We start from the raw sequence: 72,089 nt of genomic DNA, 5'->3' as shown, positions 1-72,089 counted from the left end.
CTCTGGCAAACTAAGACGAGAGTCTTTTGTTAAGAAATTTAGCTAGATAGCTAGCTTGGTAAACAATGAATCCCAATGCATGACGTAACGTTATTTAGCGAACCAGCCAACTAACGTCAGCTAGCTAGCTAACAGTACACTAACTTGAAAATACTTTGTCAAAATTAGAGTGGAGTCTTTTGTTAAAACCTGTTGACGGGGTAGGGTTCCCTTTTGGGAACAACCCCTCCCACATTCAGCTGGAACGGTGGCGCACGGAATGCAAAAATATTCTTAGAAATATTTAACCTCCACACATTAACAAGTCCAATAGCTCAAATGAAAGATAAACACCTTGTTCATCTAGCCAGCAAGTCAGATTTCTAAAATGTTTTACGGCGAAAACATAGCACATATTTATGTCAAACCACCACCAAAGACACAGCTAATTTGAATAGCCAAAAAATGCAATCAACAATGCAGGATTAAAAGAAAAATAATTCACTAACCTTTTGAAAATCTTCATCAGATGACAGTAATAGGACATGTTACACAGTACATTTATGTTTTTTTCAATAATATGCTATTTATATCCATAAATCTCTGTTTACAATGACGGCATGTTCACAAAATGCTACTCAAATGTCCGGAGAAATGATGATATCTGCCGGAGCTAACGTCAGATAACAAGCAATACACATCATAAACCTTGACTACATATACATGTTCTACATATAGATAGAAAGATACACTTCTTCTTAATGCAACCGCTGTGTTACATTTATTTTTAACGTTACAGAATTCGTTCACTGGGCTATAATATGAGACGGCGCTCAGAAATGAGCATTATGTCTCCTCTATCTCGGAGTCCACAGAAACCCATAATTAACACATAAATATTCCCTTACCTTTGATGTTCTTCGATCAGAAGACGTGGAAGGAGTTATACTTACCAAAAACTGCGTTTGGTTTTCAAGTCTGTGTCTTTAGGTTACCAAACGAGACAAATTCCGGTTGAAATGCAGCCAAAATTCTAGTCGATGCGCATCTAAACTTCAAAATTACATATTATATGTCGACTAAACTGGTCAAACTAAGTGCAGAATCAAGCTTTAACATGTTCTAAACATGCAAAACAAACCTTAGCCCGAACAGACAAACCGAAATCGTTTGGTCAATCCTGGAAGAAAGAGAGCTCCGGACCAGGCGCGCGCATGAAAGTACATGTATTTTCGGTGACCCGGAGGTTTCAGCCCGCCAAAACTCGAGGGAGCGCGAGATTCTCACAAAGAGAGGCCCCACTGAAAGAGGACACGGCGCTGAAGAGATAGGAACTGTTCCCAGATCTTTAGCTGCTTGGGAAGGGTGGGGGCGATGACGTCAAAGTTGGCCCAACTTTCATGAAGGCAAGAGAGAGTTTGGGAGAATGGCTGCCCTGAGAGTTCTGCTTTACATACAGCCATAATTTGAACGGTTTTAAAAGCTTTAGAGTGTTTTCTATTCAATAATTATTATTATATGCATATATTAGCAATTTTGGACAGATTTTATTTCTGTTTACTATGGGCACGCAATTCCTCCAAAGGGGGCAGTAGTCAGCCCTGACGTAGCTAGCTAGCTAGTTTATCAATGGACTATAATCACAACTCATGACGTTACTACCCTGCATGAATTTGCAGGTAGCTAACCAACCAGGTTCAATGGCTATAACTAACGTAAATTCACCCCATTCCGTACAAATGTGCGCAACCGCAACATTCAAACAAGGCTACAAAGAAAAATAATGGGACTGTAGCGACTGTGTTGACTTCAAAATCGGGGGTGTGAACTAGGTTACTATTCAAGCATTGATCGACATGGTCATGGCTCTATAGTATTGGAGAAAAGTTGAAAAAAACTGACCCTCCGTTACATCGTGATGTGTCATGCCGTAACGTACAGCACGCATAAAGCTACTATTTATGTCTTACAATCTCTCTCCACCAGGTGTAGCACTTATCTCATCCTTTAAAAACAAGAAATGGACAGTGACAGGCGTAAGGGGGTATACCTAGTCATTTTGTGTCATCATTGCATGCGATCATCATTCTCAAAGCTGCTGTTTACTTCTAAGATCACTTTAGCACCGCCCTAAAAACCTGATTCAAATTATAGTGTTTTATTTACATTTTAGAGGCGATAAGTTGGACAGATCGAGTGAAAAAAAATAAAAAATCCCACTCTCCTTCTCACTATCACCCATTAGTTTCGCTTCCCCACCCGCCATTTAAAAAAAAGACCCGACGGGGCTCATTGCCTTCTTGAATCATGCAGAAACGGGCAGCGTGGGGGTCATGTACTTGATCATGTTGGAAAGGGGAGAAATTGTGCTTTACAATGGTATTGACATTAGTTGATCTGGAAGTATTACGTTTTTGGGGAGCTAAAATAAGGTCAATTGTATGGACCAAGGCGATGTACAAAAGTGAGTGAGTTTACATTACTCAAGCAAATGTCAAAATTAGAAATGTGAGTTAACTGCCTCGTTCAGGGGCAGAACGATAGATTTGTACCTTGTCAGCTCAGGGATTCGAACTAATATAGCTAACAGTACACTTTAACTTGACATTAGGTTTATGCAATTTTACTACGCAATACATTTTTTTATTTTTTTATGTGTTTGACACTTACCTCAACATACTGATCAGCTCCAATAGATAGATGCATGCTCTATGGCAGACCAATACAAACTCTTCTCTCAGCATGTCCAGTCCACTTATTATCTCTGCCAATCACGGCTAGCTGGAAGGTTGCTCACTTTTTCTGTGGCTAAACCAACTAGGCTCGCAATTTAACAATTGTATTCGTATTTACAGATGGCATACAAGTTTGATAAGGCACATAAACGTTCACGTGTTCGAGAAGGCATTCCAGATGCCAGGTCCTGTATATACAGAACCAGGTCCTGTATATACATGGCTGTGCTCCTTGGATCAAAGACCAACCGCCTGTCTGTCTGATCATAGGAAAACACTGCCATGCTCTGGTGAGGCTTCATGCTTGTCTACTAGGTGGGTGTATCCATAACAACACTGCTGTAACACAGGCATTACAAGGCATGCCAGCTAGAAAAAAAATCTGCCTGGTCTCATAGACTAGACGTAACATAGTAAATGTAATTACGAGACACTCAAATGAGTATGATATGTTACATTTGGTATGGATACATAAGACAGTTAGCTCAAAAAACGAAAGTAGGGTGGCTAGTCAGTGTGGATGGGTGGGTGTATAATGCAAATGTATGGCAACCCAAAGGTTTGAACTTCAACTTTAGCATTTTAGCTAATTAGCAACTACTCGCTACTTTGCTACTACTTGGTATTTTAGCTAAACTTTCCCTAAGCCTAACATTAACCCTTTAACCTAACGCCTAACCCTAACCTTAATCCCTAACCCTAACAGTAGTGTTAGCCACCAAGCTATCATTAATCACAAAAACATTGAATTCGTTACATATCATACCTTTTTGCAAATTCATAACATATTGTATGAATTGCAATTTGCAACATATCATATGAATTATAATTCGTAAAATATAAAATATATGAAATGAATGATGGACATCCCTAAATGAATACATACCATACGAAAGGTATCATCATACTAATTGGAGTGTCCCGGATTTGCATTTACTATGACATGTCCAGGTTGATAGACCATCAGACAATATTGGGCAAAATACAGTGACTGGACCTATACATCAACTCAACATTAGACTTTAAAACCAGCCAAAAATATCTTTATAATTCTCTGGAGAAAAAACCTATATTGGACTTGAATGTCCTTTTAAAATGTCCAAGATGAGAATTATCCTGCATTTGTTCCTTTAATAGGTTGATGAACATGCAATAGTATTGAATGAATCATATCTAAATATTTAGTCTTCCAGTCGACCTTAGCCTATAATAAAATACTATTCTAGTGTCATTTGGATTTCAGCTAGATCCCAGCGGGAAGATGGAACATCAGCCTGTCAGGACAAACTGGAATCTTCTCTGTTCTGTATCTGGTATGGGCTGCAGAAGACGCTCAGCTCTGTCTCTCTCTGTCTCTCTCTCTCTCGCTCCCTCCCTCCCTCCGCCTCGTTTCCCTGAGAGCCGTGTTTTGCATCTCTCCCTAATTTGCATTTCTTCTTTAGATTTTCCGTGCGACGGTCTAGCCGCTCGAAATCATAGAATAAGGCGTAGCACCGCAGCAATATCTACATGCTCCCGGCATTTCCAAAGCAATACGCACGGCGGAACCCATTGGAAAATTTGAATAATGTTGCCGAAGCTTTCCGGAAGGTGAAATTGAGGAATATATTTGGATCAATCCGTTTGGTTGCGCACTAGAGGAGACACATGCCTTCGAGGTAAACAGACAGCAGGACTGGACAGCCAGATAGTAGCCTAGGTTATATCGTTTTTCTCCCGCGTTATAAGCGGTTACAGGCTGTTATAACGCCACGGTAGTGGTCCTAAGGTCGAGCAGAGCGTCATATTTTGGTTTGTGCACCTTGGTTGGTTATTGAGACGCAGTTGGAAATGTCGGAAGTACTACAAGACGAAATGAGTCATTATGGAAATGAGGACGATGAGGGACACCTTTCCTTCACCTGTCGCCTCCAAGACACCAACAACTTCTTCAGCGGATCGCAGGGGGGCAAACGCCCGCCCAAACTTGGACAGATAGGCAGAAGCAAACGAGGTAACCATGACCAAAGTATTTTCAGTTGTGTCTCCATTGTCCATATACTCAACATTGGCTGGGAAATAATGGTAGGCTATCGGCAATTCAATGGGAAGTTTATTCTGATGAATATGATATGGGGTAATGGTTTTTAAGAATTCTGTTCGCATTGCAACACAAGTTTGGATGCGCAGTGCGTGCGTTCTGCTGTGAAATGCCTCTAGGTCCATGTGTAAAACTCAACTCCACAATGTACTTGACATCACGGAGTTGACCGGCGACTAGTGTGTGCGGACAGGAGCTCAGACGTCACATAAAATGTAGTTTTTATTTTAAAAAACGATGTATTTCAGCACTCAAATAATAGAACGCATCGTGGATTTGAGTTTTACTTGGCTAAGTGTTGCCATGCTGTTCCACTGAATTTTCCACATGGTGTGATTCTATAGGATTGTAGAATGTATTCTGTGTGTGCCTTATTCGTATGTGTGTGTTACATACAACTCATGTATCACATGCGCAAATGCACACACACCATCTTTCTCTTTGTCTTTCTCTCTTTCTACTTCTGTGCAGTGCTGTTGCCTAGTGCATGAGTTCCGTGTATTCATACCAGTTAAAGATTAGATTCTTAGATGTCATAATGTGCCAAACCGCCTCCTCATCATCTCCCTCGTGTTCTTCACAGTCGTCGAGGATGAGAGCGGCGTTGACGAGGCGCAGAAAAACGGGACAGAGAAAACACAGACGGAGGCTTAAACACACCACCCCCGCCCCCACGAAAGACATTGATTCTCATTTTCTATTCAAAATCAACAGTTTTAATCCAAAGACACTGTATATAAGCACTTTCATCCCATATGGCAGCAAGCACTTCTAGACCCTCTCCCAGTCCTCATGATGGTGATCTCCTGGGACTTATACTGGCAGGATGGGGAAGCAGCCAAGACAAGAGATGGAGACAGAGATGGAGACGGACACGGAGACCGAGACGGTGATGGATACAAACGCCCAGGTGAATGCTGTCATGCCAGGGTTTACGCCCATAGAGCTTGTCTAAAACGGGGGATGACCAGCCTTCTACCCAGAGAGCTACTGGGTGAGCAGCAGGCTTTTGCTTCAGCCCTACACATTTTACACTAGTCAATTATTGGTCGTATATAACTCCTAAGCAGGTTGACCAACAAATGTAGCAGTCTGAAAACTGTCTTTTCATGGTCCTGGGTAGCAGCTAATTCGTAGCATTAGGTGTATTAGAGTAGGGATGGATCAAAACCCTGCCGGAGGGGGATAGCTCTCAAGGAGGAGGGTCTAAACCATGTGACCAGGAGAGGATGCTGATGGAGGAAGACAATGCTGTCGAACAAACGCAGAAATCAGGGAACAAACTATAGAGATGATCTTATAAACTAAAGCACACACACACACACTCTTATATCAATCAAACCATATGATATTACATTACCATTCTTTCTGCTCTTGATTCTTCTGATGACGAGTGCAAACAAATAAATAATATACATAACTTGTAAATAAGAAATGGTGCAGATGTAGGATCTTAATTTGATCACCCTGTTGCAGTAAAACTTGTAGTGTATGTGAGGTTTAAAAAGGCATCTGAAGTTAGTCATTTCCACTTTGAAATTTCAGGCATGATTTCCCTTGTAAGAAATGCATCAAACCCTACAAATGTCCATTAATTATGATCCACATAATCATTCACATTTCCTGTTGCTGCAAGATTATTTTCCTGCTGTAGCAAACTGGCTCAAATTAAGATCCCTACATCTGCAGCCCCACGTTCTGTTAGCCTGGGTGCCAGTCGGTTTCTGCTCTCTTGTCAACTCCTTGTGGAATTGTCATTTTTGGCGTGACAATTGGTCGTGATATGGACCTGGCAAGATGGCACGAACAGATCTGAGACCAGGCTAACGTTTTGTTGCACAGCGGAGAAAAGAAGCAGTGAAAATGGTTTGTTGTAATCTAACGTAATGTGTCTTTATAAAGAGACCTTATTTATTAAGCCTTTGGAGAAGTTTTTTGCAGTGCTCAAGGCCTGAGGGACTGAGGGACAGTTTTGTATGTAGAGAATTACGATGACAGAATTAATGAAGTGATCTTTTCCTTTTTTTACTTCTTATAAATGTTGATGTCGCCTGATCAGTTTTTGTTACCATCCTTTGCATCTATAGAGTCATGTATACACATTATACAGTACTGTACATCACTTGTATGTAAGGCACCAAAAGGCCTAAAGTCTGGATTGTTAAATATAACTGTACACACTCCCTATTTATTAACTATTTCTATTGCATTGTGCATTATCACGTGTGCCAAATATCAGGAGGGATAACCAGACAACATGGTTGCTTATGTTGTGCTTTCTATACGTTTAATTGTAACAATTTTGTTATTCTTCTGTTGTTGCCATTGTTCAGGGCTTTTTCTTACCACTGAATTACCAACTGATGCATGGCAGAAATGGAATCATGCATGCATGGCAATGTTCTGAAGATGATCTTGTGTATTCTAGTACACCTTCTATACCACTTTGAATGACTATCCTCCAGAACAGTCTTAATATGACGTACGTTGTACTGTGCTGTACTATTATCTCACTGATTTGTACAGTAGTCTAATATCTTGTAATAAAGATTCCGAATAAGTTAATTAAGAAGTTTACAGTGTTTATTGTGATGTATGTTGGATAATTCTATGTTGCTGCCGAAATGGTGCTGCGTCAGAGGTGTCATGCCCATTGGGGGCACAAAGACACGTGCCCCCTCAGATGTTTGTTTTTTCTTCTGTCAGCATTATTTTGTGGAGGGGGCACACAGACTTTGATTGATAGCCTGAAATGGAGTACCCCCACCTATTGTCCCTAGTAAAGTGGTTCCTTCCAAGGTGCACCACAGAGTATGCTATGCAGGACGCAGTGCATGCAGACAGTATCGCCAGTGGAGGAGGAGAGAGAGTGTAGCAGACTGACACATACAGCGTTTGATTTGATTTAAGCTCCCGGTGATCGGCATGACTTGAGGTATGTTTGCAAATTAATTTGATAAAGATATGTAGCCTATTGATTCCTTGTTGATGAATAAATCATTTAAAAAAATGTTTTGTTGTTTCTCTGTAATACTAGCCACCTAGCAATTTAATGAGGTTGGCTTTAGCTAGCCAGCTAGATAGGTCCCCAATCTCCCGACCTCATAACTAGCTACCAAGCCATTTCAGGCTATCAATCAAGTTAGAGTAGCTTGTCGAACTAGACTTTATAAAAGGAAGCAATTACTGCGCGAGGTGGTCAATCGGGGAGAGAAGGTCCATAGGCAGGCAGGAAGCGTGGTCTCATAAAGATGTCTCGCTGTCAAAATTAATCACCCACTTGGATGATGCTACGTCAGTAACATGGTACCATAAAGCACACCACATTTAAATAATAATTCAAAAGCAGCCTTATAACTTTGTCCTCCCTTATGATCCTCATCACTGCACACCTCTGCTGTCTTGCTTTCTGCTTCTCAACCTCCGGACACTGGCTGGCATTCAAATCAAAACAGCTAGCCAGCTAACGTTAGCTAGCTAGCCAAACAAACAAAATGACTTGCCAGCTTCAATATTAATGCTGTGGTGGATTCTAATGATATTAATTAGTTATATTGATTATTCAATCTTAAAACAAAAATATTGTAGGAAAAAAATTACATTAAAAATGAATTAATTCCAAAATGTACAGGAGCTCTCTGCTTTAATGTATGATGTGTGTGTTATGATCCAATGTAGTGTGTTGAAATTTGGAAGAAATATCCTAGGCATATTAGTGCAGTAGCCTATATTGAGATGTGGTATTTACAACAGTCAGAATGACACCCTCATTAAAATGACAATTTAACAGGTAAAGGTATGCTTAGATAACCTATGCTGAACAATATACTTTACTTTTTTAAATAAAAAAACAACAACATAGAATTAGGCATAATGATTATGGCACTAGATTGCACGAAAAAGCCATTTCAGGTGTTTGCAAAATTCTCTAACTTCCTCCATCCTCATATACCTCGTGCCACCTCTACAATAATGGGTGCATGACGCCCCTGTGCTGCTTTATTGGTAAGTTTGGGCCTGTATTTGCTGAACACACAAAACAGAAATAGCATGTATTCAAGTCAACCCTGGGCAGTTTCACAGACACAGATAACGCCTAGACCTGGACTAAAATGGCTATTCAGAATTGTGTTTAATCCAGGACTAGTCTTAATCTCTGTCCAGGAAACTGTCCCGAGAGGAATGGAAACACTACAAAATAAGTTTTGCTCATGTGGTCTCCCACTTGACAGTCAAGGTCGAGTCAGCCCTCTTTTTTTCCCCATGTGAGAAAGCCGATTACTGTTTCTGGGAAACTCAGATAAGGAATGAAACTGGAATTACAGGAACTGTTTGACCAAGTAAATAATGCTCATTAATAATCGAGTCAGTCACAGTTTTACTTCAAAACTGTTTTCAATAAGCTTAACTTAAAGACTCGAGAGTAGATGAATGGAGAGACTAGTGTCTCTTGGCTCTGTAAATTAAGCTTTGTTATGTTATGTCTTCATTTTCTCATCCCAGTCATAGGATTGATTCTTGATAGTATCCGTGTCTCTCCCATCCTTCATGAACAACCCCTGCTGCTGCGGTATCCAAATCTCAGTTTATCTCTTTACTCAAGGCTTCCTCCTCCTCTTAAACTCTTAACTCAGGTTGGTGTAATGTAGACAGCGTGGTTGCTGGGGCACTGAGGTATGTTGCGTCGTGATGAGACTTGACATTTCCAGCTCTGCTCTGGTGACTAAATGATTCATGTTCTGTGACCAAGCAGGCAAGCTCTCTCTATGTCAGCGAATCAACAGCACCACTTTAAGTCAGAACTTATCTGAGCCGAGACACAGTAGCAAGGAACACTCACGGAACACACACAAACAGTTTAAACACACTCTGCAGGCTGCCCTGACACACCACCAGGGTTTTCCCACCCACCACCCCAGCCCCGGGGCCAGGCCAGTGAAGGAGTGAGTGAAAACCACAGGGTGGAAAACCACACTGTCCTTCGTCATCGGGTTAGTATGTAAATGGATGTGGTGTGGTGCAGTGTGGTCCTGTGTGTGGCATGCAAATTACCCAGGAAATATGACCCAGCAAATTACCCAGGATAGATTTGCATCTGTTTCAGGTTGGAGTCTCCCGTCATATCCTCAGGCATCGTCAGTGCACGGAGTACACCATGCGACCACTGATAAGCAGGGAGATCGGGAAGAACAGTGGGGAAAACAGGATCTAGTGCCTAAAGAGTACCAGGAATGTTATGTCTGATTCTCTGTATTCTAGAACATCAGCAACCACATTTCCATCCACAGTTTCTGTGCGAGTAAGTCATCGTATTTAAAAAAATCACGACGCTGTGATTGAAACAGGAAGTATCATTGTAATTTTTTAAATGCCGGCAGATAATTCTCTTTTTGTGTCAGTAAAATGTATTAAGCAGGAAATGGCGGTGGAATGCCTTAAATATTGATATAATAACCATCATATCAAAGTCAATTTGGAGTCACACAATGATATGGTGTGTGGTCCTCCCACTATAAATGGTCATGATAAACTTCATAGGGTAGTGAAAGTGCACAGTGATGAGCTTAATGCTGCTTTCCTGTAAATATCAATGATGACCTGACATGATGATCAACGCTCGACTGTTGTTTATCCATAATAATCTCATTATGTAGACTTGCCAAACCGCACAGCCTACTCCCACTGTATCTGCGAGATGTTGACTAGAACACAGGTGCCAAGCCCAGAGTAGGCACATTTGCTATTCAATGTAACAGTTTTTGTGACCCAACTATCGGTAGAGCTGAAAATTGCAATGGAAACACATTGAACTTTAGATTTTTATTCGGTACATGAAAACTTAAGCGAAAAAAGTAAATTTTGTGTGTAATACTTTATCACGCAGTGCTATTTAACCCGCATTAGGTGGAAACATACACTATATATTCAAAAGTGCGTGGACACTATATCAGACACACCCACAGCCATTCAATCTCCATAGACAAACATTGGCAGTAGAATGGCCTTAATGAAGAGCTCAGACGTGGCACCGTCATAGGATGCCACCTTTTCAATGGTCTGGGGCTGTTTTTCATGATTCGGGCTAGGCCCCTTAGTTCCAGAGAAGGGAAATCTTAACGCCACAGCATACAATGACATTCTAGAGATGATTCTGTGTTTCCAACTTGGTGGTAACTGTTTGGAGGTAGGCCCTTTCCTGTTTCAGCATCACAATGCCCCCATGCACAAAGCGAGGTCCACTAATGCTCTTGTGGCTGAATGGAAGCAAGTCCCCGCAGCAATTTTCCAACATCTAGTGGAAAGCCTTCCCAGAAGAGTGGAGGCTGTTGTAGCAGCAAAGGGGGGAACAACTCCATATTAGTGCCCATAATTTTGGAATTAGATGTTTTTGACGAGCAGGTGTCCACATACCTTTGGCCATGTAGTGTACCACTGGTGGGAAAATGCACATATTTTCTTTATGCAGATTCTCGAATACTCACTTGAAAATCTGTCGCCAATTGGATGGAAACCTAGCTACTGTTGGTAATTGTTTTTCTGTTGTGTTTTAATCACAGTAGCCAGTTTTAAAAAATGATGTTTTTGTAGTATATGAAAATAGATTGCTATGTTTGTGTTTTTACATGTTTCTGTCACAGGTAGATTCCAAAATAGATTTGAGCTTAGGACGTGACACCGGTTTTGAAATCTATATGCTACCAACTTCAGTCACAGCAGGAAGTGAAGATGGCACGACTCAACAATGACTTTGATCCACGACTTCATCTTCTTCCCATGTTTCCTTCTTTCTCTGGCAGCCTACTGCACCAGCTCCCAATCTGAAACCAAAGACCCAGTACACGTTTCTGCCTCATGCCTGACGCCCCCTCCTCCTCCTCACGCCTTTATTTTAACAGATGAAACTGAACAATGTCATTAGAACAGAAGCGAGAAAGACAGACAGATGGAGACCAATCTGTATTATCGTCAAACAACTTGCTGTTTTCCAAGAAATCTGTGATCTCACAGGAGGAGAAGCGGAGAGAAAAGTATACGGGGAGAGAAAGATAGATGAGAGAGAAAGAGAGATGAGAGGAAAGATAGGAAGAGAGAGGGAGATGTCGAAAGATGTAGAGAGAGAAACAGAGAGAGCATAGGCTCAATATGTTGAAACGTGTGCCAGACAACCAGCGAAACGGTCGGTTCAGACCGACCAGGATGGTTGCCATGGCAACCATTACCAGGCTCTCTCGCACTGTTGCTTTGTTGCTGTGAAGCCTTTGGAGGGAAACGACTGACTACGAGAGGAGAGAAGAGGAGAGGATTTTTTTAGCAAGCCCGATTTTGGTGCATGTGGCATCATCATCATAAGCAGATGTTAATAAACCAACTTATTTCACAGTAACAATAATGCTGTTGTAACACTACATGTCTCATGTCCCCCCTCTCTATTCCTCCCTCTGTCTCTCCCCATCTCCCTTTTCCATCTCTCCATTGCTCCCTCTCTCTATCTCCACCTCTCCTTGTGAGCTCTTTTTCACACTGTGCTGCTTGATCGCTTTCCATCCATCCCCATGCATTCGTCAATCCTTTTTAGATACTGTGTACAGTATACAGTGCCTTGCGAAAGTATTCGGCCCCCTTGAACTTTGCGACCTTTTGCCACATTTCAGGCTTCAAACATAAAGATATAAAACTGTATTTTTTTGTGAAGAATCAACAACAAGTGGGACACAATCATGAAGTGGAACGACATTTATTGGATATTTCAAACTTTTTTAACAAATCAAAAACTGAAAAATTGGGCGTGCAAAATTATTCAGCCCCCTTAAGTTAATACTTTGTAGTGCCACCTTTTGCTGTGATTACAGCTGTAAGTCGCTTGGGGTATGTCTCTATCAGTTTTGCACATCGAGAGACTGAAATGTTTTCCCATTCCTCCTTGCAAAACAGCTCGAGCTCAGTGAGGTTGGATGGAGAGCATTTGTGAACAGCAGTTTTCAGTTCTCTCCACAGATTCTCGATTGGATTCAGGTCTGGACTTTGACTTGGCCATTCTAACACCTGGATATGTTTCTTTTTGAATCATTCCATTGTAGATTTTGCTTTATGTTTTGGATCATTGTCTTGTTGGAAGACAAATCTCCGTCCCAGTCTCAGGTCTTTTGCAGACTCCATCAGGTTTTCTTCCAGAATGGTCCTGTATTTGGCTCCATCCATCTTCCCATCAATTTTAACCATCTTCCCTGTCCCTGCTGAAGAAAAGCAGCCCCAAACCATGATGCTGCCACCACCATGTTTGACAGTGGGAATGGTGTGTTCAGGGTGATGAGCTGTGTTGCTTTTACGCCAAACATAACGTTTTGCATTGTTGCCAAAAAGTTAAATTTTGGTTTCATCTGACCAGAGCACCTTCTTCCACATGTTTGGTGTGTCTCCCAGGTGGCTTGTGGCAAACTTTAAACGACACTTTTTATGGATATCTTTAAGAAATGGCTTTCTTCTTGCCACTCTTCCATAAAGGCCAGATTTGTGCAATATACAACTGATTGTTGTCCTATGGACAGTGTCTCCCACCTCAGCTGTAGATCTCTGCAGTTCATCCAGAGTGATCATGGGCCTCTTGGCTGCATCTCTGATCAGTCTTCTCCTTGTATGAGCTGAAAGTTTAGAGGGACGGCCGGGTCTTGGTAGATTTGCAGTGGTCTGATACTCCTTCCATTTCAATATTATTGCTTGCACAGTGCTCCTTGGGATGTTTAAAGCTTGGGAAATCTTTTTGTATCCAAATCCGGCTTTAAACTTCTTCACAACAGTATCTCGGACCTGCCTGGTGTGTTCCTTGTTCTTCATGATGCTCTCTGCGCTTATAACGGACTTCTGAGACTATCACAGTGCAGGTGCATTTATACGGAGACTTGATTACACACCGGTGGATTGTATTTATCATCATTAGTCATTTAGGTCAACATTGGATCATTCAGAGATCCTCACTGAACTTCTGGAGAGAGTTTGCTGCACTGAAAGTAAAGGGGCTGAATAATTTTGCACGCCCAATTTTTAAGTTTTTGATTTGTTAAAAAAGTTTGAAATATCCAATAAATGTCGTTCCACTTCATGATTTTGTCCCACTTGTTGTTGATTCTTCACAAAAAATACAGTTTTATATCTTTATGTTTGAAGCCTGAAATGTGGCAAAAGGTCGCAAAGTTCAAGGGGGCCGAATACTTTCGCAAGGCACTATATATCTTTTAGCATAATACAATGTTCTGGGAGTTTAAGGAGAGATGTCTGCATTGATCTGTGTGTAGCATTGATCTGTGTGTGACAGACTCCAAACTTTTGAACGTTAGTGTATGTCCATGCATATGTTAACATGAAAGAGCAACTAAGACATGGTGATGTCTTCGTTGCTCTTTCATGTGAACATATGCATGGACATACACTAACATTCAAAAGTTTGGGGTCACTTAGAAATGTCCTTGTTTTTGAAAGAAAAGCAAAAGAAAATGGTCCATTAAAATAACATCAAATTGATCAGAAATACCGTGTAGACATTGTTAATGTAAATTACTATTGTAGCTGGAAACGGCTGATTTTTTTATGGAATATCTACATAGGCGTACAGAGGCCCATTATCAGCAACCATCACTCCTGTGTTCCAATGGCACGTTATGTTAGCTAATCCAAGTTTATCATTGTAAAAGGCAAATTGATCATTAGAAAACCCTTTTGTGATTATGTTAACTACAGTTTTCAGCTGTGCTCTGATTAAAGAAGCAATAAAAGTGGCCTTCTTTAGACTAGTTGAGTATCTGGAACATCAGCATTTTTGGGTTCGATTACAGGCTCAAAATGGCCAGAAACAAAAAACTTTCTTCTGAAACTCGTCAGTCTATTCTTGTTCTGAGAAATTAAGGCTATTACATGCGAGAAATTGCCAAGAAACTGAAGATCTTGTAAAATGTTGTGTACTACTCCCTTCACAGAACAGCGCAAACAGGCTCTAACCAGAATAGAAAGAGGAGTGGGAGGCCCCGGTGCACAAATGAGCAAGAGGACAAGTACAATTGAGTGTCTAGTTTGAGAAACAGATGCCTCACAAGTCCTCAACTGGCAGCTTCATAAATAGTACCCGCAAACATCAACATTTCTCAACATCAACATTTGGGGCGGCAGTTAGCCTAGTGGTTAGAGCGTTGGATTTGTAACCGAAGGTTGCAAGATCGAATCCCTGAGGTGACAAGGTAAAAATATGTTAACCCACTGTTCCTAGGATGTAATTGAAAATAAGAATTTGTTCTTAGTTAATTAAAAGTCAAATAAAAAAACAGTGAAGAGGCATCTCTGGGATGCTGGCCTTCTTGGCAGAGTTCCTGTGTCTGTGTTCTTCTGCCCATCTTATTCTTTTATTTTCATTGGCCAGTCTGAGATATGTATTTTTCTTTGCAACTCTGCCTAGAAGGCCAGCATCCCAGAGTCACCTCTTCACTGTTGACATTGAGACTGGTCAGTTTTATTGCTTCTTCAATCAGCACTACAGTTTTCAGCTGTGCTAACATAATTGCAAAGGGGTTTTCTAATGATAAATTGGCCTTTTAAAATTATAAACTTGGATTCGCTAACACAACGTGCCATTGGAACACAGGAGTGACGGTTGCTGATAATGGGCCTCTGTACGCCTGTGTAGATATTCCATTACAAATCAGCTGTTTCCAGCTACAATAGCCATTTACAACATTAACAATGTCTACACTGTATCTCTGATAAATTTTATGTTATTTTAAATGGACAAAAAAAAGTGCTTTTCTTTCAAAAACAAAGACATTTCTAAGTGACCCCAAACTTTTGAACGGTAGTGTGGGTGTCCATCCAACATGCATAAGGAATCATATGCATCTCTCTCTGTCCCTCTTTCTCAGCAACACATTACTGTTAGCTGCTATCACAGACACACACCAACACACACACACACAGATTGTATTCTCCCCTGCGTTGGGACGGCGACCTCCACCACCACCACTTTACCCCCCACCCACTCCCAAATCCCCACCCCCAATCAGCAATATCCAAACCAGGCTGCTTGCGGCACAACAACACCACACAAAAAAAAAACGGAATGCTTTCTGGCCTCATGCACGGAGATCATTTTCACCCATAGGGCTCTGGTCCAAAGTAGTGCACTGTATAGTGACTAGGGTGCCATTTGGGACGCAGGCCAAATCAGGGATTGTGTATAGGGCCCCGGGGCGAAGTGGCATGTAACTGTGTACGTGTGCCGAGCTTCCTGAATAAAACATGGTGACCTAGGTGGAAATCCGCCATTGGTCACTTAATTTGTCCTACATGCGCGATTGGCTTGCATCAAAACACACAGGACAGTGAGGGGTTAGAGAAAGGTTTTTTGTTTGTATATCATGTGGATGAAATTAGCACACGTTCCCAACTGTTGTTGCTGGTTGTCCTCTTTGGAGTTGGAGAATAACAATGCAATGGCGCATTTGCATACAATACAACATGTACAAATAAATAAAAAGGAGCTGAATATTGAATTAAAGTTAGTCTCAGGGAAATGTCATTGCCACGAGCAGCACCGGAGATATTGAGATGAGCGAGATGCAAGACTTCGCTCTCTCACAATCACACACAGTATCTGCGCATGGGTCCACTTCACGCTGTCACAGTATTGAGCCTCGCCGCTTCAACTCTCTTAGTTGTTGCGGAAATTGACCCACTATGCTGTTTACTTTCTGCATCTACATCATATCCCCGAGTCTACCTTTAAATAGATGATGAGACGATGAGACATGATCCAAGGACAGTGTACATCTAAGATACTGTACATATGACATGTTTTTAGATACAACATTTTGCTCTTTCTCAATATGTAATCTTGGTCATGGTTGCTCTGTTTTTACTTCACTTCTAATCAATTGTATAAGTTTTTTGTATTATGGCTTGTCGCTCTGGGTTTGTATCATTTCTCCCTTTTTACAATGCGATATATCATTCACTCTTGCAAAAATAAAAAACAAAATCCGAGAATGATAAACATTTTGTCGTGCTCTCATCTCCTCTTCAGTTCAGTGATGCAGATAACAATCATGCGTGTTTCCACAGACCACATGCAACTAAACATAGCTCACTGTACTGTATGTCTGCATCCCAAGAGGCACACCATTCCCTACATCAGGTTTTCCCTGGGCCCCAATTGGTTGCATGTTTAGGTTTTTGCCCTAGCACTACACAGCTGATTCAAATAACCAACTCATCGTCACTCTTTCATTATGTGAATCAGCTGTGTAGTGCTAGGGCAAAAAACTAAACGTGCACCCAGGGGTTTGTTAAACCCTGCCCTACATAATTTATTACTTTTGACCAGGGCCCAGGAACAGAGCGGTAGAGCGTCCCATAGGGCCCTGGTCAAAAGAAGTGCACTATATAAGGGAATAGGGTGCCATTTGGGACAAAGCCAATGTCTGCAAGCATGGATGAGCACAACAGACAAGTATTTTGAATCAACACGGCTATAAGACGACACTGAACCCTCTACATCACGTGTCAAACTCATTCCTCGGAGGGCTGAGTGTCTGCGGATTTTCGCTCCTCCCTTGTACTTGATTGATGAATTACGGTCACTAATTAGTAAAGAACTCCCCTCACCTGGTTGTCTAGGACTTCATTGAAAGGAAAAACCAAAGGCCCGCAGATACTAGGCCCTCCATGGAATGAGTTTGACAGCCCTGCTCTACATTATTGATATGCAATTTGATTGTCAGTATAGTATCAATAAATTATTAGGGAATTAAAAATTGTTGAGTGATGGAGGACATTGAAGCAGGGCCATGGACCTGACAAACAAAGCAAGGCAGGGAGCATCAACAGCATCAACTTGGACTAGGTCTAGGTTAAAGAAACCTTGAATGTTTTCAAAGAACCTGCAGCTATTTGGCCCCCATGAGTTATGTCATGATCCAGCTGTTGAGGGAAACAGCTTGGTTTACCAAACTATAGCTCATTTCACCCCTGAGAGTCCAGCCTGCAGACTCGTTTTGCTTGGACATTACTAGAACCCTCTAAATTAGGGAGTGGACAACTAGTAGTCATTGCATAACCTCAGAACTACTGTATTTTCCTGATTTAAAAATAAAAATAAAATTACATTCGTTATGGAATAGTTTGTTCCAATGCAAGACTGATAACCACTAACCCAGGGATGATCAACTAGCTGGTTTTCCTCCTGTTCCTAGCACCTATCTTATCCATTAACGCTACGAATAACCCAAAATATTGCCTGGATTTCCAGGTCTAAATCAGTCACTGTTCCAAAGGGAGAAGTGAAACCTAGCAGACACAGCGGCCCTCAAGGACCGTAGTAGTGCTCCTGTGTTCAAGAAGCCACTCAGTCGGGTAAACCAAGAACATGCTTGGTATTCACTGTGGGACACATCATCATTCAGAAGTTCGTAGCAGATAGAGAGAAGGCATTTGGAATGTAATTAATGACTCCCTATCATGTCCAGTCTATCCAATGCATTTCTGTGTGCAACGATGCTCTATGCATCCCAGTGAAGAATAGCGGTGAAAACCCCAGCTAATACATGCTTCTATTATGGGATGTTGTGTTGCCATTGTAATTCCGTAGTGATGTCCAGTATGCTCCGCTCCCTTCTCTAACCCTCTGGAATAACAACCAGCCTTGATCTCTCTCTCTTTCTCTACCTCTCTTTCTCATCTCTCTCTCTCTCTCTAAGACAGAAAACAACTGCTGCATCACCATTTTAATTCTGGCATGGGTGTGCATGTTTTCTGAGGGAGGCAGAGAGAAATAGAAAGAGGGAGAGAGATGCACAGAGAGAGGGAGACAGAGACATAAAGGAAGAGAGAGGGGGGGGGCACGGACTGCATGTTAATGTCTTCCAGGAACAGAGCAGTAGAGCGCCCCAAATGGAACCCTATCCCTTATATAGTGCACTACTTTTAACCAGGGCCCATAGGGAATAGGGTACCAATTGGGATGCAAATGAGGACTGAGGAGGAGAATCTTCTTTAATCCCTGCTATCTGACCACAGGGACCTGAAACCAGTTTACAGGATCAGCCTCCCTTTGATCTCATTCATTAGCAGACAAACAAACAGCCAAACACCTTCACAATGGGACTGAGGAAACAGTAAAGACTGGATCCAGATGTGAAGGAACCTGATCATAGTATTATTGCCATATTGACCATGGTTTGGTACCTGTAAATATGTGGCTTCGTCACTGGTAAAAAATAAAACTGTCAAATTGATTTAGCCACAGTGCATCTGAGTGAAGAGACACAGGCTTGAAGCTCAACATTTGTGAAAACAATGTACTGTCACATATACAACTATATCTACCTTATCTCTATAGTTGTCACATTGACAATGGTTTGTTACCTGCAGTAATGGTAAACAGTCTACTAGATGTATGTAGATGATGTGGTAAATTGGTAAGTCTTGTAAGTACAAGACTTACCAATTAAATTCAAAATAAATTCCTTCTCCCTGTGAATTCAATTTAATTCAATTCAAATTCCAAGTCAGTGTTTGAATTCAGAGATAATTCCATTCCTCTCAATTCCAATGTTAGGTCAATTCCAATAATTAAATTCCCAATACAATATTATCCCCAACAATTCTACAAATTCCAATTCTCTCAGGCTTTCAGGCTGATCGTATCACTGTTTAAACTGCCTAGCTATACTTGAAATATAGAAATAAAATGATTTAAAGCACATCTTGCAGTAAATGTTTGATACGAAGTACATTAATTCCATTAACTTGGAAATGTAAAAAATATTGAATTCGAATTCAATTCAAATCCAAACATTAAATGTTTTTACAATTCCAATTAAGTTCCAATTCCAAAACTTGAAGACTGTTGAAAGTCGAAATTGAATTCAACGTAAATACTCGACTATATGAGTGAATTCAAGAATTGAATTGGAATTTAAAACTAAATTGGAATTGATGCCAAACCTGCTTGTTGGTAAAAAAAAAAAAGCAAAATATATACAGGCACACACGCACGCACAGACACGCACACACACCCCATTTAGTTTCATTGATGTGATTATGTGTAGCACTTCTTCTTTGTCTCTTCCAAAATTCTCGGGGGACCTTAAACCTTACTTTTACACTTTCGGTTGCCATGGATACCTCCTCCAGCGCAGCCGCCGTTTGTAAGGCAACAATAAACTCAAGTCTCCTTTTTAAGCCTTGATAAATGTATCTCCAAACTAAAGCTCTGAAAGTCCCCACACACACCTCCTCCGATACCTCAACATGCACCGATGATCACTCTCGACGAGTGACATGGGAACAACGATCAAGACAGTCTTCCTCAACACAATCCAAAGCCACTGTCATCGTATACATCTCCCTCTTCTCTATCTTTCTCTTTCACTCTCTCTCTCTCGCCATCCATCTAGCCATCCCGTCTCTCTGTCCATCTATCCCAGTGGAACGAGACCAAGAAAGGTGTTAAATCAATTCTGCATGTAATGAAGCAGCAGCAGTAGCCGCAGGGAAGTCAAGCTTCAGAGAGGTGACCTCTGGCTCTCTGTGGGTTTAATCAATGCTGTGTCTGGACAATGCAGCTGGACACACAAACACATGCACAGAGAGAGAGAGAGAGAGAGAGAGAGAGAGAGAGAGAGAGAGAGAGAGAGAGAGAGAGAGAGAGAGAGAGAGAGAAAGAGAGAGAGAGTATGTGTGTTTGTGAGAGAGAGAGAGACAGAGAAAGTGTATGTGAGAGAGAGAGAAAGAAAGACAGACAGACATACAGACAGACAGACAGGCAGACAGGCAGGCAGGCAGGCAGGCAGGCAGGCAGGCAGACAGGCAGGCAGGCAGGCAGACAGGCAGGCAGGGCACAAGGTCTTTAGGTGCCCTGTGCTTCTGTGGGTCAGGGCGTTGGGCTTGCTTGCATCCAGCGGTGACAAGAGTAAATTCAGAACACAATTCCATAGACTGTCTATAAATAACTGGACACAGCCATTACATTAGCTATGAATGGATTCCTACTGCTGAAGTCTTCATCTTCATTGCAAATAGTTGCAAACTGTTCCCTAAGATCTATGAAATGACTTGAATGCAACCACTATCCCAGTTTTCCAAGACAGGATGTTTAGGGCGACATCTAAAGGCTGAGTAAAGTATTCCATATTGTGAGAAATATTTTACGGCATCTAAATTATTGAACGCATCGGCAAGTATTGAGAAAACTCCATTGGAAATACAATGTAAATGCACAACATATAATTAGAGAGTTTTGAATGCACTTTTCTTTGTGCCAGTTAGGTGTTGGGAGGAACTATTTTGCTCGCTCTTGTCTCATTCTCTATCCAGACCTTTTTAAGGACGTACAGGTGCATTCCAGAGCGGTCCTCACTAGTTACCACTGACACATTGTCATACCCGCCTAATTCTACAAATACTTTTCTTAAAATGAGATTTTATTAAACCTAACCGTGAATGAAGACCAAATATCGATGTGGACTTTGTGGCTGTGGTAACTAGTGTAAACCACCTGGAGCCGAATCCCGTCACATCATTGTACAATTAGTTTATTTTTCAGACTTTGGAAACACTTTCCTAGCACAGTTGTCTGTTCGGTGTTGAAACTAGAGGGGTTCCGGTGGTGAGAAGACGACGAGGGTGACTGAACAACCGCTGACATCATGGCAACGGACTCCTGGGCCCAGGCTGTGGACGAACAAGAAGCCGCGGCGGAATCGGTAAGCACTAGCCCGAACTGCGCTTTTGACGAAATGTTAGTCCACCTGCCTATACTTCGTCTAGTTCTCTAGCTACCGCGTCCTCTGTCAATTTACCCAAATGTATTGTAAGCAATGAACATTGTATGCATGACTCAAAGACTCCCTCAATCCTAAAACCGATCAACATCACGACTAACGCTAGCTAGTAACCAAGTGAGCTAACATTCTAACTCGGCCAGCCAGATCAACTAGTAACAAGTGGTTTGTTTTTGATGGTAATGCATGCCATTACGCTTATGACACACAATTTGATTTCGTACTAGATTACAATTATTGCTTCTCGCGACATGGTCACGAGCATGTCATCTGTCCAGGGAGCTGAAGATTCCTAAGTGGCCGGGCATGCGTGTGTGAAATCAGTGGTTGATGTTTACCCACTCATCGATCTGTCCGTGCACAAAGTTAGCCCTTCTCATGACTCCAATGGGGCTCTCGAGAACCAAGTCAAAGCCAACAATCATTCTTTGTTTGTAATTGAAAGGGTGCACCTGAAATGACAAGTAACAACATAATCAAAATTCCTGCACGTCCCCAAAAACATTCAAGGTTTTTGTTTCCTAGATTGGTAGCCTGCAAATCAAAGATAAGCTTGAGGGAAATGGTAAGATAGGTTCTCAGCCGCCTTAGGTCTATAAACATATTTTATTTTAAAACGTATACTTTGTCCTGAGAATACAAGCTAACACATAACATATTGAACCCACACAGGCGCAGCAAGCACGACAACAACAACCACATCAGCAGCAGCAAGTGCTTCAATGTCTGCATAGATGGAAGGAGGCGAGGGAAACAAAACAGAGGAGGAGGAAGACGACAAAGGTGGGCACAACCAAGACAACAGACCATTGCTGCTTGGCCTCACAGAATACGGTTACTTATTTATATTTTAATGCCAAGCATTTCACTCGCATTAACATCTGCTAACCATGTGTATGTGACAAATACAATTTGATTTGATTTGAGTATGCTTAAGCTTACTTTGACAGAAAGCCTGGGTCACCTTCAATGATCAGATGTTCATGGAAATGTTCAATGTTGTCAAAGTACTGCTCCGTTCTTCAACTTGTAACAGCATGTCCAAACTGACATCTCTTCTGGTGTATTTTATGTTCCTTAGATGACAAGGCGGCACAGTCGTTGTTGAATAAGTTGATACGCAGTAATCTAGTGAACACAACCAATCAAGTAGAGGTCCATCAGCGGGATCCTAACTCTCAACTCTACTCCGTAAAGCTGCGGCTGTAAGTAATGCTACAAACTGTCCAGCTATAGACGGTCAAGAGTGCACCTACAGGGGTCATGTTTATTAGGCATCAAATGGAAGGAAACGGACTGAAACGGGCACGGAATACCTGAAATGAACTTGTCCCCCCCCAAAAAATATATATATATTTTTGCTCTCTGTTTCGAAATATTTTAAAACATTTTCAGTTGCGAGTCTTATTGAACACAACCAATGTGCTTTTCCCATGGTGCCCTGTCTCATTTTCTCTTTTTAATGTGCCAATGCAGCCATTTTTTTCCCATCTCTATCAAATAATTTCTGGGTAACAATTAAGTACCTTACTGTGATTGTTTTCAATTCAGCCTGTACATTAATGATCTGCCTTCTGTCTGTACTGGGTCTGAAGTTCAAATGTATGCAGATGATACAGTGATATATGTGCATGCAAAGAGCAAACAACAAGCTGCACAAGAACTCACTACTGTAATGGTCCAGGTTACAAAGTGGCTCAGTGACTCCTGTTTGCATCTCAATGTGAAAAAAACTGTTTGCATGTTCTTCACAAAGAGGGCAACAGATGCTACTGAGCCAGATGTCTATGTGTCAGGGGAGAAGCTCCAGGTGGTATCCGATTTTAAGTACCTTGGCATCATACTTGATTCCAACCTCTCTTTTAAAAAGCATGTGAAAAAGGTAATTCAAATAACCAAATTCAACCTAGCTAATTTCCGATTTATACGAAATTGTTTGACTACAGAGGTAGCAAAACTGTACTTCAAATCTATGATACTTCCCCACTTAACATACTGCTTGACTAGTTGGGCCCAAGCTTGCTGTACAACATTAAAACCTATTCAGTCTGTCTACAAACAGGCTCTCAAAGTGCTTGATAGGAAGCCCAATAGCCATCATCATTGTCACATCCTTAGAAAGCATGAGCTCTTGAGTTGGGAAAATCTTGTGCAATACACCGACGCATGTCTTGTATTCAAGATCCTCAATGGCCTTAAACAGAAAACCCAGACATATGGCAGCAGATCCACAAGGTCTGCCATGAGAGGTGACTGTATAGTTCCCCTAAGGAAAAGCACCTTTAGTAAATCTGCATTCTCTGTGAGAGCTTCCCATGTCTGGAATACACTGCCATCAGACACACATAACTGCACCACATATCACACTTTCACAAAATGCTTGAAGACATGGCTAAAGGTCAATCAGATTTGTGAACATGGTCCCTAGCTGTGTGTTGCCACTCCATGTTGTCTGTTGTCTGTAGCTTGTGAGGTGTGGAAACACTTTGTTGCTTTTATGAATTTTGTCTTGCTGCTTTTTGTTTTATGCTGCTCTGTCTGTATGCTACTTCTTGCTTGTTCTATGTTGCTATTGTCTATATTGTAATTGTTTTTAATAACCTGCCCAGGGACTGCGGTTGAAAATTAGCCGGTTGGCTAAAACCGGCACTTTTACTGAAATGTTGATTAATGTACACTGTCCCTGTAAAAATAAAAATAAACTCAATTAAAATAAAAAATATATGCGCTACAGTCAATTATGATTGCATGTCTACTTATATTAACTATAGCATTATTAATATACGCCTACTGTATGATAGCTAGCAAATGAATTAGCTAACGAAGGTTAGCCTGCCTAGCTACTGCTGAAGAAGGAACATGTTATATTTCTCCAATTTCTGAAAGCAAACCGAACAAAAACATCATTACTTTTATGAGACCTGTTTGTGCATTAGTAGCGCAATTTCAAACTTATTTACATTAGTTTTTACTTTTCTAAAAAGTTGACTCCATATCGACGTTGAAGTTTTAAGTTTTGGTGGACTTTTCTTAGCGGATGTACAATCATCGCAAATTGAATTATGGGGCGTTTCAAGGCTCCGAAGTGAACATAATTGTACACTCGCAAACTCCATTTCAAAACGAGGGCTGAGGGTCTTAATCTGCAAACTTCCCTTGCTTGGCTAATCATTTGGACCGACGACAAATATGGCCGTGGGGATTCCCCCAAGGGCATAAGGCGAGGGTAAGTGGACGAGGGTGTTTGAAACGCAGACTTTGTTATTGGTCTATTTAGTTATACCGCCTGGTAATGTCGCTAGGCAGGTGAAAACTATATCCCACCAAATCAGGCTGAAATTTCAAGCAGTGTTTTCAAACCGCTCTTACACTAAAAGTGCATTATCATTTTCACAATTTCACAGAATTATTCCAACCTCATAGTGTGGAAATATATAAAACAGAAGAAAATCCATGTTTTTGACTGTACTCAGCCTTTAATATTCACTGTGTCCTTTCACCCCTTCCCGTCCTCACAGTAAACCTCAGCTGCTTCAGGGAGTATACGCCATGGGCTTCAACCGCCCCTCCAAAATCCAAGAGAACGCTTTACCCTTGATGCTCGCAGAACTGTGAGTTTACAGAGAGCTTCCTCTAGATTTGAGTTAAAACATGAGATCACTACCAAGAGTCTACCTCCCTCACTCTCTTGCTCTTCCCCATTTTAAGACGGCTGCTTTCGTCCTGGCCATGCTCAGTCACGTCGACTCCAACAACAAGTTTCCTCAGGTAAGTCTGACCTCTGAACCCTGACCTCTCTGTGTCATATTCATTAGGACACACAGTTCCAGGTAGTACGTCCAAACGCGCCTAATGAACATGACCCAGGTGTAAAGGGGCAAGACTGCATGTGTGTGTCTCCATTGTTCATAGTGGCATATTTTGGGCATTAGCAGGTGAGATGTTTAATACCACTTTTATCTAACACCTTCCTCTCTCCTCTCCTCTTGTGTCTGTGTGTGTGTCTCCCACTTATGAGCTGGCCCTACAGACAGGGAAGGTCATTGAGCAGATGGGGAAGTACTACTCAGAGGTCAAACTAGTCTACGCCATCAGAGGAAACAAACGTAAGTCTATTACTTAGTCCTTTACTGTCTCTTAAAAGAGGTTGCAAAATGCTAGTATAAAATAAAAATCCAGGTTAATTCATGCAAATTTTAAATGGTTTTAGTTAAGTGTCTATGGTATCAAAAATCTTTTGACAAGCAATCTAAGTAAAGTCAGTCTGAACGTCTCAGCATTGGTTTGGAGTTGATAGTGAATGAGGAGAGTTCGAGAATTTGATATCTTTTTTTCCCTAGTGTATGGACCTTTTTGCCATCCGAAATGCATTGATATATCCATAGCAACGGTGCAATTTGCTCTACTCAATGAAGCGACATAAAGAGAGGTGTTTTTCGTCACTCTAAACTCTGACAAACAGCTGTTATTGGTAGAATAATTATGTTCTAGATTCTGTTCCAGATTTTAATAGCACAGAAATAGACCAAGATGTCATACCCTCTAAGTTTGTGTGAGTATCCATAGCAACAGCTCTGTTTGGGCTGCATAATGATGAAACATAAGGGGGCTGTTAGCTAGCTTTTGTTTGTCACTAAACTCCTACAAACAGCTAACTTTTTATTGGTAGAATATATTTTTTGTTCAAACCAGATTTGAATAGCAGTATATGAAGATTTCATACTCTAAGTCTTTGACTTGTTGGGGGAGTGGTCAAAACAGCAGTTGTTTTGGAAATAAATGTGTTAAAACAGATCTATTGTTAGATCCGTAGCTGATATATATTTGTTCAAACAGATTTGAAAGAAATATACGAAGATGTCATACCCTCTAACTTTTTGTCTAACTTGTTGGGGAAGTGGTCAAAAGGTGTTGTTTATAAAAAGTTAGGTAAAATGTTGTTCATGCCGTGTTACTTAAACAGCTGTAAAGTTTTATTGGTATCAGATAATTCTGTTAATATTTCAGATTTGTATAGCAGAGAAATACAGGAAGATTTCATATGCTTTAACTTTTTGTCTAAGTTAACTGCGAAGTGGTCAAAGTAGCTGATATGTCAAAAGTTACCTTGTTTACAGTGTATGTTAGTGATGATGTCACAATGGGAAGTTTTAGAAGAGCCAAACTCAACTGGTGGACTGCGATCCGGGTCCGGGCCCAGAGAAGGGTCAATCCGGACCGGACCACATCGCATTTTGTTACATGAAGTTAATAAATTATTTTTAGACAGCTTTTTAAAAAATCTACCGGGCGCAGTGCTCTAACTCTGCAACCTCTCTCTCAAAGCAACGGCCACCTACTACTAGTGCCCCGTCTAATCTAATCACGTAGTTATATGCAAATACAAGAAACTGCGTCTTACGCAATTACATCAATCCAAATATCCTCTGCGAACCTTGGGACAGGTAGACGGAAAGAAACAACGTTTTGACCGTAGTTCACAACTGTTAATATCACAGATAGAAGGAACTTAGTTACCAGTATCTTTGTTAATATAGCTTGTAAAAAATAAAGGTTGACTCTGAAAACCGTATTTTCAAAGACAATTTGATGGAACAGCATGTATTCATTCTCCCCGTAACTAGCACAAAACTAGCACATATGTGCCTGATATGCATTGAGTCCTTAGCTCTTGTGAAAAGTCCCGATGTTAAGCGCCATTATGAGCCCAGACATAGTAAATTGGATCAGATGTATCCCCTGAACACTGAGGTGAGAACAAACCAGATTAACCAACTCAAATCCCAATATGAGATGTTCACCAAAGTCCTTGTCAGTTTCCTGACAGCCCAGCAATGTGCAATGGATTTTTCACTGAGGATAGCTTGGGTTTTGGGAAAACACCAAAAAACATGTTCAGACGCTGAGATGGTAAAATAATGCAGGTGTAAAGTTGCTGACACCTTGCTTGAAGGTAAACAAAAAGATGAGCTCAGGGAGAAGATCAAACAAATCCCACTGTCAGATTCCACAACAATGAGGACTGAAATATTAGCTGAAGATTTAACTTCACATCTTGATGAAGGCCATTCAGAATGCAACATGCATTTCATTAGCTGTGGCTAAATCAACAGATGACACTGATTATGCCCAGCTTCTGGTGTTTTGTTAGAATCCCTTCTTTGTTTCGTTATGAAATCTGTGAGGAGCTGTTGGGCTTAACAAATCTAGAAGCACAGACGCGGGGAGAGGATATCCATGAGGCCATCAAAGGGATAATGACAAAAAAGGGGGATAGATCTGAAGTCCGTGGTCTCCATCACCACAGATGACGCTCCAGCCATGATAGGAAGAATAAGGGTACTGGTTGCACATTTGAAAGAGGACCACCCTGACCTGACATATCACTGCATCATTCATCAATCGGTCTTATGTGCCAGTCTGGGAAAATAATAATATTCTTGAGGTCATGACAACGATGATTAAACGGGTCAACATTTTGAGAGAAACATCAACTGCAGCGAGGCATTCTGACAGAGACCAATGCCAGTTTTCAGGACTTACTACTGCGCAATGTCAGATGGCTCAGCAACAGCAGGGTTTTGGAACTCTTGTGGGCCATTTGGGAAGGAAAACAAAGCTTTTGTTTTACTCCGAGAGAAAGAGTGACCAGGCAACTCAGTTTTCTGAGTTTTTGGAAGATGAGAAGATGGAAACAGTTGCATTTTTGACAGACATTACATCACACCGTTAATCAACTGAATGTTAATCTGCAGGGATGGGACGACACAGTGTATGATATAACGCAGTCCGGGCTTTCCAGAAGAAATTGGAGCTTTTCCAGAAGGATCTCCAGGGAGAACTTACTTGTCCACTTCCCAAATCTTCTGGTGTAAATGCAGGGAGAGAAAGGTGTTTCCAACCGTGTTGATTTCATCCAGAAGCTAATGGATAACTTCATGGCTCACTTTGATGACTTCACTATTGGAAGAGAACTGCTGCTGCTCATCCAGAACCACTTCTTGGTCACAAATATGACAAAGTTGTCAGAAGCAAAACAGTTCTTCAGATTGGTAGGTGTTGCATCACTGCACATGGAGTTGATTGAGCTGCAAGAGAATGTGGCTTCGAAGGAGCAGGCTGGTGATTTAACTTTGTAACCTTTTGGGGAAAGATGCTACCTGCAGCTGATGTCCCTGTTCTCAAGAAACTGGCACTCTACATCCTGACCATGTTTGGCTCCACATACAGCTGTGAATCAGTCTTCTCCACAATTAACTTATTTTAAAAACAAATACCTCACCAAGCTCACCAATGAACAACTTCTCCAGTGTCTGAGTTGATCTCACACTTTTGTGCAAAAGTTCAAAGCATTGGTAGGAGATTTCTCTCACTGATGCAATGGAAAGGCCCAGAGTGACTTCTACATGAATATTGCATGGCCCACAGTGATGTTAAGATTCGCATTCAGATGATTATTTCTGTTCAACTCTCCCTCCTTCTCCAGAATACATGCAATTTATTTAAGTGTTTTTAATTCAAGGCCCATGTACAATGGTTCACAGTACACTTTTTGCATAAGCAATTATGCAACCACTTTTATTCTTCAGCAATGTTGAATGTTGAAATAAATTAAAATGCTTAGTCTCATTTAATGTACATTTTATATAACAACATGTCGACAACTGTCTTACTACGCTGTACCACAGTGCCGATAAAGGACGATGTCAACCTGGACCATTGCCACTTAGGAAATTTGTGTCACTGGACCTTCTCAAAGAGTAGTTGACTACCCCTGCTTTAGTGTTGAAAAAATAAGTCCCATTAAACTGAATGGCTGGACCAAAAGAAAGACTAATTATGAAAGATGTATGCAAGCAACCTAACCCAGATTACACATTATAAAGTTTATATCTATTGTTTTTATTTTTGTTGTTGTTGTGTGATTTGGATTAATCCCCTCTACCACACGGAACCCCACTAATCTACTGACGGAACGCAAGAGGTAGCTAACAACAGACCTCCATCCTATGCTAGCTTGCTACCGATGCCCTGGCTAGCTGTCTAAATCACCAACCAACCTCTCCACTCACCGGACCCTTTTGATCACTCGACTAAGCATGCCTCTCCTTAATGTCAATATGTCTTGTCCATTTCTGTTCTGGTTAGTGTTTATTGGCTTATTTCACTGTAGAGCCTCTAGTCCTGCTCACTATACCTTATCCAACCTATTAGTTCCACCACCCACACATGCAATGACATCTCCTGGTTTCAACAATGTTTCTAGAGACAATATCTCTCTCTTCATCACTCAATACCTAGGTTTACCTCCACTGTATTCACATCCTACCATACATTTGTCTGTACATTATACCTTGATGCTATTTTATCGCCCCCAGAAACCTCCTTTTACTCTATGTTCCAGACGTTCTAGACGACCAATTCTCATAGCTTTTAGCCGTACCCTTATTCTACTCCTCCTATGTTCCTCTGGCGATGTAGAGGTGAATCCAGGCCCTGCAGTGCCTAGCTCCACTCCTATTCCCCAGGCGCTCTCTTTTGACGACTTCTGTAACCGTAATAGCCTTGGTTTCATGCATGTTAACATTAGAAGCCTCCTCCCTAAGTTTGTTCTATTCACTGCTTTAGCACACTCTGCCAACCCGGATGTTCTAGCTGTGTCTGAATCCTGGCTTAGGAAGACCACCAAAAACTCAGACATTTTAATTCCAAACTACAACATTTTCAGACAAGATAGAACTGCCAAAGGGGGCGGTGTTGCAATCTACTGCAAAGATAGCCTGCAGAGTTCTGTCCTACTATCCAGGTCTGTACCCAAACAATTTGAACTTCTACTTTTAAAAATCCACCTCTCTAAAAACAAGTCTCTCACCGTTGCCGCCTGCTACAGACCACCCTCTGCCCCCAGCTGTGCTCTGGACACCATATGTGAACTGATTGCCCCCCATCTATCTTCAGAGTTCGTGCTGCTAGGCGACCTAAACTGGAACATGCTTAACACCCCAGCCATCCTACAATCTAAACTTGATGCCCTCAATCTCACACAAATTATCAATGAACCTACCAGGTACCTCCCCAAAACCTTAAACACGGGCACCCTCATAGATATCATCCTAACCAACTTCCCCTCTAAATACACCTCTGCTGTCTTCAACCAAGATCTCAGCGATCACTGCCTCATTGCCTGCATCCGTAATGGGTCAGCGTAATGGGCCACTCATCACTGTAAAACGCTCCCTGAAACACTTCTGCGAGCAGGCCTTTCTAATCGACCTGGCCGGGGTATCCTGGAAGGATATTGATCTCATCCCGTCAGTAGAGGATGCCTGGATATTTTTAAAAAATGCCTTCCTAACCATCCTAAATAAACATGCCCCATTCAAGAAATTTAGAACCAGGAACAGATATAGCCCTTGGTTCTCCCCAGACCTGACTGCCCTTAACCAACACAAAAACATCCTATGGCGTTCTGCATTAGCATCGAACAGCCCCCGTGATATGCAGCTGTTCAGGGAAGCTAGAAATCATTATACACAGGCAGTTAGAAAAGCCAAGGCTAGCTTTTTCAAGCAGAAATTTGCTTCCTGCAACACTAACTCAAAAAAGTTCTGGGACACTGTAAAGTCCATGGAGAATAAGAACACCTCCTCCCAGCTGCCCACTGCACTGAAGATAGGAAACACTGTCACCACTGATAAATCCACCATAATTGAGAATTTCAATAAGCATTTTTCTACGGCTGGCCATGCTTTCCACCTGGCTACTCCTACCCCGGACAACAGCACTGCACCCCCAACAGCAACTCGCCCAAGCCTTCCCCATTTCTCCTTCTCCCAAATCCATTCAGCTGATGTTCTGAAAGAGCTGCAAAATCTGGACCCCTACAAATCAGCCGGGCTAGACAATCTGGACCCTTTCTTTCAAAAATTATCTGCCGAAATTGTTGCCACCCCTATTACTAGCCTGTTCAACCTCTCTTTCGTGTCGTCTGAGATTCCCAAAGATTGGAAAGCAGCTGCGGTCATCCCCCTCTTCAAAGGGGGGGACACTCTTGACCCAAACTGCTACAGACCTATATCTATCCTACCGTGCCTTTCTAAGGTCTTCGAAAGCCAAGTCAACAAACAGATTACCGACCATTTCGAATCTCACCATACCTTCTCTGCTATGCAATCTGGTTTCAGAGCTGGTCATGGGTGCACCTCAGCCACGCTCAAGGTCCTAAACGATATCTTAACCGCCATCGATAAGAAACATTACTGTGCAGCCGTATTCATTGATCTGGCCAAGGCTTTCGACTCTGTCAATCACCATATCCTCATCGGCAGACTCGACAGCCTTGGTTTCTCAAATGATTGCCTCGCCTGGTTCACCAACTACTTCTCTGATAGAGTTCAGTGTGTCAAATCGGAGGGTCTGCTGTCCGGACCTCTGGCAGTCTCTATGGGGGTGCCACAGGGTTCAATTCTTGGACCGACTCTCTTCTCTGTATACATCAATGAGGTCGCTCTTGCTGCTGGTGAGTCCCTGATCCACCTCTACGCAGACGATACCATTCTGTATACTTCCGGCCCTTCTCTGGACACTGTGTTAACAACCCTCCAGGCAAGCTTCAATGCCATACAACTCTCCTTCCGTGGCCTCCAATTGCTCTTGAATGCAAGTAAAACTAAATGCATGCTCTTCAACCGATCGCTGCCTGCACCTACCCGCCTGTCCAACATCACTACTCTGGACGGCTCTGACTTAGAATACGTGGACAACTACAAATACTTAGGTGTCTGGTTAGATTGTAAACTCTCCTTCCAGACCCATATCAAACATCTCCAATCCAAAGTTAAATCTAGAATTGGCTTCCTATTTCGCAACAAAGCATCCTTCACTCATGCTGCCAAACATACCCTTGTAAAACTGACCATCCTACCAATCCTCGACTTTGGCGATGTCATTTACAAAATAGCCTCCAATACCCTACTCAACAAATTGGATGCAGTCTATCACAGTGCAATCCGTTTTATCACCAAAGCCCCATATACTACCCACCATTGCGACCTGTACGCTCTCGTTGGCTGGCCCTCGCTTCATACTCGTCGCCAAACCCACTGGCTCCATGTCATCTACAAGACCCTGCTAGGTAAAGTCCCCCCTTATCTCAGCTCGCTGGTCACCATAGCATCTCCCACCTGTAGCACACGCTCCAGCAGGTATATCTCTCTAGTCACCCCCAAAACCAATTCTTTCTTTGGCCGCCTCTCCTTCCAGTTCTCTGCTGCCAATGACTGGAACGAACTACAAAAATCTCTGAAACTGGAAACACTTATCTCCCTCACTAGCTTTAAGCACCAACTGTCAGAGCAGCTCACAGATTACTGCACCTGTACATAGCCCACCTATAATTTAGCCCAAACAACTACCTCTTTCCCAACTGTATTTAATTTTAATTTATTTATTTATTTTGCTCCTTTGCACCCCATTATTTTTTTTATTTCTACTTTGCACATTCTTCCATTGCAAAACTACCATTCCAGTATTTTACTTGCTATATTGTATTTACTTTGCCATCTTGGCCTTTTTTGCCTTTACCTCCCTTCTCACCTCATTTGCTCACATTGTATATAGACTTGTTTATACTGCATTATTGACTGTATGTTTGTTTTTACTCCATGTGTAACTCTGTGTCGTTTTATCTGTCGAACTGCTTTGCTTTATCTTGGCCAGGTCGCAATTGTAAATGAGAACTTGTTCTCAACTTGCCTACCTGGTTAAATAAAGGTAAAAAAAAATAAAAAATAAAAAAAAAAAAAGTTTGAATGGCGTTTCTAGCTTAAACGGTGTAAGAGGAGTAGCCAGCGGAAGAATAAGAATGAGAAGTAGTATGACGAAGAGCTAAAGTCGGGACTTTTGCTTCGCAAGTCTCACCTAAATACACAGTTTGGTTTGGGTTAGCACTATAGTGAGAAAAGGGTGATCCATCTTCCTCTCCCCCCAGTGCAGAGAGGCACGCAGCTCCAGGAGCAGGTAGTGATTGGGAAGCCAGGCACCATGCTGGACTGGTGTCTGAAGTTTAAATTCATCGACCCCCCCCCCCCCAAGAAGATGAAGGTGTTTGTCCTGGATGAGGCTGATGTCATGATTTGCTACACAGGGACACCAGGACCAGAGCATACGCATTCAAAGGTACACATGCGCACACAAACACAGAGATCCCCTCCTCCCTCTGTGTTTAAGGATATTGGCAAAAAAAAAAAACACACCACACTGACCCCTGACACACTGACCCCACCATACTGACCCCCCCCCTTCTTGCGCTCTGTATTTTAGGACGCTACCCAAACAGTGTTCGATTCTCCTGTTCTCTGCCACGTTTGAGGAGATGGTGTGGAACTTTGCCCAGCGTGTCGTCCCAGACCCCTAACATCATCAAGCTGAAGAGGGAAGAGGAGACGCTGGACACCATCAAGCAGTACAACGTCGTCTGTCACGGGGCCATCACCATTGCTCTGGCCATGATCTTCTGTCATGTGAGTTAAGAGGAGTTATTCGGGGCGAGTCATCTGGATGTTTGCAGGTGCAGAATCACTAATCGTTATCACATGATGAGTAGTTATTTGGGAAGCAAGGTGATTTGTAGATCAGTGATTCGGAGCTGTCTGTCTCCAATGTAGTCGATCTCAAACACACACAATGTATTTTATTTATTCTCAGATAAGGGATGTGGAATCAGGGCATTTTCAATCCCAACTGCCAAGCTTTAAATCTGAAAATTGTTAAATAATGTAAGCAGTATTACCAAATTGCTTACACCTATTTGATAATCTCAGATCTACACAATGGGTTAGGGGAGCAGTTTCAAGTGGGTAGGGGGTTGATTTGGTATGTGGTGTTCCTCTCAGTATACTTTATCACCCTTCCCTGTCCTCCCTCAGACAAGACTGTGGGCTGGCTGGCAGGTGAGCTGTCCCGGGAGGGCCACCAGGTGGCGCTGTATCAACCAACCATACTAACGGGAGCTTTGAATGCATTTAACTGAATTGAATGATCTGTATGTGGAAATTGTCTACAGTATAGGACTCTCAGGGACAATACAGACATGCATCAGAACACATAGACCTGAGAGCTCTTTTAGAGACAGACTTTCAGTTAAGGTAGTCATACAAGAGCAACTCTGACTCCTGCACATGGCTGTAGTAGACTGATTCATTACACAGGTCTATCTCTACTTGGAAAACTATTGTGTACACTACCTTTTTTTAAATGTTAAAATCAAATTGTATGTCACATGCACCTGAATACAACAGTGAAATGCTTACTTACAAGCCCTTAATAAAAAATGAAGTGATAAGTAATATAGAAAATAAAGTAAAAAATAATTAAACGGCAGCAGTAAAATAACAAGCGAGGCTATATACAGGGGGTTCCGGTACAGTCGATGTGGAGGCTATACACAGGGGGTACTGGTACAATGTGGAGGCTATATACAGGGGGTCCCGGTACAGAGTCAATGTGGAGGCTATATACAGGGGTACCGGTACAGAGTCAATGTGGAGGCTATATACAGGGGGTACCGGTACAGAGTCCATGTGGAGGCTATATACAGGGGGTACCGGTACAGAGTCCATGTGGAGGCTATATACAGGGGGTACCGGTACAGTCGATGTGGAGGCTATATACAGGGGGTACCGGTACAGTCGATGTGGAGGCTATATACAGGGGTACAGAGTCGATGTGGAGGCTATATACAGGGGTACCGGTACAGTCGATGTGCGGGGGCGCCGGTTAGTTGAGGTAATATATACATGTAGGTAGAGTTAAAGTGACTATGCATAGATTCTAAACAGAGTAGCAGAAGTGTAAAAGAGGGGTCTGGGTTTGATTAGCTGTTCAGGAGTCTTATGGTTTGGGGGTAGATGCTGTTAAGAAACCTTTTGGACCTAGACTTGGCGCTCCGGTACCGCTTGCCGTGCGGAGAGAACAGTCTATGACTAAGGTGGCTGGAGTCTTTCGCATAATAGGGCCTTCCTCTGACACAGCCTGGTATGAATCAAATCAAATGTATTTATATAGCCCTTCTTACATCAGCTGATGTCACAAAGTGCTGTACAGAAACCCAGCCTAAAACCCCAAACGGCAAGCAATGCAGGTGTAGAAGCACGGTGGCTAGGAACAACTCCCTAGAAAGACCAAAACCTTGGAAGAAACCTAGAGAGGAACCATGCTATGAGGGGTGGCCAGTCCTCTTCTGGCTGTGCCGGGTGGAGATTATAACAGAACATGGCCAAGATGTTCAAATGGTCATAAATGACCAGCATGGTCAAATAATAATAATCACAGTGGTTGTCGAGGGTGCAACAGATCAGCACCTCAGGAGTAAATGTCAGTTGGCATTTCATAGCCGATCATTCAGAGTATCTCTACCGCTCCTGCTGTCTCTAGAGAGTTGAAGACAGCAGGTCTGGGACAGGTAGCACATCCGGTGAACAGGTCAGGGTTCCATAGCCGCAGGCAGAACAGTTGAAACTGGAGCAGCAGCACAGCCAGGTGGACTGGGGACAGCAAGGAGTCATCATGCCAGGTAGTCCTGAGGCATGGTCTTAGGGCTCAGGTCCCCCGAGAGAGAGAAAGAAAGAAAGAAAGAGAATTAGAGAGAGCATACTTAAATTCACACAGGACACTGGACAAATATTCCAGATATAACAGACTGACCCTAGCCCCCCGACACAAACTACTGCAGCATAAATACTGGAGGATGAGACGGGAGGAGTCAGGAGATACTGTAGCCCCATCCGATGATACCCCCGGACTGGGCCAAACAGGCAGGATATAACCCCACCCACTTTGCCATAGCACAGCCCCCACACCACTAGAGGGATATCTTCAACCACCAACTTACCATCCTGAGACAAAGCCGAGTATAGCCCACAAAGATCTCCACCACGGCACAACCCAAGGGGGGCGCCAACCCAGACAGGAAGACCACGTCAGTGACTCAACCCACTCCTAGGGACGGCATGGAAGAGCACCAGTAAGCCAGTGACTCTGCCCCTGTAATAGGGTTAGAGGCAGAGAATCCCAGTGGAGAGAGGGGAACCAGCTAGGCAGAGACAGCAAGGGTGGTTCGTTGCTCCAGTGCCTTTCCGTTCACCTTCAAACTCCTGGGCCAGACTACACTCAATCATAGGACCTACTGAAGAGATGAGTCTTCAATAAAGACTTAAAGGTTGAGACAGAGTCTGCATCTCTCACATGGGTAGGCAGACCATTCCATAAAAATTTAGCTCTATAGGAGAAAGCCATGCCTCCAGCTGTTTGCTTAGAAATTCTAGGGACAATTAGGAGGCCTGCGTCTTGTGACCGTAGCGTACGTGTAGGTATGGGTAGGAGCAAGCCCATGTAATGCTTTGTAGGTTAGCAGTAAAACCATTAAATCAGCCCATTCCTTAACAGGAAGCCAGTGTAGGGAGGCTAGCACTGGGATAATATGATCACATTTTTTGATTCTAGTCAGGATTCTAGCAGGTGTATTTAGCACTGAAGTTTATTGGGTAGGCAGAGGGAGTCTTGAAGGGCATCAAGGAATCTTTGGGTTGTCTGAGAATTTATAGCACGACTTTTGATGCTCCTTGGTTGGGGTCTGAGCAGATTATTTGTTGCGATTGCCAACGTAATAAAATGGTGGTCTGATAGTCCAGGATTATGAGGAAAAATATTAAGATCCACAACATTTATTCCGTTGGACAAAATGTGGGGTGGCCAGTCCTCTTCTGGCTGTGCCGGGTGGAGATTATAACAGAACATGGCCAAGTTGTTCAAATGTTCATAAATGACCAGCATGGTCGAATAATAATAAGGCAGAACAGTTGAAACTGGAGCAGCAGCACGGCCAGGTGGACTGGGGACAGCAAGGAGTCATCATGTCAGGTAGTCCTGGGGCATGGCCCTAGGGCTCAGGTCCTCTGAGAGAGAGAGAGAAAGAGAGAATTAGAGAACACACACTTAGATTCACACAGGACACCGAATAGGACAGGAGAGGTACTCCAGATATAACAAACTGACCCTAGCCCCCGACACATAAACTACTGCAGCATAAATACTGGAGGCTGAGACAGGAGGGGTCAAGAGACACTGAGTGAAAGAAGAGTGAAATAATGTGGTGTTTTGAGAGGTTTTACAAAGATACTTTGGTAATTGTTGGGTTCAGGAGTATATGCAAACTTGTATCAACCTTTCATTGTGCCTCTAGTACAGTAAAGTGTTCAAATCACAACCTCTGATAGTTAGTTTCAGGTTTTTCCCTCAATGCGTACTTCTATGGCAAAAGGGATATGGAGAAAACACTACTTTTACTACTTTTTTTATCCAATAAAATACAGTTAAATAAATATAAATGCAACAATTTCAAAGATTTTACTAAATTACAGTTTATATAAGGAAGTCAGTCAATTGAAATAGATTTGTTAGGCCATAATTACACATTACACATGACTGGGCATGGTTGGCATGGCTGCCAGGCTTGCTAGGCTTGCCAGGCTTGCTAGGACAGACCAGATAAAACTTCAATTAGCACTGAGGTGAGAGGAATCAAGGTGGCACTCCGTCTGCCCAACCCAAATCCAGAGATCTTTGAAGCCACCTCCCGTTGTTCAGAGACCATCCACTGACATTTTCTACGAGAAAAAGCTGCTCCCAATTGGATGACACCTACTCCTGCTGCACTGCTGCTTGGATTCCACCTGTTCACCGTCTGCCCTGGCCCATCTCCCCCTGTCTGGTACAGGTACCCCTACCACTCTCCCGAGCTTTCGCTCGCCTCCAGCACACACGCACTGCTGGGGAAAGTGACCCTGACCTTACAATGGCTAGCCCCAAATTGTTACACATTTAAAAAATGTTCTTGTGCATTTTGTTATTTGCCTCATGACTCCTGCATGCTTTGTTGACTATGAACTTTATTGTTTACCCAAACGTGGGACAGACTGTTTGTTCCCTCACTCGGGACTCTGACTCTATTGGTTACACAGACTTTTGGCCTCCCATCCTATTCTAACCTTCTCTCACCGGCTTTGTATTCATGTTATCTGATGAAATTGCTGTACAATATGATCTTGTTGCCATCTGGTGCACATTCATAATCATAAGTTATGAACTCTTTCTTTCTCTCTCTCGGAGGACCTGAGCCCTTGGACCATGCCTCAGGACTACCGGGCATGATGACTCCTTGCTGTCCCCAGTCCACCTGGCCGTGCTGCTGCTCCAGTTTCAACGGTTCTGCCTGTGATTATTATTATTTGACCATGCTGGTCATTTATGAACATTTGAACATCTTGGCCATGTTCTGTTATAATCTCCACCTGGCACAGTCAGAAGAGGACTGTGAGATATCAGCTGATGTACGAAGGGCTATATAAATGAATTTGATTTGATAAATCAACACTGCAGAGCTCTCCCTGTCCTCTGCCGTACCTTGATTGTATTACTGCCAATTATATGTGGAAATGTGCATGTACACCCTGGCCCATCTACTGTTGCTAGCACCAATTCTGACTTGTGCTCTGATATCTGTTCCACTGATTTGTGCTCTCGTAAAAGCCTGTGTTTTCTGCACATTAACACTAGAAGCTTATTGCCTAAAATGGATCAATTGAATGTGGGTTCACAGCTCCAATCCAGATGTGTTGGTCATTACTGAGACGTGGTTAAGAGTGTTTTGAATACTGACGTTAACCTTTCTGGTTATAACCTTTTTCGGCCAGACAGATCTTCCAAAGGTAGGGGAGTGGCAATCTTTACCAAGGATCACCTTCAGTGCTCGGTTGTCTCCACCAAGTCTGTCCCCAAACAATTTGATTTGCTGGTTTTAAGCATTAAACTTTCAAAAAGCTCTTTGTTGACTTTTGCTGGGTGCTATTGTCCTCCATCAGAACCGGCCCTTTACACTAAGTCTGAATTTAAAACCCTAAATCTGTAAACACGGGCACCCTCATTGATATCATCCTGGCCAGCCTGCTCTCTAAATACACCTCTGCTGACTTCAACCAGGATCTCAGCGATCATTGCTTATGTCCGTAATGGGTCCGCGGTCAAACGACCACTGTCAAACGCTCCCTAAAACAATTCAGCGAGCAAGCCTTTCTAAATCGACGTGGCCCGGGTATCCTGGACGGACACTGACCTCATTCCGTCAGTAGAGGATGCCTGGTTATTCTTTAAAAGTGCTTTCCTCACCATCTTAAATAAGTATGCCCAATTTAAAAAAAATTTAACTAAGAACAGATAGCCCTTGGTTCACTCCAAACTTGACTGCCCTTGACCAGCACAAAAACATCCTGTGGCGTACTGCATTAGCATCGAATAGCCCCCGCGATATGCAACTTTTCAGGGAAGTTAGGAATCAATATACACAGGCAGTAGGATTCAATATACACAGGCAGTTAGGAAAGCAAAGGCTAGCTTTTTCAAACAGAAATTTGCATCCTGTAGCACAAACTCCAAGAAGTTCTGGAACACTGTAAAGTCCATGGAGAATAAGAGCACCTCCTCCCAGCTGCCCACTGCACTGAGGCTAGGAAACACTGTCACCACTGATAAATCTATGATAATCGGGAATTTCAATTAGCACTTTTCTACAGCTGGCCATGCTTTCTACCTGGCTACCCCTACCCCGGTCAACAGCTCTGCACCCCCCACAGCAACTTTCCCAAGCCTCCCCATTTCTGAAAGAGCTGCAAAATCTGGACCCCTACAAATCAGCTGGGTTAGACCATCTGGACCCAATCTTTCTAAAATTACAGGCCGCAATTGTTGCAACCCCAATTACTAGCCTGTTCAACCTCTCTTTCGTATCTTCTGAGATCCCTAAAGATTGGAAAGCTGCCTTGGTCATCCCCCTCTTCAAAGGGGGTGACACTCTAGACCCAAACTGTTAAGACCTATATCTATCCTACCCTGCCTTTCTAAAGTCTTCAAAAGCTGGTCATGGGTGCACCTCAGCCACGCTCAAGGTCCTAAACGATATCATAACCACCATCGATAAAAGACAATACTGTTCAGCCGTCTTCATCGACCTGGCCAAGGCTTTCGACTCTGTCAATCACTGCATTCTTATCGGCACACTCAACAGCCTTGGTTTCTCAAATGACTGCCTCGCCTGGTTCACCAACTACTTATCAGATAGAGTACAGTGTGTCAAATCAGAGGGCCTGCTGTCCGGACCTCTGGCAGTCTCTATGGGGGATTTCACAGGGTTCAATTCTCGGGCCAACTCTCTTTTCTGTATACATCAATGATGTCGCTCTTGCTGCTGGTGATTCTCTGATCCACCTCTACGCAGATGACACCATTCTGTATACTTCTGGCCCTTCTTTGGACACTGTGTTAAAAAACCTCCAGGCGAGCTACAATGCCAAAGAACACTCCTTCTCTGGCCTCCAACCGCTCTTAAATGCTAGTAGAACTAAATGACTGCTCTTCAACCGATCGCTGCCCGCACCCGCGCGCCCGTCAAGCATCACTACTCTGGACGGTTCTGACTTAGAATATGTGGACAACTACAAATACCTAGGTGTCTGGTTAGACTGTAAACTCTCCTTCCAGACTCACATTAAGCATCTCCAATCCAAAATTAAATCTAGAATCGGCTTCCTATTTCGCAAACAAAGCATCCTTCACTCATGCTGCCAAACATACCCTCGTAAAACTGACTATCCTACCGATCCTTGACTTTGGCGATGTCATTTACAAAATAGCCTCTAACACTCAGAAAATTGAATGTAGTCTATCACAGTGCCATCCGTTTTGTAACCAAAGCCCCATATACTACCCACCACTGCGACCTGTATGCTCTCATTGGCTGGCCCTTGCTTCATATTCGTTGCCAAACCCAAAGGCTCTGGGTCAACTATAAGTCTATGCTAGGTTATCTAAGCTCACTGGTCACCATAGCAGCACCCACCCGTAGCACACGCTCCAGCAGGTTTATTTCACTGGTCACCCCCAAAGCCAAATCCTCCTTTGGCCACCTTTCCTTCCAGTTCTCTTGAGTTTGACTGGAACTAATTACAAAAATCACTGAAGCCTTATATCTCCCTCACTAATTTTAAGCATCAGCTGCCAGAGCAGCTTACCGATCATTGCACCTGTACACAGCCCATCTGTAATAGCCCACCCAACTACCTCATCCCCATATTGCTATTTATTTTTTTGCTCCTTTGCACCCCAGTAGCTCTACCTGCACATTCATCTTCTGCACACCTATCACCCGTGTTGAATTGCTAAATTGTAATTATTTTGCCAGTATGGCCTATTTATTACCTTACCTCCCTAATCTTACTTCATTTGCACACACGGTATATAGACTTTTTCCTATTGTGTTATTGACTGTATGTTTGTTTATCCCATGTGTAACTCTGTGTTGTTTGTGTCGCAGTTGTAAATGAGAACTTGTTCTCAACTGGCCTACCTGCTTAAATACAGGTGAAATAAATCAAATACGTCACACAGTTCACAAAATTCTAACACATGCTCCGCCGTTTCCTCCACTGAACACTCATCACACATCACACAGACCTATCATCTACAACGTGGCATTCAAACCTGTGTGCCCAAGCCGTAGTCTACTCCACACAACTTCCTCTTTCCTACTGTACACCCCATACTCCCCACGTTTTCCTTAACCGACCGGTGCACATGATACAATTGCCTCCCCTTACTCGTAACATCCCACTCCCTTTGCCAAAGACAGAGCCCTTTTGCCCGGATCAAGGACTTGACTCTTAGCCACCACATCAGCCTCCACATCCACATGGGCAGGAACTCAGCAAAAGCTTACCACCACTCCCATCCTCTTCAATCCCATCAACAACACTGTCATCTCCACAAACAAGTCTCCCCTATCTGACCTACCCGTCTTCACACTACTCAACACTGCAGCCTAATCAGAGCAGATCACCAGTGGTTTCACCTCCTCCACCCATCTCAAACCTATTATCATGGCCATCAACTCGGCTGCATACCCTGACATATAATCAGTTAAACTGCTAACATTGAAATCTGGGATATACACCCCTGCCCCCACCCTTCCACTGACTGGATCCTTTGAAACATGTCCTTAAAAACAAATAAAACCGATTATCTGGGGCCTCCCGAGTGGCACAGCGGTCTAAGGCAATGCAGTGCTTGAGGCGTCACTACAATCCCGGGTTCAATCTCGGGCTGTTTTTCAGCCGGCCGCAACCGGGAGACCCATGAGGCGACGCACAATTGGCCCAGCGTCGAATGGGTTAGTTGGTGTGGTCCGGAGGATGCATAGCTCTTGACCTTTGCCTCTCCCAAGTCCATATGGGAGTTGCAGTGCTGGGACAAGACTGTAACTACCAATTCGTGAGAAAAAGGGGTAAAAAGTATATATCTCTCCACTCCCAGTTCTTTCCTACCTTCAATCATATCCACACAAATACATTGGGGAGCACGTTCCCCAATGCAATTGCCGGCTCTGTCTCTCTCTCCCCCAGTCCATATTTTATCACTTTCTGCCCAATTGTCCTCTCATACACCCTCTGCTTACCCACTTACATTCCCCAGATGCCATGACCACAAGATGTCCCTGTCAACCATGACCACAGGATGTCCCTTTCAACCTTGCCCAGTACGCTAATGCAAGTTTATTTTGTCAATTTACATTTCAGTAATTTAGCAGACGCTCTAGTCCAGAGTGACTTACAGTAGCAAGTGCATACATTTTCATTTCTACTGGTACCTCGTTGGAATCTAACCCACAACCCTGGCATTGCAAGTGCCATGCTCTACCAACTGTGCCACATGGAACCGCCTTATCCTCAGTTGCAGTTCTCCACTGTCCACCTGCAATGTCTAATCAGGTGTCATCTTGAAGGCACCCACACACAATCTCAGGGCCCTTGACTGCACCCTATCCAGGAGCTCATGAAGCGTTTTGGCTGCCGATCCACATACAAAGCACCCATAATCCAAAGATGACCTGATCAATGCATGGTACATATACAACAGTGTTTTCTATCTGACCACTGCCCTCAGGAGGTTCAGCAGCTTCCTACACTTCATTTCAATACACTCAATATGTCTCTTCCACGTAAGCCTCTCATCAAACCACATACCTAAATACTTCAACTCAGACACCCTACCTATAGTTGACATTGGAAGTTTAGATACACTTAGGTTGGAGTCATTAAAACTCGTTTTTCAACCATTCCACACATTTTTTGTTAACAAACTATAGTTTTGGCAAGTTGTTTAGGACATTTTTCCAACAATTGTTTATAGACAGATTATTTCACCTAGAATTCACTGTGTCACAATTCCAGTGGGTCAGAAGTTTACATACACTAAGTTGACTGTGCCTTTAAACAGCTTGGAAAATTCCAAAAAATTATGTCATTGCTTTAGAAACTTCTGATAGGCTAATTGATATAATTTGATTCAATTGGAGGTGTACCTGTGGATGTATTTCAAGGCCTACCTTCAGACTCAGTGCCTCTTTGCTTGACATCATGGGAAAATCAAACGATATCAGCCAAGACCTCAGAAGGGGGGCGGAGTGTGTATCCGACTGCGTTTTCCATTAGCCATGCCGTAACGTCGACTACGGAGTTATCACATACCGGCATCACAAGCCGTAGTTAGCTAGGGAGTACCAGAGAGGGGAAATATTTGAGACGCCTATTTATCTTCTGTCTTTATTTAGATAAGCTTTATCTAGCTAGCTAGACATTCTGCTTACAAAGAGCTCAAATCTAACCATTTTTTTTACAGCTTTATTTATAGATGAAACAATGATTTTCCTTTCATCATTTTAAAAATTCTGTTCCACTGTTCAGACCAGCAAAATAAAGTTCTGAACCGGTTCAAACCCCCAAAAAGTGTGTGTGGGGGGGGGGGGGTTGCATTTAACTCTACATTAAATTACTTCACCAATGGATATAGCAGCTTGCTATGGAGCGGGCAAGCCGTGTACATGCATTGGACAAACTAGTGCGACTGAAATACTGTGTGTGGGTTAGGAAAGCGCTGGGCATTTTATGACATGCATTATCTGAATTAGGCCCACAGAATTATACCTACAGAGGAGTGGCTTCTATGAAGGAACTGAGGGAATCCAAATTTATGTTTGGTGTCAATTTGACCAATATTCATCAATCCATGATGGGAGAGAAGTCATGACTTGTTATTGAATTGTCGTAGCTAAGATTTTGGCAAGAAACGTGGCTTGCTGGCCTTAGACACCAATCACGTATCGTTAGCTAGGCGTTAACATGGATAGTACACAAATTTTGATTGGTTTACAGTTTAGTACTCTGCAGTGTTTGTCTGAACAGCTATCGACCATAAAAGTACAAATGGAAAATGGAAATAAATATGCACAATGTAAAAACCAGCTTCTTCCTCGAGATAGATTGATCTATCACCTCGAAAACAAAAGCATATAGTTTTCTATGGCCCACTAGTACATTTATTAGCTATTCAGCATTAGCTGCAATTTGGTGGATGACTCAAGTAGAGGTGTAAACTATAAAAACGGAGTGGAAGGTCACATATCTTTATAGAAGGCAAAGTAAAAACCCAAACCGGTCCGTACATCAATACCGGTATATAGTAAAATATGGTATACCACCCAGCCCTATTAACAACGGCAAGTTTGTGGGTTCACTTCTTGAAACTGCACAGTTGTTTTGGATAAAGGCATTTGCTAAGTGGCATGTATTATATACCTGGAATAAAAGTCTGAATTCCCTCTCGTTCTTGCTGGTGGATTTCACGTACCCGGCCAATGTCAGCACCGGCAGCAGAGACCTGAAAGGCAAGCTGCTGAAACACAACCCTCTCCACAGGCTCCCTATCCAGGGTGTCCTGACCCATCCCTGGGTGGAGGAGAACTCTGCCAAGACGCCAACCGCCATGTCACACAGACCTGAGCAAAGCAAATGAGGACTGAGATCCTAATAGGGTAGGGTTGAGAAAATTAGGAACTCCTAGGTTGTGTCTAAAGTGGAAACATATTTCCTATATAGGGCTCTACTTTTGACCAGGGCCCACAAGTGCCCTATATAGTGTTGGATCCTGTATTTTACATTATAGCCATTACCATATATATGATTGAATATTATCTGCAGTTGGCTTGTGTGGATGTATGTATGTGTTATGCAACATAGCTGACTTGAAACATTGTTAAAAGTATCAGGGCCATGGGACTTTCTCATGATGGAAAAATACAGACAAGCATGAAGACAGGAACTGTTCAATGAGTTGGGAGGGGGGCACATTCAGAGCGGGGTGTTGCGAGAACAAGCGGTCTTTTGTTAGATAACAGGAGCCAGGTGCGAGATAACGGTATGGAGCATGAGAGCCTGGATGTTCATCACAAGCAAGTTACATCTATCAAAGAAGCGCCAAGAGGCGGGGACCCGCCTGAGCGCCTGCAATAGGCTGAGCAAGTTTAAACCACGCCCAGTCTCTACTGTGATAGGCCAACAAACGGGTTGGAACTGTCTATCACAGTATAAAGAATACAGTTTTATATACGTCTTGTCAGTTCCCTGTTCTGCCCTGCGTGGTATTACAGTGAGCCCGTATATACGAAAGTTGCATTTGCCATTTATTACTTAGCTAATAAAAAATACATAGTATAAAATCGGTGACTCATTGTTATATTTATCCTGATACCAGATTCGAATTTACGCAACTCTAACAATAGCAAATAGGCTGCCCTTTGGGATGTACACCAATGAACTGTCCTACACATTACTGTGACCAGTGTCTTGTTCATTAGGGCACGCAACGGAACATGTTTCAGTGCATTTTATTACGTTTGGTGCCCAATGACACAACCCATGCTTAATGCTTGACTTCCATACTACCCGTCAAATGTTCATGAGGTATAAATAGGTGGAATTAGTTATTTTTGTTATTGCTTTGACGTAGCCTATATCTAATGCACAGGTGCTCTGAATGACAACAGTACATATTGTTAAAATATAGTCAGCAAACCAAACTGTACAAACAATCATTCAATACACAAATGCAAGGACTGTTTTCCACCTGTCATTGCAATATACTTTATTGCCACTAGATGGGCCCCACTCATTTTGATGAAGAAGCAATGCATCAACATGTTGATTTATGGGAGAAATAAAGAATTTGTTTTGACTTCATTTTCATGTGGCTTCTTGGTGCGTACATGTGTCACGCAATTCCAATGTACTTTAATTTACTATGAAATACAAACTGTGATTGGTGTTTAAACATAGGTGACGTAATAAATTCACCTGCGTCTCAGTGGTAGGCTATGCCTTCTTACAGTTATAGACCTATGGTATGCAATAGACTGTCCCTTCCTGTGCCTCGTCGACATAAATGTTTCTCAAGTGAAAGAAAATGTGCATGAAAACGAATCATCTCTCGTTGAATGACAAACACTAAATTGAATAATCCCGTCAACAGCTCCCACTCCTACGAGTAATACTGTTGACCCAATCACCGAAGAAGGGGCTTCGATTTGCTTAACGAAAAAAATGTGTGCACGAAAAACCGAAGACCAAACAAACTACGTCATATGCATGAACTGTTTTGACTGTGAAGCATAAGGTAAGCTTTATACACGTGTCCAGCTGTCAATGTCGTGTTAAAATGGGTTGATAATTCAACACTTCATTTTGGACAATCCAGCTGGTTGAGCATAGGTGTCAGGAGAAGTAAGTGGTTAGCACTGGTCCAATAATGCGAATGGTTGTAACGTCTTTCTCCGTGTCTATAATGATCGGTTGGTTTGATTGCAGCCTACCTGGTGCAATCAGTCATATCACCACTGGGAGGTGAATGTCAATAGTTAACGGTAATAAAGCATAGTTTAATAAGAACTGTTTGAGTGATGTTTTGTTCATAAATATTTCAGTTTTACAAAATTACATTTTTGTAGATATATATTCTGTGTAAATATCTGATTTCTCACTGGTAGATTCAGAGCACCATCTGTCATACAGTACCCGTCAAAGGTTTAGACACCTACTCATTCCAGGGTTTTTCTTTATTTTTTACTTTCTACATTGTAGAATAATAGTGATAACACATATGGAATCATGTAGTAACCAAAAAAGTGTTAAACAAATCCAAATATATTTGAGATTCTTCAGAGTAGCCACCCTTTGCCTTGATGACAGCTTTGCACACTCTTGGCATTCTCTCAAACTGCTTCATGAGGTAGTCAACTGGAATGCATTTCAATTAATAGGTGTGCCTTGTTAAGTTAATTTGTGGAATTTATTTCCTTCTTAATGCATTTGAGTCAATCAGTTGTGTTGTGACAAGGTAGGGGTGGTATACAGAAGATAGCCCTATTTGGTAAAAGACCAAGTCCATATTATGGCAAGAACAGCTCAAATTAGGAAAGAGATATAACAGTCCATCATTACTTTAAGATATGAAGGTCAGTCAATCCAGAACATTTGAAGAACTTTTCAAGTTGCATTCGCAAAAAGCATCAAGCGCTATGATGAAACTGGCTCTCATGAAGACCACCACAGGAAAGGAAGACCCAGAGTTCATTACAGTTACCAGCCTCAGAAATCGGAGCCCAAATAAATACTTCAGAGTTCAAGTAACAGACACATCTCAACATCAACTGTTCAGAGGAGACGTAAATCCGGCCTTCATGGACAAATTGATGACAAATTAATGGGCCAAGAAACACAAGCAATGGACATCTGTCCTTTGGTCTGATGAGTCCAAATTTGAGATTTTTGAGAATTTTGGCTCCAACCATCGTGTCTTTGTGAGACGCACGTATTATGTGTTATTTCATATCTTCTTTATTATTCTACAATGTAGAAAACAGTAAAAATAAAGAAAAACCCTTGAATGAGTAGGTATGTCCAAACAGTTGACTGCTACTCTAGCTCAAATAGTCAGACAGCAACGCCTTTTGTGGTCTCATCTTTTCTATCTTATAACCTCATCCTCTTTAGTAGCTGAATTTCAGACACAGAGGGCTAACAAAAGGTGCAAATTGGGTGCAGGTTGTCACGTATGCTCCCTCACCGGCCTCTAGGTCACCAGGCTGCTCGTTAAGGTGCACACCTGTCACCATAGTTACGTACAATAGCGCATAATGACATTCACCTGGACTCCATCACCTCCTAGATTACCTGTCCTATATATGTCACTCCCCTTGGTTCCTTCCCCAGGTGTCATTGCTTCTGTTTCTTGTCGGTGCGTTGTTCGTGGTTTTGTATTATGTTACATTTATTTATTAAAACACACTCCCTGAACTTGCGTCCCAACTCTCAGTGCACTCGTTACAGAAGGCAGTTTTATAAGCATAGGCCTGTCCCACTAATATAAATCTTTATCAACATATTATGAACTGTAATGAGAGACTGTGCAGGTCCTTTCAAATAAATAAACTACAGTCCAGATGTTTTTTCTGAACACAAATCCACATGTTCAGTGAACAGGCAGGCTTATCTGCTTGTGCCCACAGCATAAATCTGGCAAATAGCATACCGTCTGTTAACCTAAAACTTATTTCCATATACATGTTGATGAACCAAAGTGGACAAGTTCTACAAGCGTCACATACCTTCAACTATTAGCCTATACCAGGTGTCTTCAACCTTTTCTTGCCCTGGGACCCCCGCCCAGGGAAACTGGTGACCCAGGGATCCCCATCATATGTTACCAAAAAAAATGCACATTTCTTATCAGGTGCATGATAATGGCAAGGAGAAATAATCAACATTTAAAAATGACTAGATTTGCTAGGTTTTCATTATTTTCACATCCCCCAAATGTACTGAACAAAAATCTAAACGCAACATGTAAAGTGTTGGTCCCATGTTTCATGAGCTAAAATAAAAGATCCCAGAAATCTCCATACGCACAAAAAGCTTATTTCTCTCAAATTTTGTGCACAAATGTTTTACATCCCTGTTAGTGAGCATTTCTTCAAGATAATCCATCCACTTATTTTTGCCAAGTTAATCCGTCCACCTAACAGGTGTGGCATATCAAGCAGCTGATTAAAAAGCATGATCATTACACAGGTGCACCTTGTACTGGGGATAATAAAAGGCCACTCTAAAATGTGCAGTTTTGTGACACAAAAAAAAAGCTTGCCACTGATGTCTGAAGTTTTGAGGTAGCGTACAATTGGCATGCTGACAGCAGGAATACCCACCAGAGCTGTCCTCTGAGAATTTTATGTTAATTTCTCGACCATATATCTCTACCATATTCGTCACAGAATTTGGCAGTACATCCAACCGACCTCACAACCGCAGACCACGTTTAATCACGCCAGCCCAGGACCTCGACATCTGGCTCCTTCACCTGTGGGATTATCTGAGACCAGCCACCTGGACAGCTGATGAAACTTTGGGTTTGCAAAACCAACGAATTTCAGCACAAACTGTCAAGAAAGGTCTCAAGGAAGGTCATCTGCGTTGCTCGGCGTCCTCACCAGGGTCTTGATTTGACTGCAGTTCGGCGTCGTAACCGACTTCAGTGGGCAAATGCTCATCTTCAATGGCCACGCTAAATGAATGTGCTCATGACGGATAAATCCCGGTTTCAACTGTACTGGCAGACGTGTGTATGGCGTCGTGTGGTTGACTTTGTGAACAGAATGCCCCATGGTGGCGGTGGGGTTATCGTATGGGCAGGCATAAGCTACGGACAACAAACTGGATGGCTACTGTTTTGTAATCAACGACCCGACTTTGCTATTTTGTAATTCTTTTGTTTTCTATTTATTCTCTATTTTCACGAAATACATCCGCTTTTCTTATAACTGACAAGAACTCTGGAACATCAGATCGGCAGCTACATACCCCAATTACGGCTTCTATTTCGACTCATCCTCCCTGGGCTCTCTGTAATTCCAACCCAATTTTTGGGCTGCCCAAGGGGAAACGCCGGCATTACATAGACAAGATAGGGGGGATCCTGGTGAGATTAAGGCGAAGGGAAAACTGGCCACCTCTTCCCTCCATTCTACTGGCTAATGTACAGTCACTTGATAATAAGGTGGATGACCTCCGATCGCGGATTTGCCTACCAACGGGACTCACGGAACTGCTTTTCAGAAACATGGCTCTCAGACAAGATACTGCTATCCAACTCGATGGATTCTCCATTCACAGGGTTGATAGGACAGTGGAGTCTTGGAAATCGAGGGGGAGGGGTTTACCTCTTCATCAACTCCAACTGGTGTGCTAATTCCAGCTCGGTTCATGTGACAACCCACTGTTCACCCGTCTTGGAATACTTGATGGTCAAATGCCGGCCCTTCTACCTATCGAGTCAGTTTTCAGCTGTTAATGTGATTGCTGTATACATTCCACCTCAGGACAATAAAAATAACAAGCTGGCGCTTAACAAACTGTACAAGGCTATAAACAAGCAGGAAACCCTACACCCAGAGGCTGACTTTCTGGTTGCCGGTGTCACTACGCCCAACTTCCATCAACACGTCTCCAATGCCACTAAGGGTGACCACTGCTATTCCAGCAAGCATACAAGGTCCTCCCTCGTCCGCCATTCGGCAAATCAGATGATGACTCCTGATTCCAAGAAGAATCTGAAATAGGAAGTACCCGCGATTCGCTCTGTTGAGAAATGGTCACCAGAATCAGAGGGTATGTTGCAGACTGCTTTGCTAGCACTGATTGGAATATGTTTCGAGACTCTGCCGATAACATTGACGAGCTAACCATCTCCATTACCGGCTTCATTCGAAAATGAATTGGCGTTGTTGTACCCACACTGATTGTTCGCTGTTTCCCCAATCAAAAGCCCTGGATTAACACAGAGGTTGGAACTAAACTAAAGAGCAGGGCTATCGCACACAGAGCTATCATAGACAACCCTGATGCTACGGCCGAAGACAGGAATAAGTACAAGAAGGCCCGCTATGACCTCCACAGAGTCATCAAATGAGCAAAAGGACAATATAAGGTGGCTATAGTCCATTATGGATTACAAAGGAAGACCCAAACATGATCTGCCCAATGATGCCTCTACTAGAATCAATGCATTCTATGCATGCTTTGACAACAACAACATAGAGTCACGTGAGGCCGATGTGAAAATTGTGTTTTAATCAGGTCAAAATCCGCAAGGCCGCGGGCCCCGTTGGTATTCCAGGGCACGTACTCAGAAAATGCGCAGAACAGCTGGCAGGCATATTCACTGTAATTTTCAAACTCTCCTTGTCCCAGTCTGTTATCCGCACGTTTTTCTCCACACTGCCTGCACCCACCTAGATAAGAGGAATATCTATGTGACAATGCTGTTCATTGACTACAGCTCTGCGTTCAACAACATTGTCCCTTCCTAGCTCGTCACCAAGCTTAGGACTCTGGGTCTGAACACCTCGCTCTCTAATTGGATACTGGTATTCCTGATGGGCTGACCCCACGCGGTGAAGGTAGGCAACATTACCTCCATCACGCTGACCCTGAACACAGGGGTTCCACAGGGGTGTGTGGTTAGTCCCCTCCTGTATTCACTGTTCACCCACGAGTGTGTGGCCATGCACGACTCCAAAACCATTATCAAGTTCGCTGACAACATAATGGTGATAGGCCTGATCACAGGCTACAATGAGTCAGCCTACAGGGATGAGGTCAGAGCAGCAGTGGAGCAGGTAGACAGCTTCAAGTCCACGCCCCCAGCTTCTGATCCACGCCCCTACCTTTTTTTTAACGGTATCTGTGACCAACCGATGCATATCTGTATTCCCAGTCGTGTGAAATCCATAGATTAGGGCCTAATTTATTTATTTTAATTGACTGATTTCCTTATATGAACTGTAACTCAGTCAAATCTTTGAAATTGTTGCATGTTGTGTTTATATTTATGTTCAGTGTATAACAGGAAGAAGTGTAAACTCTAACATGGCATATTAACTAGAAAGATAACTCCAAACACATTTTCGCTAATAGCAGCTGTTTAGCTATGGTTAAACAAAGGTTAGCCATGTGTTGGCAAAACAATTGTCCACGTCAAGAAAGCTTACCAGTAGCCAGCATCACTTGCAGCAACTGGTCGGCCTACTCATGGGTGCTTTTCAAAGCCTATGTCTGATACTCCAGTGAGTGTAATTAGCTCACTATTAGGAGTTGAGAAATAAAGTTGACATCATTAGAAATATATTATCCTCTTTTCTAATGTTGTGTAAATCAAAATGAGTTTAGTCGCTAGCGACATTCATAAAAACAATTGGACATTTTTGGGGGACAAACATATTTGCATGGTCCCCATGTTGAATACCCTACAAGCTCTGTCTCGCGTCAGGATTAGATGTTCATCCATGTTTCCCATATCTGTCGTTCTGCCCTTGAACAGGCAGTTAACCCACTGTTCCTAGGCCGTCATTGAAAATAAGAATTTGTTCTTAACTGACTTGCCTAGTAAAATAAAGGTAAAAAATAAATAAATAAAAAAAAGGTCAAATTTCGAACTTGTTCCAAACGTTGAGGTTAAGTTTAAGTATTAACTCTGAATTCTTAAGGTATGGGTTAAGGTTTGGCATAGGCTTAAAACAAAAAATACCAAAAATAACTTTCTATCACTGGATTTGAACACGCAACCTTTGAATCAGAGCATGTGATTATGCACATCCGCCATACCAGTCCACAACGCCTTAATGAAACCAAAACCGAGTTGAAGGTAACAGCGCTGCTATTGACCGGTTTCCAGGTAATCTCACCGACGTTCTCAGACAGGGATGGGCATCAAATACTGACTTGTATCGCGGGTGACCTGCCTGGAATACGCCTGTCCTATACCCTTTTGTACCTTTATATACTAAACAATATTTTAGATCTGTAAGGCTTGGATATTACAAGCATTAGCAAAAATGACATAGGCTACAGTCATTCAGAGACAACTACTGGTTAAAATCAAAAATTAAAACCATCATAGAAGCAAATGGTAACAATTATGGCATGTGACTTGTGCACCTACTCTCACTGTGGTTAGCAGTGCAGCTTGTTAGATCTCTCTCTCTCACTCTCTCTCACACACACACACACACAGAGAGAGACAGACATGACCTTTTTGGTCTGGAATGTAATTGCATAGAATTCCTGTAATTTAGATTTCTTATGACACAGGAATAACCCTAATCAATCGCATCAAACAAAGAAATGCTATGTATTTTCATGAATCATTATTTTATATCTGCAATAATTCTACAAAACAAATTTCCATATTTTATTATATTTATCCAGAAAAAATACACTGAACAAAAAATATAACCGCAACATGCGGGAATACAGATATGTATGTAAAAGTAGGGGCATGGATCAGAAAACCAGTCAGTATCTGGTGTGGCCACCATTTGCCTCATGCAGTGCGACACATCTCCTTTGCATAGAGTTGATCAGGCAGTTGATTGTGGAATGTTGTCCCACTCCTCTTCAATGGCTGTACAAAGTTGCTGGATATTGGTGGGAAATGGAACACGTGGTTGTACACGTCGATCCAGAGCATCCCACACATGCTCAATGGGTGCTTCTACACCTGCATTGCTTGCTGTTTGGGGTTTTAGGCTGGGTTTCTGTACAGCACTTTGAGATATCATCTGATGTACGAAGGGCTATATAAATAAATTTGATTTGAATGCGTGACATGTCTTGGTGAGTATGCCGACCATGGAAGAACTGGGACATTTTCAGCTTCCAGGAATTGTGTACAGATCCTTGTACATGGGGCCGTGCATTATCATGCTGAAAGGTGAGGTGAACGCCGGAGGATGAATGGCACGACAATGGGCCGCAGGATCTCATCACGGTATCTCTGTGCAATCAAATTGATAAAATGCAATTGTGTTCGTTGTCTGTAGCTTATGCCTGCCCATAGCATAACCCAACTGGCACCATGGGGCACACTGTTCACAACATTGACATCAGGAAACTGCTCTCCCACACAAAGCCATACACCCTGTTTGCCATCTGCCCAGTACAGTTGAAGCCGGGATTGATCCGTGTAGAGCAGACTTCTCCAGCGTGCCAATGGCCATCAAAGGTGAGAATTTGCCCACTGAAGTCGGTTAAGATGCTAAACTGCAGTCAGGTCAAGACCCCGATGAGGACGACAAGCACGCAGATGAGCTTCCCTGATACGGTTTCTGATTCTTTGTGCAGAAATTCTTTGGTTGTGCATACCCACAGGGCATAGGTCCACTCACTGGGGAGCTAGGCCTAGCCAATTACTTTTCCCCACAAAACTGCGGGGTGGCAGGGTAGCCTAGTGGTTAGAGCATTGGACTAGTAACCGGAAGGTTGCAAGTTCAAATCCTTGAGCTGACAAGGTACAAATCTGTCGTTCTGCCCCTGAACAGGCAGTTAACCCACTAGGCCGTCATTGAAAATAAGAATTTGTTCTTAACTGACTTGCCTAGTAAAATAAAACATTTTTTTTTTTTAAAGAGCTTCATTAGAGACAAATAATCCTCAGTTTCATCAGCTGTCCAGGTGGTCTCAGACGATCCCGCCCTAAAACAACGTTGGAGGCGGTTTATGGTAGAGAAATTAACATTCAATTCTCTGGCAACAGCGCTGGTGGACATTCCTGCAGTCAGCATACCAATTGCATGCTCCCCATAGCTGTGGCATTGCATTGTTAATTTTAGAGTGGCCATTTATTGTCCCCAGCACAAGGTACGATGATAATTTTGTTTAATCCGCTTTAATCATGAAATGCCACACCTGCCAGGTGAATAGATTATCTTGGCAAAGGAGAAATGCTCACTAACTGGGATGTAAACACATTTGTGCAAATAAGCTTTTTCTTTGTATGTCAAATTTCTGGGATCTTTTATTTCAGTTTGTGAAACATGGGACCAACACTTGACATGTTGCATTTATATTTTTGTTCAGTGTACATGTTCTCACGGTTTTTCGTTTTTATCACATAAAACCCACCACACAAATGTATATGATATAATTTAACTTGTTTCTTTATTCTTTAATATTCATTTTCACGATATATGATCACGATTTGAGATTTACATTCCATCTTTTTGAAACCACAATACACTACACATACGGTTTTATAACATTTCCACAGGACCGTTGGATTGTGCAGAATGAAAAATGTCTTTATGCACATTTTCTTATTTTCATGATCTCTTCATATTTGTATGATTCAGACACTTAATTCCGGACATCGAATCATTTCAATTAATCTCGCAGGTATAGTTTACAAGTAAAATGCATTATAATATGAAACATTAGGGGATAAATTCGAATTTACAGTGACCGAATTCCATGGTGATCTTAATCATGTGGCGAATATCGGTCAAGTGACGGACTTGTGGGGCCTTCTTCAAACGATAATGACACAGCCTATTACTTCACAGGCATTTGCCGTCTTTTTTTCTTCCTAATTTCATAACCTGTGCGATATGTGTTTAGACCTAACCATGTGTTTAAATGTTTATTCAAATTTCCAAAACACGTCTTTCCTTACTCAGGTTGTGAACGTTTTCTTTTCCGCGTCCTAATTCCTGAACACTTTTCTTTTGTCTGAATATTATACATTCAATGTAGCTAATGCTGTTTCGAAATAGCGCTTGGAGAGAATACAAATGACTTTAAATAAATATCCAAGATATTTGGGATATTCCTAGTATTCATTAACACACTGTTTCATCATTCACGATATGTATTATATTTATGCTGTCTTGCTGATAGCCTATAATGTATTGCCATTTTAGTAGTTCCCATCATAATAGGTCCACATTATAGTATGTCAATGTGTTAATTAATAATCACATTCACTGCCCACTGAAACATTGAAAATCATGTAGAAGAAAGTGCCATCATATCAAACACACAACTTTGTTTATACCACTTAGTCACGATGCCGTCAAATTGTCGTCCAAAACCACATACTTGCATTTCAAATGAAATGTCTCTCAAGATGGGAAAACACCACAGAGAGATGAAGAAACGTGTCCCATTTTGCAATTTTGTTTAGGTCGATTGAACTATTGTAAACCTTCACTCCACTGAAAAATATGGATATGCATGTTGTTCTCATATTTATACATTACAAGTTGAATTGTCCATATCATATTTAGACTGTCCCACTGTGTGTGTGTGTGTGTGTGTGTGTGTAATGAGTGCTTGCACTGCATTTCGGTGCACACATTTATTTCGCATGAATTCTGTAAGCAGGGATGCACTGACTGCGCTCAGTGGGGATTTCAGTTATACACTATAAGGGTATGTGCAAAAACATCGATATCCAGCAGACAGTGGCTTGGCTAATCTTCTATGCCATACTTGTAAGCTTCTACTAGTCCCTCCATTGAGTGGATGAAACCAGAGATGGCGCATATGCCCCCTATTACAAATATAGCGACATCAAAGAACACGTGGTGCCATAGCAGCTTTCTCCATAGTAGCTTGAGGTGGAAGAGGCTAGGGAGCAGAAAGCAAAGCCCCGCGCCCGTCAGGCTGCCGGTCAGACCCATGAGAAGAGCAAAATGCGGTACATAAATGGCCATGAGCAACGTGAACACCACAAGGGTGCATCTGAGAGTGAGGCCCCAGGCTTTCAGCCTTCCATCGCCTCCATAGCAATCTGGGAACCATGTGCGTTCTCGTTCACAGAAAAATGATTTCTCCAATACTTCAACCGCAGCGAAGAATGGCAATGGGTATGACAGTAAAGCTTTGGCCACTAAGAAAAGGTTAACAACAGCCCTGATGGTTGACGGCAGGTTGTCGGTGATGACCTCCTTGGTGGCATCCGCCCAGGTCAGGTAAGCCAGAAGGGCGAACAGGCCTTTGAGGACGCATGCAGCGATGTGGGTCCAGTTCATCATACAGTGGAACTCGCTGGGTTTCACCATGTTCCCCTCGAGTGACGGAAGGAAAATCTGAGACGTGTAACTGAACACGATGATTCCAATAGAAATGGGGAACTTCTTCACATCGATGTAGAATTTGACTTTGTCCCAGGCCCAGTCGCGCGCTCTAGAGAGGCAGTAGGCAATTACCAGGATGTTGATGACGAAGTGCGCGATAGTGCACAGCAAACTGAACTTTGACACGGACTTGAGGTTCTTCAGGAAGGCGCAGGGCAGCAAGGCGGCGGTGGCCATGATGGCCCAGGACTTCTGTGAGATGGGGAGGGTGGGAAAGCTGTTGTACATCAGATTTCCGCTCACAACCACGTACAGGATGCACGTCATCACCAGCTCGATGATCTGGGCTACATTCACGATATGGCCACCTAAAGATGGAAACCTCGGTTGACAACAGGCGTTTGCAATGTCCACGTATGAGTCCCTTACACGCACCAGCTGACCGTCTTCGTCCTCCTCGTACAGGCAGGCGATGAGGATTTTCCCCGTGTAGCAACACACCACGGCGGCGAAAATAATGAGAAACAGTCCGAGGTATCCCCCGTGGAGAATGGCGTATGGTAAACCCAGAACGAACATCCCCTGAAAACACACAGGAAGTTATTTATGGGCATAATAACCAGATCAATTCAAGATAAACGTTTACAAAATGTAGCCTGGTATTTGTTGATAATAACTAAACAGGTTGGAGATGGGTGGGCGTAAATATAGGATTGCCAATTAAATAATTATTTTACAAAATGGAGTATTGAAGTGTTGAATGACTATTCCACTTTACGTAGGCTTACATGGATTACGCATTATGAGATAGTGTGTACATGATTCAATGGGTGACATGCTTGCTTGTTGGTGTGGGTTATGGTGGACATTCCATTTAGCTGCGAGCGTGCCCTTTCCAGCTAATTTTGTAGTCATCAATAGGGTGGAGACACGTCCTGGTTAAATGGTGACTGTCATGATGATGATCATAGCGTTAACAACGCATGATGGGACGGCGCTTGTCTTGGGACTTTTTGCCACATACAGATACACTGTCAAGTACATTTTAACACTTCAAAGGTCGCCCCAGACCCGCTATTACTCATTTGTAGGTGATAGACACGCGTAGCCTGCGCGTAATGCAACGATGAAATGAGCTATAGACTAGCTATAACGTATATGATAGGCTATCGAGGAAAGCACAGCGCAGCATAGTTTAGGCTATATATCCAAATGACCTTGACGAAATTACTATCTAGAAGGTCACCTGTCGATCTGAAGGAGAGATTCAGTCCTTTCGAATAGTATAACTGCTGCATGAATGCGCTCCAGAGCAACAGAGCCAAGTTCGTGCGTAAAGCCGCATCAACAGATCAGTACGCGTCACGTTCTTTCGTCAACTGGAAGTCTATGAGAGTACATGGAATTAGAATATGTGTGTTTATATGCTAGATATTTTATAATTATTCTGTAGGTTATGTGTATGGCTTCAGATAATGAAATGCAACAAAGCATTACCTTTTTTCCCCCATTGGTTAACCTCTTACGCTAACAGTGTGTAGTTTATCAATTTTTTTCATAGGTTATGAACCTTCCCAAACCACGTCAATTATCTCCAAATACCCCCAATTCATCTCCTTATCCAAAATCAAAAGGTTGTTTTTGTGTGAATTGGGCTCGGGCAGTTTTTGTTATTTATTTATATAAGGAACCCTTGGAATATTAGTGTCTCTATATATCCGGGATGCCTCACACAATTTATTTTATGTTCTAGCTTAACACAGTCACTGCTATTGCCTAGGGTCGGGTTCACGAGACTGTTGGAATATCGAATGCCTTAGCCTCTATTGGCCTTTTCACCGGGGATTTGTGTTCGCAATTAATGTGGTGATAACTGAAAGAAAAGCTATGTAGGCTTACATTTATTAACATTTGGCTATCCCTTTATATGGCAGGGAACACGAAGTAATCATTGAATGAATGAGTGGGATAGGACACCTGCAAGCGCCATGCTGTTTTAATTATGCGTCTTTACCTGGATTGCATTCGTGACATTCCAGCCAGCTTCCCACGCGGTGATTTTCGGTGATTTTTCTTCTTCTCCCAGACCTGAGGCTTTAGAGGCGGAGAGCGGAGGGCCGGTGCCATCTCTCTGGTAATGGCTGTCCCCAGAAGCCATTCCATCTTCTCCTCCACCCATCCCACCCTCTCCGCTCCCCTCTCCAGTGTCACCACCACCCATTTCATCCGATTTCATGATGTCCATCTGCAGTCCTTGCCGGTGGTCGTAATCCAAATCATCGCATGCGGCGAAGCCCAGTCCCTCCTCGTCTGTGGCGGCCTGGAAGCCCATCCTGGCCATCATGCCGCTCACCTTCGCCGTGGATTTATTCGACACTGAGGTGGCCGCATTTGACAGTTTATTTTGAAATTTGCTTCGGATTAAATGTGCCATTGTTACGTTCCCTGTCTACCCGTCTGGGACAATTTTTTGTTGTTGTTCAAGTAAAATAATTAGTCAATAACTAGATTGCGTGAATAAAACTAAGCTATAGTACGGACGGTGGTTTTATAAAGCCCTGATGGTTTTTAAGTTGCTATCTCCACTTCTTGATCAAAATACTCCTGTTCTTGATCATCCCCAGGTTCATTTCACCTTCAGACGTCGGCGCTCCGTCTTCGCATCTTGTGACCGCACTCCAGTCAGTGACCGCACTCGACGAAAACGTCCGAACTTGATGCACGATTTTTTTTAGGGGGTGGAAATGTATTGCGCAGACGATTACGCAAAATTGTTGCAATTTGTTATATTCAGTTCGTTTATTGATAATAACGGTTGCAGCAACGCTTCCACAGATGGTTTTCCTTGGCGGTTACTGAGGTCAGTGCCGTACGCCGGAGCCTGGGGGTGGCACGGAGGAGGAACGTGTCATCATCAGCCTGCCAATACAAGGACTCGGCTTCGTGAAGCACGTCTCCAGCCCCCAGAGCGCGTAGACACCCCACGGAAGAAAACGGGAGAGATTTGCTGCATTTCTAGGGGAGGTGCTTGCGGTACCTTGTCCCCTCCCCACCCCCGTATTCTACAAAACTTAATTCTAACATCCAATTACATTCTGGGGGCTTTGAGTCTTGCAATACGTTACGTGTATAAAAGGAGCTAGGTGGAAACTGAGAGGAGACAAACATCAACTCTTTGGACCGGGTTTTGTAACTTAAAGACTAGAATTTGACCAAATATTAGTTGTTGTTTTTTTACGACAAGTGGACGCGCGTGTCTTCAGTGGCAACGATAGTTGATGTGCCTAGCCTACTGGAATTAATGTGGATCGAATGTCAAATTATCGTTCGTTTATTCATGAAGAAAATGCTTATTTTCTTGTTTCGTTGTTTAAAATAGGCTATCGGTGGTAAGGTGGAAGTCAATTCCACATAGCCACTCGAGAGAGAAAAATATGTTTTTTTGCTATTGATATAAATTTAAATTCTGCGTTATTTCTTAGGCTTTCATTTTACGCACCGACACTTCTCCATTCGTTAGAACACCGTTTTTCTTGATAGGCCTACCTTAGGGCTGTATCTAAGTCGAAAAATAATATAATTGTTTTTGTTTCTAAAACGGAGCCAATAATTCATTTCAAAATTGGGTTTAAAACCGCTACATTTTCAGGATCAATGCATTGGCTATACCACGTTTTACTGTGTACGTTATCAAGATCATATTTTATACTTAATGCGTTTTGAATATTTAACTATAGCTTTTCAGAGCAAACTATTTATTTGAGATTGATAAGAGTTGGAAGTTCAAACAGTGTAAGGGGATTGCAGGCTTAACAATGGGATAATCTCCAGGTCTATTGCTATACACCTGGACATGGATTTTCCTTTAACTAGGCTATAAATATTAAGTTAAAAGCATTGACTCCTGCATGCGGAGTCCAAACAGTGTACATTTTTTGTTGTTAAAAACACACATTTTCAGATAATATACCACATCTATTTAATAAATTACAAAAAAACATGTAGGCCTAGTTTGTAATAGTGTTAATTATAATAAACAAATAACTTGCCAGAAATAGTCATTCCAAGTTCACGTCACTGAACGTTTGCGTGTGCCGCCTTCCAGTGTTTCCCTGGGCCAAAATAGTTCACGTTAGAGCGTGACACAGACTCTAATGCCTAGGATGAGTTTAGTTTTCTAGGCCTAGTCCTAGTTTTACGTTCAACCTATTTGGTGCTGAATGAAAAGTACAATTTGATTTGGAAAATGCTTTGTAATTTAGGTATCTTCAATTTTAAATGATTTGACAGCTCTTTTTGGCGTTCGGCCGCGGGAACATAGGACGATGCTCCTCTCTTAGCTCCATGCTATAGGCATGTGTTTGTTTTTAAAATCCTCAGAAATGTCTTATTTTCAACAGAGTGACTGTTGATATTCTGAGATTTTAAACCTCATGTTGTTCTGGGCATGGGGGAATCCATTCATCAGTTAGAGGACTAATTATGGCGACGAGATTGGAGCGCTTTAGTCTTTATCCACTTAATTGGTGCTTTCTTTATTTTCTGATTGAGGTTCAGCACCATGCGCAGATAAACAGCGACTGACTGACGTCGCCGATTTGGTTGTTTGAGTGCGGAAGGAAAGCATGGATGGGTTTAGCCTATTTTTGTTGTCTGTCTGCTGGACTATATTCAGTGGAATACAAATCGACTGAAGGTTCCATGTAGCAGCTTACCATAGTATGTTCACATTGCATTTTAGCCTACAGCCAGGTAGCCACGTGCATCTTGACCCCCCCCCCCCCAAAAAAAATAGGCTACACTAAAACATCATCAGGAAAATACCTTTAATACATCTTATGAAAAACAATTGTTAAAAATCCCACCAGTGATTGGCAATTTTATGCATATTTAAATCTTATTATGCCATCTCAATTGCAACAATTATGGTTTAAAGTGTAGCCTACAGTTTTTTCCATAAAATATATGAGAAAGGGGGGTTTACACATGGCAATGCCAAACGTAAACGGTATTTTCTGCTTTGCTGAGAGAGAAGGCAGAGATATACACGCGGTCCCCAGAGTGAGTGAAAGGGTTAATCACAGGCAGCGTTATCAGCCCGTCCAGACATCCTCTGATCTGTACTTACGACTGTCTGATTGAATGTCCTGTAAAATGAAAAGAACAACCGTGACACGAAAAGAAAGGGGGGTTTCAGGGCTGAATTTAAGGTCGATTCCTACAAGCAAGACTTGCTTACAAATAACGACTGTTTAGTAGCCTATTATTTATTAACGATATATATTTTTTCTTTACATTCAGGAAATTAGCAGATCATATTTTTTAATTCTATTTTTATTATGAAGAATATAAGTGAAACTGTCAAAACAAAAATGTGTATGCACGTTATACCTGCACAAAAGGAAAAGCTCAATGATGTCATAAATCATGATTATTATGTCATGCGCGCTCATGTTCCATGACCACATTAAAAGCCCAGTGAAGTCAAAAACGTGATTTTCCTATGTTTTATATATATCAAAACTATGAGGTTGGAATAATAGTGTGAAAATTATGATCATGCTCTTTTAGTGTAAGACCTGTTTGAAAAGTGAAATGTCAGCCAGTATAATAGGTGGGATGGAGTTTTGGCCTACCTGGTGACCTCAACAGGCAGTAAACAAGTTAATAGACCAATAAGAACGAGAGTTCCACACCTCTGCTAATAGCAGTTATTTTTCAGTTTTCACCTCCCCACTCAGACCACTAGTCTTAGCAAAAATCTTGTCTGAAAAAATTGCTATTAGCTAAGAAGCTATTTTTGTTAATTTTTGACCATTTTCAATTGAAAACAATTACAGTAAGGTAATTAAATGTTACCCAGAAATGATTTGATATAGAGAAAAAAAACGTCTGAATTGGACCTTTAATATCGTGGTATTGCCGTTTTGTGTGATGGCAGGACTATGCAGGTGCAAACCCCCCAAAACTCATCAGTTAACGTTAATGGAAATCAAGGGAATCTGAGAGTTGTCTCACTGTCAGATTTCCCCCACCATCATTCAGTCTTTAGATATGGCCCTGCAGTTATTTTGCAGCTATACCAACATGTACAGAATATTCTATTTTAATTCTGATAAATAGAATCAGCAATTAAATGTTCCTAAATTAACGTGTTTGTGTGTTTTGTCGAAAATATTTATTCGAAAGTATTCTTGGTTTTCTGTTCAATTGCATGTAGGTGAAAGTGATTTTATCCAGTCATTGCTCAGTTTATCACCTATCATTGAAGGCAATTACGGGTGAAGATGTCAGGTCCCAGGAGGATTCTCAACTATTTGTTGTCACGTTGAGAATACAGATTAAGTGAAGATAGCCAATAAGTGCTTGTCTCATATCGCACGTAGCCAATCCGGTTTGATGCTCTATTGTTTTTTTAAGCACCCTTGTGTGTTGTATAGGCCTAACCAGGGATGGGGAAAAAATATTCACAAGCCATATTTTTTGCATGATGGTGGAGTCAATCGAAAGCTCATTGTGATTTTGCTGCCTCTTTCCTCACATCCATTCACCGGTGGGTCTCTAGTCCCCCTCCCACCCCAGTTTCACCCTCGGCTCTGCAGCAGTCTGCTCGGTCCTTTTCCCCATTACACACATGGCTGAACTGGCACAATTGGTTCTTTGGCTTCATGCCCCCCTCCTCCTCCACGAACCACAAAATGACTAATTGGCACAATAGGAGCCACTGAATAGATTATGTTTGTAAAATATTCTTATTTGTGGTTGAACTATAACACAACCCAACCAACACATGTAGGCAATGATAGCAAGCCATGCCAGAAATAATTTATAAAATAACAATCGTATAGTTTCCATAAATACGATATTTCTCTCAAGTGTGTGTGTGAGAGAGAGACAGATCGAGATATTCTATAACAAAGTGTGTGAACCACCCATGACTATTCTGTGAACGCGCTGCGGGCACGTGGATCAGTATGTATGGTGTTGGGAGACGTCTCCTACAATATACTCAGCGGAGAGAAATGAAATCGCTCACTGTCACTGAAGCCGGAGCACTGACTGCACTCAGAGCACTGACTGCAGTGTGCGCCTCAGAGAGAGCTCGAGCATCTTGCTCATGCTTTGCCTAAAACAATTGGGATATAAGGGAATAGGGACTTGGTACTGGCGACAGATGTATGAATTCTCACGAGCTAAACATAGTCTAGGCTTCTGTATGCCTGTGTTTTGATGTCAGCTGTGTCCATTTTACAGAAGTAGGTTACCCCTTGTCACATCAAGTTTGTATGATATAACAATAACAACATTGAGGTCTAACATCATGACGTGTGTAGTAATATGATCCAATGATTTCATTCAAGGCTACACTCTTCGAAAAAAAGGTTCCAAAAGGGTTCTTGAACTGTTCCCAAAAGATACAAATGTTTTGGTTCCAGGTAGAACACTTTTTGGTCTTCTAAACGTAACTCTTAGGTTCCATTTAGAATCCTATCAGTAAAGTGTTCTACATGGAACTCAAAAGGGTTCTAACTGGAACCAAAAGGGTCATACCTGGAACGAAAAACGGTTCTTCAAAAGGTTCTCTTATGGGGACAGCCGAATAACCCTTTTAGTTTCCACATAGCACCAAGAGTGTAGCACCTTTGACCTATTTTATATCCTATTTTATATCCTAAGAACCCTTGGCTGACTGACGTGGTCCCATCATAGACTGCTCAGCGAGGCAGAAACGAACACATAACACACTTCAATTAATAAGGGAAGCTGAAAAGACACTCGGTCTCTCTGGGGACCGCGCGCGGCGCAGGGAATTAGCCTATCCAGAGATCTTTTCTCTCTCCTGAATCCAATAACATTAGCATCACAATCACAGGTAGGCAGGGACTGCATTATCTCATTGATTAGCCAATATTGAGGCAAATTACATTGCTAACTTCAATTAAATGCATAGACCCCCTACTACAACCAAACAGAAAAATAACAAGCATTGTGTTATTTCTATGAAATAATATAACGACCTATATAGGTCTATCATCTTGACTAAATGAATACCAGCCTGGGGGAAAAAAAACAAGGCTACTTATTGAAAAGTGAGTAGGAGCCTAGGCCTACAATCTCAGAAAAATAGGCAATATATAGAGATTTTACCTTTTCACATGCTTCTGTCTCCATCAGGAAAACCAACCCCAGAGATGCATCCAGGTGGCGCGGTGGTAAACGCTAAGAGCTTTTTCATTATGGTCCTAATGCGTTTGTTTAATGGCTTATTATGAGGCCCCGAGAGGGCTACCGGCGAAGTGGTTTATATTAGCCCGCTGGGCCTGTATGCTCTTTGCCAGGCGAGGAATAGCATTTCTGGTTTAAAAAAAATAACACACATACACGTTTTTATAAAAATATATATTCTGTAGATCATTTAGGCTACTGTGGTTTTAACCACATAATATGTTCAAAAAGAGCAACCAATGTGATTCCTTTAAAAAGCATTGTAATTGTCATCATAAAAATTAGTTTAGGCCTATTTAATTTGTTAATTTTTCATAAAGTAGGTCCTAGCTATTTCCTCATCAAAAGCGCATGTGTGGTCGGTGGTGTCTCTACTCTCGGTGCCGGTGGTTTTCTCTCCTGGTTAAGTGGCTTTTTTTTCCTGCGGTTCCGCGTGCTCCCCAGACGCCGTTTGCTGTTAAACCGGGGGTGACTCCGCTCACTCCATCACCTTTGACGTTCGTCTTTTCGCCCGGTATTCACCTTCCTGCTGCGACACATTAACATTGTAATTGCCTTTTACCCCTCGTTTTGAACACAATAAACTCAGCTGGTCCGTTGGGACTAGCGGCTATGGCCCGGGGCTGGCACAATGAACTACGCCATTGATTTATCACACTAACTGCCGAGAAAGGACCACCAACAGAACCCAGAACGTAACCACTTTCAACTAGGACTCAGGCTATACATGGTTGGCCACTTGCCTAGTGTTTACCCTCTTCTAGACAATGTATTTTAAACAAAGCAGCAAATAGTGGCGATGGTGGATTCAACACCACGGACAGCAGGGATAGCGCAGTTCGGATGTTTCAGCACCACAGTAGTGGACAGCGACCCGACCGTTACTCAGGTGCCACTGCAAACACTGAGGGAATCCCTGAGGATAAAAAGCCTAGCAGCCGCGACAAGCCTGCATGGAAGACTCCCACATGAACGGTTTGACACACTGTTCAAACATATCTGATTGCAAACGTTTGCCGTTAGAATGATAAATAGTATGTAGTGAATCTGTCAATGATTGAAATAGACATGGAGATCGTAACACAACAGTTTCATTTGTATACAATAATTGACTGTCATGCTAGTGGCAATAGGAATAATCAATGGATAGCACACTTAATCCAGCATGGGCGCTCTAGAGCCTGGGGTGGGTGTGTGTGTGTATGTGGCAGCTCATGGCTCTTGTCTCCTTGTAGTGAGTACAGAAGTGAGTCACAGACAGACACAGTAGATCATGTAGAAGCATGTTGTTCTCATTAATATTGAATGTGTGTGAGAAACGCTGCTATATTGTCAGCCTTCCCTGGGCTCCCACTCCCAGCCCTGGGCCATGTTCAATAGAGAGAAAGCGTTTTGAAACGGGGAGGTAGTGTACTACATGAAGCTTGACCAATAAGAACACAGATTCCTGCTATGGTGTGCCCTACTGAACACCACCACCCTGGTGTCTGTACAGTATATGACTAAGTAAGCTGAAGCTGCCAGCATACCCCTAATTTCTTTTGAGATGTATTTTTTGATGAGTAATTCCAAGTTCGTCAATTCTGTTCAAGTCAAAAATCTGAAGTCCTAGGTTAGTACGTTAAACAATGCAGTGAGTTGATCAGCACTTGACCCCCTTCCCCCCTTTTTAGCTCTGACTCAACTGATATCTACTTTACTGAGGAAAAAATGTACTTTCTATGCCTGTGATATGGGGTTGTCCCACCTAGCTATCTGAAGATGAACGCACTAGCTGTAAGTCGCTCTAGATGAGAGCATCTGCTAAATGACTAACATTTAAATGAGTCCATGTTGCATACTGTATATTCTTTCCCACCTCAGGCCGTTGCTGTCTGTAAACATTTAGCAAGTCAATTATACTCGTACAGGGTGTGATTCGATCTCCCACTTTCAAGGCACAAGGCACTCAAACCTTGTAATTGTGTCGTTTTTTTCCTGGTTGGGTTAGTTTTTGTCCTACCTTATTCTAGCATCTTGCATGGGCCGTTAAATCGGCGGTATCCACCTTGTTTCAATTAGCAGAAGCCCCGTTTTTATTAGCATAACACTCACCACCCTCTCATCACTGTGTGAGTCTAACATGGCACCCTGTCAACTACATAGTGCACTACCTTTGACCAGGGCCTATAGCTCTGGTCAAAAGTAGTGACCTATGTAGGGAACATAAGGTGCCATTTGGGACACACTCACTCTGAAGGATTCCATTGAAATGCACCACATTGTCTGCGAATTGAGTACATTCAGAACTCCTGAAAGGTATTTTTTCAGCACTCACTGTGATGATCTCTGGATGGATACAGCCAGGGAACCCTTTGGTTTAATTGAAGCTAGCAGAGCTCTGAACTGGAATGTTTTAGCCAACCTTAGTATAGCTTCAGTCAGGTTGAATACATTTTTAAAAAAGCTGTTTGCCTTCATAAACGTCTGATTGTGTGCATGCATGTGTGTGTGTGTTCGCTAGCATATTTCTGTCTCTCTCTCTCTCTCTCTGTCGGTGTGTGCGTGTGTTGTCCAACCATCCAGCTAGCCACAGCCACTCCTGGATGTCATTAATGTCTATTGTGGGCTGCACACTCACACTTACTAAACTCAAGCACTTAAAATCACCCACCAGTCACAATATAATAGCCACAGTCACACATGCCCAGTAGAATAGACACAGCTATTGATTCCTGTACTGATGTGCCAGACACTTCACAATCACACTACAGGAGAACAGGCTCTCTACACCCAAGGATTGGTTTGTCTCTCCAGGAACAATAAAAATGTATGATGTCATGTGCCAGGAACAATATTTGCCATTTCCTACTGGTATGTTATGTACAACAAAACACTGAATTAGGTTGGTGTATACCTATGTGGTTTACTGTAAACAACAACCCTCAATACAGTACTACTACAGTTTCTTGAGAAATATCGGATCCCCTCCTCCATCTCTCCCTGCTCGCCCTGGGGGCTCCCTGTGTCACCGTCGCTCACCACTGATTGGTTTCTGATCTCACTCGTGTTCTTTTTAAACAGCATTGGCCCTCTCATTTGGGTGAGCAATGGAACACAAGCACTGCCCCAGGGTGCATTGCAGCAGCAGCCGGACCTTGGTTCAAATACTGTTAGTTTTTGCTCTAGCCTCCCTAAAGTGCCAGATGGATGGCGGCTGTGGAGTTTTGCGACTATTCTTTGGTTCTATTGTACCAGGCAAGCTCAATAAAGCCCAGCAAAAGCATTTTCAAAGGATTTCAAATAGTGTTTGAACCCAGGTGTGGTCTGGCTAGAAGCAGCTGCCTGTGTGTCCACTGCCGTCTAGGAGGGTAGACAGACAGGGAACTGACCTACTGATACTGTGGCCTTCTCAGACTCCCTCTCCCACTCCCCGGCGTACTGAGAGTAGGCCCCATCCAAAGGTCAAGTGAGCCCTTTTAACACGAGTAATGTTAATTTAGACTGGCTAATGAAATCGCAGAGACGCCAGAGGTACAAGGTGCACCTGACACAGTTTAGCTGCTGATGTGAGGGAGAGGAGGAGAACGCTGGGCGTGTTGTATTGTCTTCTGTTTTTCCATTGAGCCATGATACGCAGATAGTAGGTAATATTTTCTAGTGACTGCAGATCCATTTTTAAAATAGGCAACTCGTCCCGCGAAACCTAGACCTTGCTGGAGCATTGGTACAATGTGATAGCCAACCCGTCTAGAGAGACTAACAGGCAACAGTCTTTGTATTTCATGACACGTATAACCCATATACCAATGAGGCAATAAAAAAGCTAAGGTTGGTGCTTTAGGCTTATCTTGATATTGGGAGCTCAAAATAAATAAAACATTCAAAGCAGAATGCTCCCATTTCCACTCTCATTTGTCTTTTTCTTCTATCTTTGATTCTGGTCAGGAGCTTCCATCAATCCCTGTCACACACCCTTGCTCTGGCTGACCATGTGAACACACACTAGCTACCTCTGTGTGTCTGATTGGTTTGTTTCTGGGCAGATTTTTGCAACCTGATCAGCGGCAGTTCTGATCAATCTAGAGAAATTCCATTTAGGAATATTAGGAGGAGGAATTGTATTTTTTGGGGAAAAACTGATCAATTCTGTTCATAAGAAACAGAAGTTAAAAAAGATGTACGGTGTTTGATTTGTGTGCAATGATTTCTTCTGAGGCTCCAGAGATAATCTTTAACATGAGTAAATAGAAGGATTATCATGGTAGTCTGTCTCTGTCACCCTCAAGTTTTACATTTACATTATGATATGGAGAAAAGGAATTTCCCTTGCCTAAGTGTCATTTTACCATATATACTAGATTTTCTACCATTTAACCCCTTATACTTATGGAAATTGGCCTATATGGATCGGGCCAAATTGAAATGTTTCTAACAGAAGAATTCTAAAAAGCATATGCATGACCATGGTAGCAATTAAAAGAGAGCACTTTGGAAATGATCTAACTAAAGGTGAAGACAACAGTTCACCGGACACAAGACTGAATCCAAACATTACACTGTTGATTTTATGTGCATTTTATATGTACTGTACTTTTCACAGCATTTGTCAATAACGAAACCTGAAAATACTCTGGATAAGAATAAGAATATTCATTTACATTTTGCAGTAGGTGCAAGATAAAAAATAAAAAAAACGATTACAAGGGTTTGAGTGAGAGGTCTAACTGTTGTCTCCAAGTGGCCACACACCTCTCCAAACTGTGCACAGTTCCTAAATAATTTCAATGCACTTTTACGACTTCCACTACACTTGTATTATTTGGTTTGGAACACAGCCCTGTGTCCCCACCATCACACAATTACTGTTGTTGTTTACGCAATCCAAAAACATTCCATTATAAGCCGCAATCTGAGTCAGGTGGGCATTATTTGAAAGCTTATTCTATTGTTAACATGCATAGCTAGGTTATAAAGTATGTAAACGCCTGCTCGTCGATCATCTGATTCCAAAATCCTAGGCATTAATAAGGAGTTTGTCCCCCTTTGCTGCTATAACAGCCTCCACTCTTTTGGGAAGGCTATTCCGCCAGTTGTTGGAACATTGCTGCGGGGACTTGCTTCCATTCAGCCACAAGAGCATTAGTGAGGCCGGGCACTGATGTTGGGCGATTGGGCCTGTGCAGGCCAGTCACCCTAAAGGTGTTTGAAGGGATTGAGGTCAGTCAATACGGAACATTTCAAGAACTTTGAAAATGTCTTCATGTGCAGTCGCAAAAACCATCAAGCGCTATGATGAAACTAGCTCTCATGAGGACCGCCACAGCAAAGGAAAACCCAGAGTTACCTCTGCTGCAGAGGATACATTCATTAGAGTTAAATGCACCTCAGATTGCAGCCAAAATAATTGCTACAGAGTTCAAGTAATAGACACATCTCAACTTCAACTGTTCAGAGGAGACTGCTTGAGTCAGGCCTTCGTGGTCAAATTGCTGCAAAGAAACCACTATTAAAGGACACCTATAAGAAGAAGAGTTGCGTGGGCCAGGAAATACGAGCGATGGACATTAGACCAGTGGAAATCTGCCCTTTGGTCTGATGAGTCCAAATATATGATTTTTGGTTCCAACCGCCGTGTCTTTGTGAGACGCAGAGTAGGTGGGTGAAGTACGGTTCCCAGCATGAAGCATGGAGGAGGAGGTGTGATGGTGTGGGGTGCTTTGCAGGTGACACTGTCTGTGATTTGTTTAGAATTCAAGGCACGATGACCAGCATGGCTACCAGAGCATTCTGCAACAATATGCCATCTCATCTGGTATGTGCTTAGTGGGACTGTCATTTGTTTTTCAACAGGACAATGACCCAAAACACACCTCCAGGCTGTGAAAGGGCTATTTGGCCAAGATAGAGAGTGATGGTGTTGCATCAGATGAGCTGGCCTCCACAATCACCCGACCTCAACTCAATTGAGATGGTTTGGACCGCAGTGAAGGAAAAGCAGCTAACAAGTGCTCAGCGTATGTGGGAACTCCTTCAAAACGTTTGGCAAAGGGTGACTACTTTGAATAATCTAAAATCTAAAATATATTTTGATTTGTTTAACTCTTTTTTTGGTTACTACGTGATTCCATATTGTAATGGTTGCGGAACTGGTGGCAGTGAAGTCAGACGCAGGAGAGCAGAATTAGGTAATAGCTGGAGCAGTTTAATTTCAAAACCAACGGCAATAAAAAATTAACCTACATAGGTACAAAACCCGACGCGCACCAGTAACATAGTGCACTTACAAACAAACAATTCCACACAAAGACATGGGGGGAACAGAGGGTTAAATACACAGCACTTAATGAGGGAAATGGAAACCAGGT

General features: G+C 42.4%; 2 protein-coding genes, 1 long non-coding RNA gene and 1 pseudogene across 3 annotated transcripts; 3 read left to right on the top strand and 1 right to left on the bottom strand.

Annotated features, from left to right (window-relative positions):
- The first annotated feature begins 4,136 nt into the window (after nt 1-4,136).
- LOC109890802 (calcium/calmodulin-dependent protein kinase II inhibitor 2-like) lies at nt 4,137-7,359 on the top strand. Its single transcript, XM_020482839.2, has 2 exons — nt 4,137-4,707; nt 5,378-7,359. The coding sequence occupies exons 1-2, from the start codon at nt 4,545-4,547 to the stop codon at nt 5,446-5,448; spliced, it is 234 nt and encodes a 77-aa protein (XP_020338428.1). The 5' UTR covers nt 4,137-4,544; the 3' UTR covers nt 5,449-7,359.
- A 13,814-nt stretch (nt 7,360-21,173) lies between these two features.
- On the top strand, nt 21,174-22,400 carry LOC116352848 (uncharacterized). Its single transcript, XR_004209985.1, has 3 exons — nt 21,174-21,536; nt 22,140-22,179; nt 22,287-22,400. It is a non-coding gene; the product is annotated as an uncharacterized LOC116352848 (long non-coding RNA).
- Nucleotides 22,401-25,138: 2,738 nt separating this feature from the next.
- LOC109890801 (ATP-dependent RNA helicase DDX19B-like) lies at nt 25,139-34,972 on the top strand (annotated as a pseudogene).
- A 20,602-nt stretch (nt 34,973-55,574) lies between these two features.
- On the bottom strand, nt 55,575-60,456 carry LOC109890800 (vesicular inhibitory amino acid transporter-like). The gene is made up of 2 exons (XM_020482838.2): nt 59,531-60,456; nt 55,575-58,098 (listed from the first exon to the last, which is right to left on the bottom strand). Exons 1-2 carry the CDS (start codon nt 59,948-59,950, stop codon nt 56,911-56,913), a joined length of 1,608 nt encoding a protein of 535 aa, XP_020338427.1. The 5' UTR covers nt 59,951-60,456; the 3' UTR covers nt 55,575-56,910.
- Nucleotides 60,457-72,089: the final 11,633 nt, after the last annotated feature.

The sequence above is a fragment of the Oncorhynchus kisutch genome, linkage group LG5 (assembly GCF_002021735.2).
Source record: "Oncorhynchus kisutch isolate 150728-3 linkage group LG5, Okis_V2, whole genome shotgun sequence".
In the NCBI taxonomy this organism is placed as follows: domain Eukaryota; kingdom Metazoa; phylum Chordata; class Actinopteri; order Salmoniformes; family Salmonidae; genus Oncorhynchus; species Oncorhynchus kisutch.
This window is presented reverse-complemented; position numbering and strand designations above follow the sequence as displayed.

Bases quoted from the DNA above. Each gene is read 5' to 3' on its own strand.
- LOC109890800 (XM_020482838.2), bottom strand. From the start codon at position 59,950: ATGGCACATTTAATCCGAAGCAAATTTCAAAATAAACTGTCAAATGCG. The intron at 58,099-59,530 runs GTAAAGACGCAT...GTGTGTTTTCAG, and splicing joins ATGTCACGAATGCAATCCAG to GGGATGTTCGTTCTGGGTTT.
- LOC109890802 (XM_020482839.2), top strand. From the start codon at position 4,545: ATGTCGGAAGTACTACAAGACGAAATGAGTCATTATGGAAATGAGGAC. The intron at 4,708-5,377 runs GTAACCATGACC...TGTTCTTCACAG, and splicing joins GATAGGCAGAAGCAAACGAG to TCGTCGAGGATGAGAGCGGC.